Raw genomic sequence first — 72,089 nt, forward strand, 5'->3', positions numbered from 1 at the left:
AGGCTGGTTTCCCAATCCTTTGAGATTTAGCCCCTTTATTGGAAAGAACCTCTGAATTTAGCCTTTCATTTCGCTGACTCCTACAAAAATTATCTTTCTTTTCACATTCTTCATAGATGTTTTGTAGTTTAACTTGTTACTTTCTCAACTGCACTAGTTCATACTTCAAGTGGCAAATATGATAACGATGCTGCTTTGGTAGGGATATAGAACTTCTTGCCTGTCTTATCAGGACAGGTTCTTGTCAGTCTTTTAGTACCACACACCTCTCTGCTATGCATCCTTGGATTGACTCTGATGTTTTTTTGCAATCTACTGGTCTCGCTAGACTTAGTTTTATTAGTAGATCTAAGGTATATTTTATGTAATTTCTCCTGCAGCTCTTTTCTTCCCATTGGATCCTCAAAGTTTTGGTGGAAGTAATCTGGATGCTTTTTTCAGAATCTGTATTTGAACACTGAGTTAAGGTGTTTGATCCTTTGAGAGCGCATCGAGAGCAGTTCCTACCCGTGGTCAATGCCTTTGCTGCAGTGTATATTTGAGCCCCCCCTCCCTTCTTTCCGCTTTCCTGACCTCTCACCCCATCACGGATGGAAAGAAGAGGTCAGGTACTGTGGTGTATATGTAGTTCAATTCGATGTTAGAGTGTTTGAGCCAATACGGGATGTAAAGATAGATAACCCATTTGAAATGTATATATCACTAGAAGAGGTCCAGGTGTTGCTTTCTTCATCTTTTTCCATATTTTTGCTTTTCTTTTCAGTTGTTTGTTATCTTATGTAGGGAAATGTAATGTATAACTTTGCATTTCAATTCTCTTATCTAGCTGTGGGCTAACAGTAAAAGAAACTGTGTACTATGGTCTTACAATTATGTGGAAGACCGCTTGAATTGTGAGAAAAATGGGCATTCAATCTAACCTAACCCGAAAAGTTAGTTCCAAAGGTAAGGATTGTCCAAACTATCAAGCAAGTGGTAACACATTCCTTTAACCAATGTGAGATTTTAAAACTGTCTTGACATGTATTGCGTGAACAATATAGAATGAGGGCACATCATTGGGTAACCAAAAACGAGGATGAGTCGGGCTTTGATACTATATATAAAGAAAATGGATACTGGATCAATTCAATTCTAAATGTTAGCTCATTAAGCGTGGATTGCTCAAGATTATATGAGAAGACAATAATACAATTCCTCAACAAATGTGATTTACATGAAAGAAAAAAAAATTGTGCTATTTCAACTGAGTAGTATGTTTTGTACAGTTGTTTGAAGAAGGAATGCGACAGTTCTTTAATAATTGAATAGCCTTCCCGTATTTAGCAGAAGAATGTAGTTCTAAATCACTTGGCAGTTATTTGAGAGGTTGGTGTATGAGCTTGAGAAAGGAAAAAAGAAAAACGAAAGGAAGAGGGAAGAACGGAGGAAGTGTTTGACCCAAAAGTATGACTTACGGCTAAAAGAATAAGTTTGTAAAATAATGGGTTAAACCTAGTTAAAAATAATATCTCTAGATGTGAGCTTAGAATATATAAGTAACCTTAAACAAATCTCGAAGTGTGTTGACTATCACATACATTGATTGTTCTAAAAAATGCGAGCAATAATGAGGGGAGAACTAACAATAAATAACATTAAATGTCATTTAAGTAAATAAGAAAAAAAGTGATTCACCTAACAAAGGATGGGCTAGATGATTGTCCCTCATGACAATGATAAGTGACGGATAAATCCTCGAATGTTCGAGTTGTTCTCGGATCTGATGGAAAAGTGTGGAATAATATGAACAAGAATCTTAATGAAAATGTAGTGTTTGTATCTTTATAAGAGAGAGAATCTTTCATCAAAAGTTTGTTCTTATCAAATGAATGTTGCATGCCCTACATCACTGTCTCTTTTTTCTATATATATATGAGACATACATGAGACATACCACTAACATACCCTAATAATACAAGTTCAGAAAACATCCACTAGAATATTCTCTTTAATATCCCATTTTGAAAATTAGTCGTTACGACTCTACTAATGGTATTCGATCTCATCTGTTGTTGACATCTCGACCACAAACCTTACTGCTTCCTGGCCGACCTCGATTGACCCATTCCTTAGTGCTTTATTGCCCTAAAATATTTTAGAGCAGATTTCGATCTATACAGTTAGTCCCTCCGCATATTGAGGCCGACCTCAGACGACCTTGATGAGCGGATTTTGTTCGTCATGGTCGAGAAGGTGGGGCGAGATGGTGACGTGGCCTTTCACGAGTCGCAACTTTTGAGGTTGCGTCGTTTCTTGATCAACGTGACGTCATGGCATCGTGGATCATTATGGTGTGTTTTTCTGATGCTTTGCGTCGTTTCGCGTGCGTCTGTTGATTGGATCTGCTGCTTCGATATCTGTACTAGCATAAACTTCATGCATTGTTTCTTTGTTCATACACTTTGGAGAAATTTACCAATTTTCTAGCGTTGGCTGGCGTTCCAGTCCTAGTCCCAGTCTATCTAGTCCCTTCATTGGTCGACTTGGAGAAGGCTTGAGCTCGAGCAATGAACTAGCCGTCATGTGCCTCCATCTTTGCGTACTTCGACTTGAAGTGTCCCCTTCGTTGCCTCATTAAAACCCTCCTTGAGAAAACCCAATCGAGACAAAACTCAAGTGAGGAAAAAAAGAGTACGACTCGGGGGACGCTTTATCTCTTAGAAGTTGAAGAACTTGAGGTGGGTGATATTCCAGTTGTTTGTTAGTAGCTTTCCTTCCATTGTTTCTAGTTGGAATGACCATTTGTTCGTTGTTGCCTTGATCTTGTACGGGCCGTCCCAATTTGTTCGCAGTTTGCCTTCTCATGGGTCTTTGCTTGCTTGTGTTTTAGCTTTAAGCACGTAGTCCTAGACTTTGAGTGGCCCGACTTTTGCCTTTTTGTTATAATAGTGTTCTGCTTGTTGTTTTTAGGTGTTCATCCTTATGTAGGCCATGTCTCTTCGTTCTTCGACTTCGTCGAGCTCCTGCCTTCTGCTTTCATCGTTCCTCAGTCCGCTCTCATGGGAGTATCTTAGGTTGGGCTCTCACACTTCGATTGGTATTACTGCATCAGTCCCATAGATTAACAAGTAAGGCGTCTCTCCTGTGCTCGCCTTCGGCGTTGTTCGGTAGGCCCAGAGTACTTCTGGTAATATTTCCTGCCACAACCCTTTGGAGTCTTCAAGTTTTTTCTTCATGATGTTCAGTATCGACTTGTTGGAGGACTCCGCTTGTCCGTTGCCCGTAGGATGGTATGGCGTTGAGAGTATTCTTTTGATATGTCATTTCTCATAAAATTCAGCGACCTTCTTTCCGGTAAATTGGGGTCCGTTGTCACAGTTGATCTTTTTAGGGAGTCCGAACCAACAAACAATGTTTTTCCATATGAAGGCGACCACTTTCTGTTCACGTATTTGGGCGAACGCTCCTGCTTCTACTCATTTAGAGAAATAGTCAGTCAAAACCAAAAGGAATCGTACATTACCTCGTCCTGTCAGGAGGGGGGCCACGATGTCCATTCCTCGTTTTATGAACGGCTAAGGGGAAGTGATTGAGTGGAGGTGTTCGCCTGCTTAAATCATTGGGGCATACTTTTGGCATTGCTCACATTTTTTCATGAAATATGTGGCCTCTTTTTTCATGGTGGGCCAGTAATACCCTGCCCGTATGAGACATCTGACCAAAGCCTGATTGCCGGAATGAGCTCTACAATGGCCTTCGTGGACCTCTTCAAGGATGCGTCACGTATGATTTGGGCCCAAGCATTTCGCCAGAAGGCCGCCGTACGTTCTCTTATACAAGTCGTTGTGGATGATATTGTACCTGGCTGCTTGCATTCTCAGTTTCTTAGCCTCTTTTTATCACCTGGGAATATGCTATCCTGTAAGTATGTAACAATATGGTTGCGCCAGTCCCAAGTCAGGTTTATGGTTCTTACCTCGATTTGGTCTATCGATGAGTTGAGAAAGTGGACTACACTTCTATCTCCGATTGCAATATTTTTGGTGGTTGCGGCTAATTTGGCGAGGTCGTCCTCCTCGACATTCTGTGCTCGGGGGATATGGTTGAGTTGACATTCATCGAACTCGAGCAACAACTTACATATTTTGGTTTAGCATTTTTGAAATATTTGTTCCTTGATTTGGAAAGTCCCTATGACTGGGTTGACAACGAATTAAGAATCGCAGCGTAGTCTTACCTGTTTCGCCCCGTATTTGAGTGCTAGCCCCAACACTACAATTACGGCCTCATACTCGGCCTCGTTGTTAGTCATGTCCGGGAACCTTATGGACTAGCGAATCACTTCGACGATTGGGACTTTGAGTACGAGTCCCAGTCTGGATCCTAACGCGTTAGACGCACCATCAGTGTACAAGACCCAAAGGTTATGTGTTTGGGGAGAAGCGTGGACGACTTCTCTTTCAAATTCGGGCATTATTTTTGCGCTGAAGTAGGTTAGCAAAAACTTGTGACTTTATCGTTGTTCGTGTCTAATATGTGATATCATGCTCGCTCAGTTCGATGGCCCATTTGGCCAACCTACCCGATAACTCAGGTTTATGCAGAATGCTCCTTAGGGGGAAAGTTGTGATGAACGAGATGGGGTGGCACTCGAAATATGGTCTAAGTTTTCGTGAAGCTACGACTAAGGTTAAGGCCAATATTTTGAGATGAGGGTACCTCATCTCAGCATCAACTAATGTTTTACTAATGTAATAGATGGGATATTACGCACCTTTATTTTTTCGAACTAGGACTGCGCTTACAGCTACTTCGGATACAGCGAGGTAAGTGAGGAGACGTTCCCCTGTCTCCGGCTTTGAAAGAAGTGGTGGTGATGACAGGTACGCTTTCAACTCCTTCAGGGCTTGGACGCACTCAAAAGTCCATTGGAGGCCATTGTCCTTTTTGAGTATGCCGAAGAATTTGTGACACATGTCTGATGATCATGAGATGAATCTCGAAAGGGCGGCGATACAGCATGTCAACCTTTGAACTTATTTTTTGGTGGTCAAGTGTTCTGGTATCCTCTCGATGGCTTTAATTTCGGGGTTGAGTTTTATTCTGTATCGTCTGAGTATGTCGAAGGTTTCTCCTAGATGGTCGATGTGATCTTCTTTCCTTTTGGACTTGACTAACATGTCGTCTATGTAGACTTTCATTGTTTTGCTGAGCTCGTGTTTGAACATCCTCGTCACCAAGCATTGGTAAGTTGCTCCTGCGTTTTTCAGCTCGAAGGGCATGATATGGTAGAAGTATGTTCCTTAGTGAGTGATGAATGTGGTTTTCTCTTGATATTCTTCTTCCATGAGGATTTGATTGTAGCCGGAATAGGCGTCCAAGAAGATCAATAGTTCATGTCCGACCGTTGAGTTGATGAGTTGGTCGATGTAGGGTAATAGGAACGAATCCTTGGGGCATGATTTGTTCAAATATGTGAAATCCACGCACATCTGCCATTTTCCATTCTTCGTTTTCACCATCACCACGTCGGTGACCCATTGAGGATACTTCGACTCCCTAATTGAGCCATTTTCCAATACTTTCTCCACTTTTTCTCATACCGTGTCATTAATCGCGGAGTTGAACTTATGTCTGACATGCCTTATCGGGGAGTGGAATGGGTTGATGTTCAGTTTGTGTGTGGCAATTTCCTTCGGGATACCCGACATATCTGCATGGCTGAAAGCAAACAAATCTGCGTTAGTAGTTAAGAATGGGCGGAATTTACCCGGTTCCTGAAGTTTGTAGCCGATGTAAGATTTTTTACTGTGATCGTTGGTGTCTAATTGAACGGGGTCAAGGTCTTCTATGGTCGATTCCCACTTCGACTAAATCTGGTTCTCTGATGACATCTTCGTTATCATCACATATCGACCTCGACTCTACTGATTGCTACGCATTTTTCCCTTGGTCCTTCGCTTGTTGAGTGACCGTGTAGTCTAGGACGATGCGGTAGCATTCTTGGGATGTGCGTTGTTCCACTTGTATGTTGAATATCCCAGGGAGCCGAGAATTTGATGACCTGGTATAAGCTGGAGGGGATGGCCCTCATGGCATGTATCCATCCATGGTCGCCCTATTATGGCGTTGTACGATGTGTCTTGGTCCATGATGTGGAACGTGGTTTCCAAAGTGACGCCACCGGCCAGAACATAGAGCGTGATTTCGCCTAAAGTCCGCTCAACTGCATTGTTAAAACCAGTTAGTGTGATGCAACGCGACATTATCTTATCTTAGAGTTTCGTTTGTGCAAGTACTAGAGGATGGATAATGCACGCACCACTACCATCGTCTACCATAATGTGTATCACATCGACATCTAAAATTCATAAAGTAATAACATGGGCATCATAGTGAGGGAAAACCAAACGGTTGGTATCTGACTTATCGAACATGATACTTTCTTCGGGTTCGTCGTACCGTTCGCGGGTGATCGACCGTTTGAGCTTGTGGGTAGTGGTGAAAGAAGTGTCTTCGCCGTCGCCGATGATCATGTGGACGGTGGGGGTTGGTGAGGGCAGTTTCGGCGGCCCTTGATGTTGTTCGCGCCCTCTGGCAAAGTTGGTCCTTCCTCGGTCGCTCAGCAACTCTTTGAGGTGTCCCTGTAGTAACATGTTCATGACCTCTTGCCTTAGGGCGACGAACTCTTCGGTTTTGTGCCCTCGTTCTTGATAGAACTCGCAAAGGGCGTCCAATTTTCTGGTACTCAGATTTGATCTCATCTTTTATGGCCACTTCACCTTTGGTCCGAGCTTCTACAAGGTGTAGACTATTTCTGTAGGTGACACACAAAAGTTGTAAGCGGACAGTAAATGAGGCATACCTCTTTCATTCCGATGAGTCCTTGTCCTTGATCTGGGTTAGCCCTTTTCGTGGCGGGAGGAGGATGTAATCGCCGTTCTGACATATGGTAGATGTCGTTCCATGTTGGGTCGCGGAGTTGCAAGGTCCCTTCTGGTATCATTTCTTTGATCTTTTCTCGATTCGGCCTGTACCGAGGTCAGTCGATGAGTGTGAGCACCTAATTTTTGACCATATTTGAATTTCTCACCACTTTTTAGTATATAAATATATTTTAAGTTTAATCTATATATTTTAGCTCTTACTTCACATGTTATAAGTGTTACTTAAGAAAATTATATCCACTCATCTCAGCAATACCTCACTTCCTACTTCCCCCAACTCCCTCACGTCACTTTACACTAGCACTCATTTACTCCTTTTTCCCCAACTCCCTCACGTCACTTTTACACTAGTACTCCTTTACCACTTTTCCCCCAACTCTCTCATGTCACTTTACACTTGCACACATTTAACCCTTTTCCCCAACTCCCTCACGTCACTTTATACTAATACCACTTGAAAATATCACTTTAAAACAACCCCAAAAATCTGCCAATAAAACGAGCTAAAACCCAGCTGATTTTCCATCAATTTTCGGCTACAAAAATCAGCCAAAAACGTTCATTAAAACAAACCTGAAAATAGCTCATTTTCTCCACCCAAAATTGCATCAAAACAGCCCTTAAACCACCCAAAAACACCCCAAAAATCCAGTCTCAAAACAGCCCCAAATCAACTGCAAAATCCAGCCCCAAACCAGTCCCAAAAACACTGACCCCCCCCCCCCCAAAAAAAAAACACCTTTAAATCTCACAAGCTTCGGTTGAGTTTGAGGTCACCAACGAGGCCGCGTTTCGTTAGCTCTATTTTGAGTTCGGCACAGTTTTGGTTGCTACTTATCTAATTGTAAAGTTTTCTGTGGATGTTCCTGGAAGAGCTTTGTTATATGAAAAGTTTCAAACGAAGAGTTTGTCCCTGCTATTTTGCTTTCTAAGAAGTTATAACAGGTTATTTTCCTCCGCTCTATATTGTTTTGCGTTAGCATATTTCGTTTTTTTTTAAAGCATGATGTTGTGTGTTTCATATTGTTTTAGATATGGTTTTAATTATTTGATTAAATGAAGAGTTTAAACACATATGGGGTTAATGGCCAACTGTTTCATGGAAAGTTTGTTTGTTTAAATGATTGATTCTTAAAAGTGTTCCTAAAATCTATAGTGCTAGGTTACTATTCATTATGATCTTATGTTTGTAGTATCTTTGTATTTCTTTTTTAGTAATATTAGGTTGTGTTAATTTTAGTGTTAGTTAGCATTTGTTTTAGTTCATTTATTGTGACATGACTGAGATTTGTTTAGCTATTTGGATTTTAGGAGATGTTTGATTATGTTTGGATTAGTTTGGGGCTTACCTATATGTCACAATTATCTCCATAATTCATGGCCTTACAACAATCTCAAACCTTAGGAAAATTAACAACTTATAAACCTGCGTAGTTTGCTTTAGGCACGTTTAATAAAATCATTGTGACTATGGGTACGGTTCCCGTGGTATAGTCATGATACATAATGCCAAAATCAAGTGCGCGTTTTATGTGACTTGACCCAACTTCATACTAATAATAATAAACATGTTGTACATCGCGGGTGCGTTTCACGTGGAGCGGTTTGCAATGTGTACCAAAACGACAACTGTACGACATCGTAACTTGTTCAAGAAATAACTCCATAAATACTAAAAAGCGTTTAAATATTTAATTAAAAGAGGTCAAAGGTAAAATGCACAATCAGTTCAAAGCAGGTAATAAATCATATAATTAAGTCAAGTATTAATTGTTAAGCGACCGTGCTAAAACCACGAAACTCGGGAATGCCTCACACCTTCTCCCCGGTTAACAAAATTCCTTACCTGGTCTTCTGTGTTCGCGGACCATAAATAGAGTCAATTTTCTCGATTTGAAATTTTAAAATAAATCGGTGACTTGGGACACCATAATAATTATCCCAAGTGGCGACTCTAATTAATTAAATAATCTCATTTCGAATAATGTCACTTTAATTGAAAAAACTCCCCTATCCCTCGGGAAAAAGGAGGTGTAATAATGATTTGGTTAGTTGAGGTCGTCCTCGTCTGCTCGAACCTTGACACAATACACGTTGTGTATTTCATCCCATATAGTTGGGGGTACTTCATGAGTCGACTTAACAGTTTCCTAGTCACCCTTGACCCGTTCCTACTCAGCCCGTTCTGGAAGGCTGCGACTACCATTCCTTCCGACACGTTCGACAGGGTCATCCTTACTCGATTGAAACGGACGAGGAAGTCCCTCAGTCCCACTCCCGGAGACTGTTTAATGGGAAATATGTCATTTACTCTTGCTTCGGATTTCTTGGTCCCAGCTTACGAACTTGTCTTCCATCTCTTCGAAAGTTTCAATTGAGCGTGCAGGTAGTTGTGAATACTATGTCAACGCTCCTCCCGTGAGGGTCTCATCGGTTTTTTTCAACAAAATGGAGGACGCTTGTTCCTTGGCGAGATCATTGCCTTTCACGGCGGTGACGTAGTGAGTCACATTATCACGCCCCAAAATCGGGGAGCGCAACCGGAGCTCAACCGAGTGAACCCGACCGAGCAAGCCTATTAGATTTTCTTCTACCCAAACTCATCCATGAATAAAGAGGAGATACACTTCATTAATCAATCACTAAAAATATTTTATTAACAACTCCCATTTCATATCCATTAGCAATTTCATTCATAATTTCCAACATATTACAAGTTTAAAGATATAATGAAAAACATGTTTGTCAAATACCAACATTTCTAGTTTAATTCCCCACATCAAACACCAACCACAACCTATCTACGGTGCCTCTAAATACAATAGAAGAGTAATATAGAAATTCCGGCAACAAGGCCCCGGCTATACCTCAAAACACAAAGTACAACATCAAATGATATTAGGCCCAGAATAGAGTAGGGCTCACCAAAACCTGCTGAATAGGGAGTAACTGCTAACGACGACCAAAGTTGCCCGCTGATGAACCACCTGCATCCATTGAAGATGCAGCGCCCCCGGCAAAAGGGACGTTAGTACATATGGAATAGTACTAGTATGTAAAGCTAACCGTCCTCTTTCAAAATAGAATATCAATGTAAGAAAGGGAAAACCACAGAAACAACAATCAACAATTAATGATCTTTAAATGCCAATTTAAAACATAATAATTTCTAAAATATGAAGATACCATTGTGAAGTGATAATCAAAATATGATGATAATATTATTTTTGGTTGGGAGATCTTTACCACTGATATACCACTGTTTATAATATTACCGTTCACAATACCAATGTTCATAATACTAATAATCACAATACCAATGTTCATACTACCAATATTCACAATACAAATACCATCGTACTTTTAGCACGGAGTCCGATCACGACCCGATCGGCTAGACTATCTCATTAGAGACATCAACCACAATCAATACCAATACCACCGTAATTTTAGCATGGAGTCTGATCACGACCTGATCGACTAGGCTATCTCATTAGAGAAATCAACCACAATTACTATCAATACCAATACCACCGTAATTTTAGCACGGAATTCGATCACGTCTTGATCGGCTAGGCTGTCTTATTTGAAGACATCAACCAAAATCTCAATTTCAATTACAATCACCACCATGTATGCGACATAGTGTCCGATCACGACCCGATCGGCTAGGCTGTCTTATTCGAGACATCAACCTTTTTATATCAATCAATCCCATCACAATTAAGGGGAATAATCTTATCACATCAATCTCATCCCAATTAAAAGGGAATAATTTTATCACATCAATCTCATCCCAAACAAGGGGGTAATTCACAAAAATAACATAGGTACAAATGTATTTACCTCATCATCTTTCACATTGTATGAATCTCCACTAAGTATTTTCAACCAATAACAACAACAATATTTTCTTGGCTCTTTTGGTCATTCACAAGATTCTTTATTCAAGGCACGATAGCCGCATTTGATATTCCACACTTTCATTTCTTCCCTCTCATGTATCATCATCATAAACATCAACATATATACTATTTCGAAAATCCCAACTTTAAGTTCATTAGAAATGAACAATTTAAGCACAATAGATTTCTTTCCGAGAATTGGAGTAAAATAATTGGTAATTGATGCGCAAGTTAAAATCATCAACAATTAACACACCATTTATTCTTGAAATACTTTCCCCCCAAAAGGGCAATACACAATTTTCACTCACGAATATGTAAGAACTCAAAATACATTGAAAATACTCACAAAGCATAGTATTTGCGAAAACAACCACATATAGCATGACTTGAGTACAAAAGCTTTTAGGCAATTCTATTTTCGAAGTCATTTAAAAACAGTTGAGTCGAGGCTCATTTCATAATCTTTATCACATATTCTTATTTCATTGGCACCATTAGCCACAACTATAACTTAAATTCTTGGCACGTTGGCCACACTCTATATCCCCAATTCACTTATTTCACTTTCAACCATCTTTATAGATTATCAACAATAAGACATTTCTAATCAAGACTTTAGGTACATATATGAGCAATTAAGAGTCTTAAGAATATTGAGATTTTCTCACACAATTTGGCATCATAACCTTCATTTAGAACACAACTCAAAGATATAGCATTTTAATACACATATCATTCTTGAACACATTCCCAACGGATAACATAATGTGATAGGAATATTCGGAACAAGTTTTGATTACACAATTCTCATCACTTTACTTATTCGGGACAATCGAATTTATTGGGAACAACTCGGGACATAGAATAAGGAACTTGAGACAACTATACTTGAAACTTACGGGAACATTATTGAATTCAATTCTAAGAGAGAAAGTTTAGCCAACATACCTCACTTTGAGCTTTTCTTAAATTACTACAACGTTTCAGAAATTCTAGCAATCCCAATCTATTTCGAGAGATAACAAAATTGAACACAAATTAGGAATATATTCATGGTTTGAGCTCATTTGAGCATTTCATCAAACACTTGGTGTGCAAATTTGTCTACAAGGTTCTTCTACAAGATTTTCTTCCCTCCACAACCCAATCCTTACTTATTTGAGCTCAACAATCTTTTCACAAACCTTATTGGTACAATCATATATACATAATACTCTTACATCTAAGAATCATACTCCCAATCACCAATCTTTTATCCCAAACTCGATATTGAATCTTACCTCTCAGATGAAGATCTTGTGATTAGCTTCCTTGATTCTTGAAGATTGGATGACTAGAATGTTAGGTTCCCTCCTTCTCTCTCTAAAATTCTCTTACCTCTCTCTAAAACCCTCAGAAAAATACCCCAAATAAGCTTCAAAGGCTATTTATTAAAATAGGGTCAGGTTATGAAAATAAAAAAATTAACCCTCCGAAATCAGGTATGCCGTCGCATAATGGACCGCAGAATGGGTATGCGGGCCGCACAATTGATCGCAAAATCAGTACCCAGAACTGGGCTATTCTGGTACATTCTGCGACCAATTTTGCGGTTGCAGAAGCAGTTTCGCAATCGCATAATGGTTCTGCGATCGCAGAATTGGTCGCAGAATCGCATTTTTTCCAGCCTTTAGCAATTTGGTTATAACTTCTTGTAGGAATGTCCAAATGATGAACGGTTTAAAGAATTAGAAACTAGACACATAGACCTTTCCCTTGATAGGTAATACACCATATAACTCTTCATATCAGGAGAGGTATACTCATTTGAAATTAGGTCTTATGCGAACTCACTTGAAACTTTATCCCATCATAAAATTTTCAACTTGACTTAGCCTTGGGGCTCTTCTTAGACCATAAACCATTCTTAATGCACCTCATACATATATTATCATGATCAATTGATATCATTCATATAATAGTCATTGTCTACACACAAAATAATATAATTAGCGCATATCAACTTTCTTAATAACGCTTAAGTACTTCAAAATTTTCCAGGGTGTTACACACATGGTCTTCGGGTTCGGTCGTGCCATCATATATTTTCAGGTAGGGTGGCATTTTAAAGTTTTTTGGTATGGCATGTGGGTCGGTGTCATCCCTATATGGATTCTCGACGAACCGACCGGCATCTCTCTTCGGCAAGAGATTTGGGACGCCCAGTATCTTATCTACCCTTTCTTGGTGTTCTCACATTTGGTCCCGGAATGCTTTGTTCTCATTCTCCATGCTTTTAAAAATGACTGCGAGAGCGTCGTCACCTGTACTATTAGTGACATTGTGAGTGATACCTATCGTTGGAGGAGGAGGGAATTGGTTATGCTGCTCGTCTGTTGGTTGTATAATGCAAGTACTCACGTTTTCTGTAACTATGTCACGAGCGGGCTTATGGGGGACGCTGGTTAGCGTATCAGTTAGCCAGGCCTCAAGGTGTTGTTTTACAGCAGGTGGCGTCTCCTCCACCACAGATGTGAAGGCTCCCTTACGAAGAGATTTTGTGATGCTGCAGTGAGGAGGAGGTGCCCTATCTTGTCTAGGGGAGGCATTGGGCATTGCGTCTCTGTCCGCTATTTCACAGCTCTCATTGATGACGTTCATGAGATTGGTTGAGAGGCCACTTATTATTCTCGTCCTTTCTTCTTTGTTACCTGCCATATGTGATTCGCGCACACAAAGAAAGGAGATCTTGTTCTTGTTTTTTTTACGTTAGTGAACCGTGTTAGTTATAGATCTAGAAGAAACTAAAAATTTAACTAGAAAATCCTCACAGACGGCGCCAGATTGTTTGACCAAAAAAGTATGACCTTCGGCTAAAAGAATAAGTTTGTAAAATAATGGGTTAAACCTAGTTAAAAATAATATCTCTAGATGTGAGCTTAAAAAACGTAAGTAACCTTAAACAAATCTCGAAGTGTGTTGACTATCACATACATTGATTGTTTTGAAAAATACGAGCAATAATGAGGGGAGAACTAACAATAAATAACATTAAATGATATTTAAGTAAATAAGAAAAAAAGTGATTCACCCAATAAATGATGGGCTAGATGAGATGATTATCCCTCCTGATAATGATGAGTGACAGATAAATCCTCGAATGTTCGAATTATTCTCGGATCTGATGGAAATGTGTAGAATAATATGAACAAGAATCTTAATGAAAATGTAGTGCTTGTATCTTTATAAGACAGAGAATCTTTTATCAAAAGTCTGTTCTTATCAAATGAATGTTGCATGCCCTGCATCACTGTCTCTTTTTTCTATATATATGAGACATACCACTAACACACCATAATAGTACAAGTGCAGATAATATCCACTAAAATATTCTCTTTAATATCCCATTTTGAAAATTAGCCGTTACGACTCTGCTAATGATATTCGATCTCATCCGTTGTTGATATCTCGACCACAAACCTTACTGCTTCCTGGTCGACCTCGACTGATCCATTCCTTAGCGCTTTATTGCCCTAAAATATTTTAGGACAGATTTCGAACTATAAGGGAAGATCTCGAGGAGGACTTTTGAAATGATATCTTACGATAATCTTTTCAAATTAGTTCAGAGCTAATCTAGTATCAAATCCCTTTACAGCTTTTAGAGAATTTGTGCTTTATCTAGGAAGGTGGACGTAACAAAATTAAATTCATAAGAAATGACCCTAACGTTGAAAATTGGGCAGAAAAGTTGTATTGGTACTGCTACTATTTATTTAGTTATAAAGAACGATTCAATTCTCATTTTAAAAATAGTAGTATTGTTTAATAGGGAAGCAGTGATGAGGAAATTACGAATATCTGAATCAGTGATATAGGGTTTATTATTGCGTGTTATCGGGTTCAAAATGCGGTATTTGAACTTTGAAGGCGATTATATCTAGGATGAGTACATATTAACAGTATCAAATTGACATTAACTTTAAATCATTTTTCAGAAGCTATACACGTAGTTAAATATCATTATTTTCGAAATTATCAATTAATTTACAGCTTATTTGGATGGTTGTTACACATCGTATTGTATGATATTGTTACTTTAAATACAATATTTGTTTTGATTGTTACTTAAATTTTATTGTATCGTATCGTTAAATCCATCGTTACGTACAACAACAACAACAACCCAGTATAATCTCATTAGCGGGGTCTGAGGAAGGTAGTGTGTACGCAGACCTTACCCCTACCATGAGTTAGAGAGGCTGTTTCCAATAGACCCTCGGCATCCTTCCCTCCAAGAACCCCCACCTTGCTCTTGGGGTGACTCGAACTCACAACCTCTTGATTTGAAGTGGAGGATGCTTACCACTAGAGCAACCCACCCTTGTCATTAAAAACTTTGTTACGTAATGACGAAAAATGTCACTTTATGGAACGACGAATTTGGTGTGGTGACGTCTTTTCCTTATTTATTTTTTTTCATCTTGCCCTTCCTTATTATTAAATAATCATATTTTATCCTTTATAAAAAATTTTTATATAATAATTTTACTGTGTATCCTATTTTTTCTTAGTAATGTTACAAATTTATTCTTTATATTGTTGTGCGTGGCATTATGAAGCAACGTCAAACAATACAATCTATCCAAATATTATATTCATCAAATAATATAATACAATATGATATAATATAATACGATATATTATGAAATGACATATAACAACAATCCAAACGAGGTGTTAGAGGTACTCCGTAGTGAAAAAGTTACCACGATAAAATAATGGCGTCACAATGTGATAAATATGACCCCACCATGTTGCATCCAAGGGAATCCCTCGAAGCAACCCGACCCGTAAAATCACTGTAAATTGGGCGCAAACGTAGCGTCACTGGAGAGAGACCAAGTGCTGGACGCAAACCCTCAAATCTTCCGGAAGGTTAGCGAAGAAAGTTTAAGAGGAGCCAGGAGAGTAGTAGGGTTCACACACACACACACACACACACTCACTCTCTCTCTCACTCTCTCTCTCTCTCTCTCCTGTCTTCTCTCTCATCCATACTCATTTTTCTCTTTCGAATCATATTTTGATTTCGACCGAAATACAAACGTAGAGAAACCTACAACTGTTTTACCCTCTCGGCGATTCAGGTACATTTATTAAAGATCCCTCTTTTTCTGATCCGTTTTTGTTACGAAGTATCCATTTTCTAGATTTCAATTGCTTGATTTACTGCGCTACTTTGATGTAGTTGTGCAGATATTTGTATTTACTTACGTGTGGGCTGTTAATTTTGAGCAAACTGCTTTCGATTTTGTGTATTAATTGCATTTATTAGGTTTGCTTTGTGTGTTAGTGTTTACAAATTGGGGGTGGGGGGGTGGGGGGGGGGGTTGGTTTGCCACTGTTCTATTAGTTGAAAAATGATAGCCTACTTTTTTCAACGGACCTGCAAAATACACGTTTTTATCCATATTCAAAGGAAAAGTATACCATGCATTTCGTGTTTAGAAACCACATGCGCTTTGCTAATTGTTCCATAACATATTCTAAATCTTTCAAGTCAATGTGAAAGTTAGCAACAAGACGTGTTATGGATAACGTTTACCTAAGAGTTTCAATTTTAATGGTTGAAATTAGAAAATGGGTCTCTTTTCTTGTTTGGAGATTTTATAAGAGGTCCTTCTGGCTTGTTTTTTCTATTTGGAAATACCTTATTAGCTGTGTCAAACCGAAAGAGGAAAAAAGGTGCCCCCCTTCAAAATTAGGGCGAATCTGGGAGGTAACTATACTTGTTTGAAGTGATGAATAAATGATGTCGGTGTTTAGGTTGGTGCCTTGGTGGATAGGGTGATAAATGCTAATGTGATTAACTTTTACTGTTGAGGTATGATATTCTATTGTTCTGTTCAGTATGTTGAGGATATCTTGTACAAAAATTGTTAACGGCCTAGTTAGAGGATAAAGGAACACAAATTGGAAGATCATTATTCTCCCAGTTGAATGACCTTTCTGCTCATATTTGAATTTTGTTCATGCACAAATACTGTTCTTTTCATATTTTTTCTATTGCAAAGTGCCAAAGTTGGGATATTGAAAGAGATTTTGATCCTTCGTGTTCTTTTACAAGTTAAACAATCTTGGCTAGTTGATTGTTTTGCCCATCTTTTTTACACAAAGAATAGTTTATATTTAGTATACTCATACGGAGGAGGGCATGGTTATAAAATTTCTGTTATCGGCTTGTTGGCAGTTCAGAGTTGGATTAGTATTTGGATAATATAACAGATGTTTTTTGATAAAAAGGTGGAAGATTATATAAAAATGTTGCAACCATATTTTTATTCCTTTCTCCTCTGCCACCATGCCGTTAGAAGAGCCCCCCCGAGGGGGGGTATCACTCTACTCTCAGTTAATCGATGGTAGTTCAAAGGTATAAAAGAACTATAGATCATAACTATGAAAAATCTTGCTCATTGAACTGAGTAATATCCACAATCAAGACTTCATGATATATAAAAACATATCTTGCTTGTGAAATAACGTACAAAAAGGTTAAAAACCATATATTAAAGCCATTAATTTGCCTGTATTATGCATTCACATACTTTTATTAAAGATGGGGTGAAAATCTTTCCTCTTGCCAATATTGTGTTAAAAAGACTTCTTTGATTAGGCACCCAAGGGTGTGACCTTAGTTGTCAATAATGTGGTGCAAACCTCGGATGTCAGTGTTCAATCCCAGCAGAGAGACAAAATACACTAGATTTTTTTCCATCCACCTAAGTTTTGTAGGACAGAGTTACCAGGACATATGCTGGTGGGAAGTAGCCCGTACTTCATGGAATAGTCGAGGTGCATGCAAGCTGGTCAGGATATCACCATTATAAAAAAGACTTCTTTGATCAGTATCTTTGTGTATTTAAACTTCCCTCCAACTTTAGCCGATAAACATTCTCTCAATTCCATTACAGAATCGTGACATTGACCGATGATGCCTATTTTGATCTCTAAATTATCTAGCTCTAATTCTTGTTTTATTTATTTTTTATCAAAACGTCCACTCCTGTTTTCTTATCCTTTTCTCTTTTCTTTTCACGCGGTTTGTTAACTTGAATTTATGTTATTGTTCTCATTATTTTGCCTATTATTCTTTATCAAAAAAGAAAATGTTTACTTGCGGGTGCCGTATGTTAGTCTGAATCATTTGTGATCTAAATCTAGGCTCTTTATGAATTTTCCTCAAATATTGTGATGCGCAATTGTTTTTTAGTTTTAAGTGCACGAGATAATTGAGTCCCTTCTCTTTTATTTTCAATTTTGTAGGTTGAAGTTTAAGTTTTCATTGGCATTTAGAAAAATACTACTCTCTCCATCCCAATTTATGTAGCACTCTTTCCTTTTTAGTTAGTTCCAAAAAAATATCACCTTTCTTTATTTAGAAACAATTTATCATTAGAATTCCTACTTTAACTTTAATGAATTGATTTACATCTACACAAATATCTATGGTCCACATAAATTGAGATGGAGTGAGTAAATAGGAGCATTTTTCTCTTTTTAAATTTCAACTTTTATTTTGTAGAACTCTATCATTCTTCACTATTATCAACAAATGCATTTTATAATTATTTTTTTGACATATTAAATAATCTTTTATTTGTTACATAGGTGAGTCAAATAAGATAAATGAAAAAAAGAAGCTCAGATACATTATAGTACCAAAACAAATCTAACAGAGGAAGTTGTTAATTAGAGGGCAAAATAGACATTAAATTACCTGTCAGTGGTCTTGAGATGGAGTGGGAGAATATCTATGGTCTAACTCGAAGGTCGGCAGGGAGAGTGATTTTTAACAATAAGCTGGAGGTGAACTATTTTCACCTGTTAAAGGCATAAACTTCTTGGTCCACTGGAGATGTTCTGAAGCACCACTATGTGTTGGATGTTGGTTTTTTCGTGAGAGCACATTTGTGGCCGTGCTGGTTCACTAGATGAGCATTTAAACAGTGGAGATTTTCTGCTCTACTTCCTAAAAGTGCTTCGAAAGATGAGATATTGTAGAGAGAGGACGCCAATAATTCAGTTCTCATGTTATGTTGATCAGCATTGTGTTACTGAACACTTTTTTGGTGATTTAAGGAATTTTTTAATCCTCTAGCTTTCTTTAAGTTAGGACAGCAATTTTCTCTGTTTTAAGAAAACTTAAATGAGTACTTGTAAAAAAATAAAAAGAACTAACAACATAAATGAACGGGCCCAAGCTCTAAGTGCAGAGTTTATGAAACATTGAAACCATTGCATGATATCTTTTTCCTTCTTTCCAGTTTTTGTTTTAATAGTTTAAATTGTTCTTCTAGCGAAATTACTAACATCCCCACCCTTTCGCATTGTTTCTTTGTTCCCTTTATTTTGGGGATGGGGACTGTATCTTCTTTACTAGAAAATGACAAAAAATAGCAAGGTGCGGCGGGTACGTGATTTCCATCACCATGATTTGCTATCTTGCCGCTCAAAGGTGTGCAAAAAGATTCAAAAGGAGAAACGACCAAAATCATCAGAGAAGAAAGAATGGGAAGGGGCAACTTGCTCAGTTTGCATGGAGCATCCTCACAATGCAGTGCTGCTGCTGTGCTCTTCTTATGACAAGGGATGTCGTCCTTATATGTGTGCCACTAGCTGTCGTTTGTCGAATTGTCTTGAGCAGTACAAGAAAGCCTATGCTAAAGTCACTTCAATTGAGGGATCTGAACCAGGGTTGCTGTCAACTGATGATCCAAATTGCTCGTCAGGAGCAGGTTCTTGTGCTGGGAAGTCGGTAGTTGAACTTCTATGCCCACTCTGTCGCGGGCAGGTGAAGGGTTGGACTGTTGTGGAACCTGCACGCAAGCATTTAAATGCAAAGAAGAGAACATGCATGCATGAAAATTGCTCATTTGTTGGGACGTACAAAAAGTTAAGGAAACATGTAAGGCGGGAGCATCCATCAGCACGCCCCCTCGAAGTGGACCCTTCACATGTAGAGAAATGGAAGAAACTTGAGCATGAGAGAGAGTTGAACGATGTGTTTAGCACAATCAGATCTGCCATGCCTGGGGCAATTGTAATGGGAGATTATGTAATAGAGGGTAACTTCGGTGGCTTCCACAGGAATTTTGGATTAGACGACCACCTCGGCGAGACTCTTTTTAGGTCGGAATCTAATGGCAATCACTGGAATGATATTGTCCACTCAGATGATGTTTTCGATGATGGCTATCATTCATTTGATGAGGATGATTTCTTCGTCCATCATTCTGGTAGTGGCGCTGCATCTAATGTTTTCAATAGAATTTCTCGACTTCGTAGTAGGCTCTTATTGGGAAGATCAAGGAGGCGGCAGCGACATCGAGCCAGTAGCAGAATTCGGTGATTTATCAGGAAAAACGTTTCATGAGTGGTTGGGATGATGATGCGTGTTTATTAGATAATGACTTTCTTCGTCACAACACAAAGAAAAATGTGTCAGGATATTCATATTTTGATCCTAACCACGGTTGTTGCAGTTTTAAGAGGATTGATGACACTGTTTACAGCAATTTGGAGTTCCTTTAGTTGCCTGTAAATTGGAACCAGATTGCATAGTAAATTAAATTCAACCCTCCTCCCTACTGCTAGGTACTTAAATTTCATGAACTAGGACGATAGTTTCATAAATTGAGTTGACTTCAGAGAATTTTGTATTTTGTTTCTCTCATTGGATATATATCCTTCAGGAATGAAGGGTGCGGTATTTATGCATGGGGTTAATTTCATAATCATGAACTAGTATTTGCTCGTATTGTGTTTTGTTCTGTACTTTTGCTGATTCGTTTAAGAAGCTGATTTTAAAATACTTGTACTTATGTTTTACCGGCTTGCATTGGTTACGTGATTTGTCATTTTTTTTGAATAGTTTGATTGGTCTTTCCTGCTCCACGTTGGCCTTATTTTTTTCTTTCTAATGATGACTCAAAATTAAGGGTGGTTTTATTCCCCTTCCTCTTTCCTTTTTTCTTATATAATGTGTCAAAACCGTGCTGTGATGTTGGTGAAAGGTGGCTTAGTTGCCCCCGCTACCTCTCATAACGTTTGGACTTCTTAATCTGTTCCGTATAATGAGTTGATTTTTCTCTAATCGACAACTTATAACTATTTATAAATATAAAGTTATATATATATATATATATATATATATATATTGCTTATGGTTTGATTGTAGTGCAGGTATTAATATACTGGTTTGACTTGCAAGCAAAACTTGGGTTTGAAACATTAGAAAGCCAATGCCTTCGTTTTTGGTAGATTCTCGTGCTGCTATATATGGAGTTGAGTTGCAATTACAAATTTGCTTTATCGGTGTAATACGCACAAGGTGGGATTCACCTATTCGTGCGCCAATCTCCTTTTTTTTTCTTTTTTTTTTTTGGTGAAAAAAATTATACACAACTCTCATAGACATAAAGTAGTGTCGGAATTTACAAAATGCCGACAAGGCTTTCCAGTAACATGCGGGGACGACGTTAACTTCTTGGAGATTTATTGACATGTTAAAAAAAAATGGACATGATGCTGTCAGATTCAAGCTTCCAATCTTATACTTTTTATGATGTAGTAATATATTTCAATTGGTAGTCACAGTAACAAAAAACGTATATTAGTTAGTTAAGTATATAGGAAGCAGATTGAAAAGAAAGATTAATGGAGCATTAGCTTCTTTTTTTTTGGTGACACTTGTGAAATATTACCATACCAGCAAAATCAATTCAATACACCTAAAGAGCACTCATAGTCTAGCCCCCTTCTAGGAAAGTTGCAAGGACTAATGAGTCAAATATCTCTAGTTACACAAACTCTGTATAAGAAAAGCACTCTTCTGACTTCCTTTTGATCCTCTATACATGTCTAATATCTCCCTAATTACTGCATGTATTTGTTGTAACACAAAACAACTATGTACACTTTGCCCTCTAAAGATCCTATAATTTCTAGCTACCCATATTTGATATATCATTGCTCCATAAATTGCGGCCATGACTTCTTTCTTGAACCTGTTCCAGTGTTTGTGCTTTATCCTGATCAATGCTTCCTTTTATTTCATTGTGTTGTAGTTTAATCCCAATCCACTGTTGCACTATATCCCATGCCACTTCTGCCCAGTTACACTCATAAAACAAGTGTGTTGAGCTCTCCAGTTTGTCCTCCTCGCATAAGCCACAACTAGTATTATCACATACAAGACCAATCCTCTGCATCCTCTCTTTTGTGAGCAATCTATCTTGTGCAGCCAACCATAAAATGACCCTATGCTTCGGTAGTACTATCCTGCTCCATATCAACTCAGCAGCTTCCATCTTTGTTGCATCTCCCAGTAGCTCCAAATACCCTCTAGAAGCTGAGTAGTGTTTATTAGACGTTAGGCAGTATTTCCCTTCATTATACCAGCTTCCCATTCTAATTTTAATCTTATGCAATTTCCTCCAATACCAACTACTGTCATTGGATGGATTATGCATCCAGAAATCATGCTCACCATTCATATAGATCCCATTCGCCCATTTCAACCATAAGATGTCATTCTTCTCCATTATCAACCATATCAGTTTACCAACCATTGCTATATTCCATAACTTGCATCCTTTAATGTTTAGTCCACCCTGTTTCTTTGGACGACAGACTTTATCCCAGGCTACTAATAATATCTTCTTCTTTTCTGTTGTACTGCCCCATAGAAATTCCCTACACTTCCTATCCACTTCTGATAATACACTTTGAGGTAGAATGAAAACTGACCCCCAGAAATTGTGTAGTGAAAATAGCACTGAATTTATGATCTGTAGTCTGCATGCATATGACAAATGTCTAGTTGGGTTGGCCCTGATTTTGGTTGTGATCTTCATGCTCAGTTGGTAACATTCAAGTTTGTTCCACTTCCTTGATGTCAATGGAAAAGCCTGTAATACTCTGCAATCTTTCCTTAGTAGCTGCATCAACCCCTGCAATAAATAGGTTAGATTTATCTATGTTTGCCTCAAGTCCAGTAGTTTCTGAGAAGTGTTTCAAAGTCTCCATCACTCTCTTGATTGAAGTCTCATTCCCTTTACAAAAAATCATTAAGTCATCCGCAAATATAAGATGTGTCAATTTTTGCTTTTTGCACATTGGATGGAATCTGAAATTCGGCAAAGCACTCATTTTACCTAGGATCCTAGACAAATACTCCATTATCATCACAAACAGCAGGGGAGATATGGGGTCCCCTTGCCTCAACCCCCTTCTTCCTTCAAAATACCCATAATTTCCTCCATTCACTTTCAATGAGAACTTTGTAGTTGTAACACACACCATTATTAACTTTATGAACTTTTCTGGAAATCCATACCCTAGTATCATCTCCTCTATGAACTCCCATCTCACCATATCATATGCCTTCCTTAGGTCTATCTTCATGAGACATCTTGGAGATGTTTTCCTGTTGTAATGCCTGAGCAGGTCATGGCATATTAGAACATTATGCACTTCACCAGTGATGGCAGAACCCCCTTTAGCCTCTTACACAACATCTTTGATATACATTTATAGACCACATTGCAACAGGATATAGGTCTGAATTGACTTGCATTCTCTGGATTAGTGATCTTTGGTATTAATGTGATCACTGTTGCATTTAGTTCCTTAAGCAGTATCCCATTTCTGAAGAATTCTAGCACAGCTTCACTAATGTCTTCCCCAGTTATACCCCATGTGTCTCTAAAAAATCCACTACCATACCCATCTGGCCCTGGGCTCTTTATCTTATTTATGTTGAACATTGCTTCCTTGACATCCTTCCTTGTGTAGTTCTGAAGGAGTTCTAGTTGTTGTGTAACTGATAAAGTGTATCCATTCTTTAGGAATCCCTCATAAGCTCTCTTCCTCTGCCCTCCTGTTTCTCCAAGGAGTTTCTGGTAGAATCTACCAAAGATAGCCGCTATCTCTCCAGGTTCATGTTGTATCTGGTGATTTTCATCTTGTAATTGAGTAATAGCCTGCACAAGTTTCTTCTGTTTTAATATAGAGTGGAAATATTTCGTGTTATCATCTCCAAGTTTGATCCAAGTTGCTTTGCTTCTCTGAATCAGCATTGTTTCAGCCAAGTAGCTTGACCTTTTGAACCTCATGCATACTTCCTTTTCCAGCATTTGTAAGTCATCATCCATTGGTCTCTGTTGCAACATCATCTGTACTCTCTGTAGTTCAGCCCTATCCTTATCTACTTCCTGCATTATGTTCCTGAAATCTGTTGTATGCAGTCCTCTCAACTTTTGCTTTAGTGCTTTCAATTTACTCACCACCTGAAACGTTCTACATCCTTCAATTTGCCTTGCCCACTCTTCTTTTACTATTCCCTGAAATTGTGGATGTGAGCTCCACATGTTACAATACTTAAAACATTTTCCTGTTCTTTTGAGGCTTATTTACCAAGTTGTCATGAACTGGGTTGTGATCACTCACACCCTCTGGTAAGTATCTTGTCCTGCAATCCGGCATGCTGTCCATCCCTTCTCCATTAACAAAAACCCAATCAATTTTTGAATAAACTCGATTACTATCCTGCTTATCATTCCAGGTGTATCTGCAGCCATCATTTGGTAATTCATTGAGCCCACAATTATCAAAGGCATTCCTGAAAATCCACCACTTCTGATAGAGTGACAGTATTGCCTCCAATTCTATCCTCCCTATGTAGTACTGAGTTAAAATCTCCCAGCACTATCCATGGTGTAATACTTTCCTTTCTTAGCTGATTCAAATACTCCCATAATTCCTTTCTCTCTTCCTTAAGATTGTGAGTATAAACAAATGTGATAAGAAATCTGATATGCATTGTTTCATATTTCACTAAGCATGTGATAGCTTGTGAATTTTCACTACTTTTTGTAACTTCATACATATCTTCTCTCCAGATCATACATACCCTACCATTATAGTGTGAAAGATGATTTGTATGTATCTTCCACCCACCAAACATATTATCAGCTATTGCATCTATTCTGTTGCTTTTTATTTTAGTCTCCAAAAGACCAATTAATCCTACTTCCAGCTCATTGCAGAGGAGTTTGACCTCCCTCTGCTTATTGAGGCCATTAAGGCCTCTAACATTCCAGCTTAAGATGTTAATCATCCCCAATACGTATAGTAGAGGTGCCTCCCCCATTCCTTGTACCCTCTGAAGTCCTGCTATGTTCACCTTTTTCCCCTTCCAATCTTTGGAAAGTATTTGTTAGACTTATTACTTCTTTCCTCACAGCTTGAGATGTCACAGCTTTGTGAGGTTGAATCCACCCTACTTCATGTTGAGTCTTCCTCCATTTCCCCCCTCCGGCTCTGCCTCTTTTGTTGTTTGCTTATGTAAAACCCCTGCTACAAGGTATCTTTTTTCTTTACTCTTTGTTACATCAACTTGTGTAGTCTTCTCTGCCACAGTCTGTTCTATGCGAGCTTCTTTATTCTTCCTGCAGTTTTCACCTTTGCGACCATACTTGTTACATACCTCACATTTGGTTGGTTTCCACCCATAGGTAACAGTTTGTGTGATGACTGCTCCTTTTTCATTTCTAAACATTATTTCCTCCGGTAGCTCCTCTCCCATTTTCACTTCAACTAGTATTCTAGCAAAATTGAGTCCTGCTTTCCTTTCTGTATTCTTATCCACCATTAACGGCTTCCCCACTAGACTACCTAGCTTAATCAAACCTCTTGCACTCCAATATTTGAAATCCAGGCCAGGCAGCTTTATCCAGATAGGTACCGACGCCAGTTCCTCCCTAGAAAACTCCATATCCGGGTTCCAAGCTTTCACAATCAGTGGCTTGTTATCAAAATGGTAAATCCCTCCTTCAATAACTTCATTCTTCCCAATCCCAGTGTCAAACCTTACTATCACAATAGCATTCTTCAGCATAGCTATCTTATTGATGCCATGTTTACCCCAAATTCTCTGGATATATCCATTTAACACAGTGAATGGTGGATGTGCCCCTAATACATAGCATACCACAGCATTCTGCCAGTAGTCAATTTCCGAGCTTATATCCTCTACATCAATTTCCCCAATTCTCTGCTCTCCTACACTTTCTGGATTAACAAATTCTAGTTTGAACCCAGCGTTTGAGATTTTGGAAATATCAAATTTGTCCCAAATTGAAGACAGAGAATCATTTTTCTTACCCAGATTTGCTTCCTGTTGCTCCACTTCATCAGCCCAAGATTGTTTAGGTCCACTTCCTTGCGTTTGAGTGATCTCCATCCATTCGCTCTCCCTCCCCTTTATTGGAGATTGCAGCTTCGTCCTATTCATAGTCCCATCTGTTTCCACCGAAATTGTTTTCCCATTCCCAATCACTGTTTCATTGATTTTTGTTTGAGCTAGTACTCTCTTTACTAGGCTCAGCTATGGTTATTCTCCGATTTTGAATCCTCGTGCTAGCTTCCCTTGCCGGAATTGTCGCCGGGATCGAGTTCTTTGGTCTCCTGCCCATGGCTGGCGCATGCTATGCTAACATGCACCGAGAGAACTTTATTATATATTTATATAGGTTTTTTTTTCCACATAGAAGGTTTAATGTTTTTGGTTTTGAAATATAAAGTGTGTACCTACAATTGAGTTATATATATAGGAGCTTTTAGAGTAGCTTAATCTTTTTAATTGAAATATAAAATGTGCACCTGCAAAGACTTCTTTTTTCGAGATAAAATGTAATGAGAAAGTAAAGGACCAGCCACATCGTATGGATGACAAACATATAGGAGTAGCTATCTTCTATTTTTAACTCCATTTTTAAGTTCATGAATCTTAGTACTTGGTTGTCTTTACCAACGAACTATAATTTGAAATTCATGCACAACCACAGTTTAACTGAATGAGAGAATACAACAGGAAAATTAAAAAAATTACTACTATAAGAAACGTAAAATATCCAGTTAAAGAAAACAATCAAAGGAAGTTTCAATGCTTATCCCTTTAATAACTTGATCGTCTTGATTGCTTACTGAATTACCAGGAACCTAAAATTTCCTTGAACAAGCACTTCAGTCTATTCTGCATAACACAGCAGAAGAAAGTCACATACTCATATTGTAATCACAAATTAATTGACAAGGCAAATCATATTGAATAAATGTGGATTTAAGTTATACACTCATTATAGAGATTATTAATACTTTAATAAATGGTTAAATTATGTTCGTGTAATTTTTTTTTTACACCATCAGATAAATTGACCAACAAGAATAAGTAACTTTTTCAATCAAGTCTGATTTGGTAACACGATAAATAGAGTCAAAATTTACTATAACCAATTAAATTATACTGATAGTGAAGAAAATCTTCACGACAGTATATATAATTTAAATCCTTATTATTATAGGGGATAAGAGCAATACTCACACAAAAATGAGTTGTCTTTGTTTTTGCTCCTCTAAGCTTTCTCCAATTTAACCTTCTTTGACAGCATGATTCTTCTCCATGTGTTCCAATGTGCTCATACCTCCATTCCTTATCTTTTGGGCGGAACAAACGGGAAAATGACAATCTAATCCTTCTTGTCCATCTCCATTTCTGCACAAAGTATTAACTCCTATTGACAAGAGACCGTCATATCTCAAACCTCTCTATAACATACATCTTTTATACCATCATTTTACTATAATGATCAAGTTTATTTTGGAACCAATTTTCATGTTATCTTATATTATATGTTCTCCAAATTAAAACATCATTTCGCTATAGTAGACAAAAAATGTCAGATCAAATGATATTGTTATATACCAATTAGACGAAATAAGCATTTCACTAAATCTTGGTACTATTTTAGTGGAGAAGGGGAAAAAAGACAAGCATTTTATCCATTGAGTTTCAAATCGTGTACCAGCTTATTGCCTCGAAGATGATTTTCTTGGTTATTTAACAAAAAAAAACGGAAAGAAAGAAAAAGAAACAATCATTTCAGTACCATTTAGATGGAATGCTATAAATATATACCTTGTATTTTTGGTTTGATGAATTGTTAGACTTCCACGAGAGTTGTTGATAATTGCCATGTCTTAATTCTTGAGCATAATTCAGGAGTTGTGCTCGACGATCGTAACCTCGCTTTCTTACCGTGCTAGGCCTTGTTAAAAATGGCTTTGGATGATTTCTTTTCGAGGGATTAGATCTATGTTTTGAATCTTTACTTGATAAAGATTCAACATAAACACTGATTATAACTCCTCCTTCCCTTTTCATTATCAAATTTAAGTGACAGCTTATTCTATCAAAATTGGCCTTTGGAATGATAATACAACATTTCACCAGCTAGTCTACATTGTCACATACTATTGTGCTTGCAAAGGTAAGTAGGCTGCTGTTCAGATAAAGAAACTACTTTTGCGAGGTTACAGGTATGTTTTTCGGGGTCTTTGGCCGATGAAAACTGAGAATTAGTTTGGGAACCAATTCCAATTTGGAAAACTTATATATTCCCAAGGGGACAACTTAGTGGCCACAATTTGATCCTTATATATATGACCTCCTAGCAAATGCTGTCCAATTGGATCTTTCTTCACTAATCCGGTGCACAAAGAATTTTGCGTTCACACAGGGTCTGAGGAAGGGCGTACTCCAAGGGGTGTGATGTATGCAGCCTAACATGATAGAAGTGTCAATGGCAAATTCCGGAGTAAACATTTTTCTTTTATTTGTTACGTAAAAGATATCCAACTTTATATTCATTACCCAAAAATCACGTTTCTTTCTTTTATTACACAAAAATTATTTTATTATGCTCTAGTTATCACAATAGTCACGTTGATCAGATTTTACAAGTCTTTCACCTGAAAAGTTTATTATTCCCTTGACATTATAAATCCTCTCATTTATATAATACCTTCTATATTATATACTATATAATATACTTTTACCCAAGTATTTTACTTATAATTAAAATAACTTAATATTATTTTATAATAAGTAGAATTATTAAATTTGTCAGTAATATTACCGTGAACAAATCTCAAGCCCATGTTCTTAACCATGCTTAATGAGATATTTTTAATAGAAATTATAAATTAAAGCTCACTGATTTATCAGCCAAGCCATACCCATTAATCCAATAAATAAAATACTCATATTTAGCATAATGACACATCAAATTAATACTTTTAAATAAATAATATTAACAGATAAAACTTTTAAAAAACTTGATATTAAATACAAATATCTTTGAAAGTTTTTTAAAATTTTTTATTGAATATAAAAAGCTATCATTTGTTAAGCAAATCTGTTTTTATTATTTCAAATAAATATTAAAAATAAATATTTTAAACATTTTTATATTTAAGATATGTTCATGTTTGAATATGATTAAACAAATTGAGTGCCATGAAAAAAATTAAATGTATGGATATATTACAAAAATAAAAAATAAAAAATATAAAATTATTTTAATTATAAGTAAAATACCTAGGTAAAAATATATTATATACTCCCTCCGATCCACAATAAGTGACCATTTTACCTTTTTATTTTGGTCCAAAATAAGTGTCCATTTACATAATCAAGAAGGAATTAATTTTATTTTCCCAAAATTTACCCTTATTTACATATTCCAATGTGTCAACGTAATAATTAATTATGGTTAATTTAGTGAATATATATATATATATTTTTTCTAGGAGTTCGTATTTCCTTAATGGGTGTACCAAAGATAAAATGGTCATTTATTGTGGACGGAGGGAGTATTATATAATATAAAAGATATTACATAAATAAGAACATTTATAATGTCAAGGGCATAATAGGCTTTTCAAGTAAAAGTATTATAAAATCTGGCAAATGTGACTTTTCTGATAGATAGAGCAAATGAAAATAATTTTTGTGTAACAAAAGAAAGAAAAATGACTTTTGGGTAATGAACACAAAGTTGAGTGATTTTTACGTAACAAAAAGAAGAAAAGTGACTTTTGCGTAATCAACACAAATTTGAATGACCACCCCTGAAATTTACTCGCGAATTCCATAACCCGAACATGTGACGTATAGGTCATGCGGAGACAACTTACATTAATCAAGTATGGAAATAAGAAAACATAATTTATGTTCCATTTCTCACATGCTATTTTATTCTACCGACATATTTTACGCTTTTACTTTGTGTTTCTAAAGAGATTTAAAAAATACCACACCAGTAGATCTAAAAGCGTAATGGTGCTGGTTGTTGTGGTAATATGAAAACTCATTTGCTCCAAAATAGAAAAAAGATAACTAATTCTTATTCCTCTGTAAAAATTCTAAAGACATTCTACTTTTGGAATAAGTCTTTTCAGGGAAGTAAAATAATCGAGAATCTTAAATTGTTAGAAGGGAAAAGAGATTACATAGCAAATAAATTGCTAAAGAAGTCTTGCACTTTACCAAGTTAAGGCGGGGTAAAACAAATTCACTCTGTTTACGCTAAACTAATGAATAGATGACATTTGTCGTTACACTGTTAAATCATAATAGTTAATTAATACATATTCTTACATTAATTTCTAACTTAACTATGATAAATTTAAAAGTACAAGAGGGGGTTAATTGTAGCCGATTTGTAAAACTTAGTTGACTATGTAGGAAATTAGTCGACTAGACTTTACACAGGAATTAATTGCAGTAGAAATAAACTGAGAAAATAGAAAAGTAAAGGAGGCGTAGCAGTTTTTATACTGGTTCAGTACCGGTGTGGTACCTACGTCCAGTTCCCTTGGGTCACAAGGGTTCTCTTAGATCTTCAGTACGCATTTACAACAATGATGGTTTTAGTACGTTCACCACCAACGATATACAACAACAATGTTTATTTCTAATATTGACACAACTCTTGTTTTATTTTCTAACTCTTCCTATCTTTTGCAACACTTGTAGACTCAAGAATATATTTTTTTTGTATTAAAAATTAGAAAGGTGTAGAAACAGATGTGAAGTTGTGTGCCCTTCGATGCCCTTCTACTTCTTCCGTTATAGCTTGATGAGTCTTCTGATTCCTTATCTTCTGGGATCGCATAACATGAATTATTGAAGGCCTTTCCTTGTGAGGCATAGATATCTAAGAGTGAGACCCAATGGTAGCCTCATGAATCTAGCTTGAAAGGGTAACTATATTTATCCTTGATCTTGACGAACTGGTTCCTCCATTTATCCTTGATTAGAGCTTTTGCAGATTGTTCTTGATTTATTCTCTAGCCGTGATTAACTCTCTTTCCTTTCTTGCGAGCTTGAGGATTTTTAGCAAGTCTGATTGATTGACTTTCCTTCTTTGTTCTTTGATTGATTGATTCTCTTTCCATTTGATGCAAAGTGCAAAATACATAGCTGTTAAGTTCCTCTGATTTCCCATATGATCTTCTTTCGTTTCATCAATGTCGTTGCTCTTTGAATTTGCACACAATGAGATGTCATTAGTCAAGGCTTCTTTAGATTATTGAACATTATTAAAATTCTAAACTTAACAATCTCCCCCTTTTTGATCATGACAATAATCTAAAAAGAGTTCGACTAATTTAGGAGATACTTCCCTTTACGAGTGTACTTCTGCTCCCCCTATCTTTGAGCTCTGATGTGCCTTGTTTGTTCTTCCCGTTGTCTTTGCTCTTTTTCTTCTCCCCCTTTGACATCAATCAAAAAGAGCAAGAAAAGAACAATAGCTAATAATAGTACTAGTTAAGCAGGCAAAAAATATATACAGCTAGCAGTTATACCGGGTATAGTCGACTTACATGCCTATCCAGACACAACCAAAGGAAAAAGTTTTAACATCCAACACACAAAGCAAAATAAAAGATTGTCTAAACAGCCCAGACACTTAATTCCTTCTAAGGAAATACTTCAAGGTGTTGATCACTTTGGTGCAGAAACTGTCATACGAGGCATCAATATTCTTGGTGACTTTGGTAAGCTTCTTAGTTACATCCCGTATAGCCTTGATTCCTTTCCTCTTTGTGGCTTGGAGAGTGATCCTTAGCCTAGCCACATCTGCTCCAAATTCCTTGGTTACTTCCCTGATCTTGTCCACCTGTTCCTTCATAGAGGTTAGCAATTCCTTGATACCTACAATATTTTGCTGCATTAGCAGCAACTGATCTGAGGAAGAGGATTTGTTGACTTCAGATTTAATCCCTCCAGTGCCTTGTTGAGGGATGGATTCAGGTGCCTAGTCTTTCTTAAGACAAGTTCCCTCAATCAAGGTATATCCCATCATGGCAAAGGTAGTCTTGTCATATGTGCTAGAGATGGTTTTAGGGGTATAGAGAGACAAATCCACTTTCATAACTTGCAAGATGTGAGAGATTAGTAAACCATAGGACAAACTGTTCGCAGAAGATGAAACATCCCTGATGCTTTCAAGAATGTACTGACGTACCCAAGCAAACCAATTAATAGTCTTCCCGTTTACTAGACAGTACAAGACAAACACATCTCAGAGAGACAGGGTGCTAAGAGAACCAGTACGGGGTAGCAAAGTGGTAGCAATTATGTGAGCTAGTACACGGTGTTCAAATTTCAAATTTTTTGGACCAATGTCAGGGGGTTTTTCAGACAACACACTTTTTGCTTCCTCAAACGACACTTCAAAATTATCAGGCTAAGAATGTTTCACAAATAAACTATACCCAACAAACTTTGTTGCAAAGATTTTCTCAAAATGATAAGCGTCAAGAATAATACGAGTTCCTAAAATCATGGATTCTAGATCATCTTTATCATTCACAAACAGATTTGCATAAAACATACGCATAGGCTTTTCATAGACAATGTCACCAACAATAGCAAATAGAGAGACAAGTTTTTGAGTTTCAAATACAGAGATAACATCATAGTGAGAGTTTTTTTATAGATTTCAAACTTACAGTGTGACCATAAGCAATCGACTTCCCTTTGAAAGCGACAAACCTAGCTTTCTCTTCGGGGCCACAGAAATTCATCTTGTCTTCACGGCCAAACTCTATGCTTTCTGTTTTCCCTCTTTTTTGAGACGATTATTTGGGGATGGACTCCATTGGACGCTTTCCAGCCCTCTTTTGGGAGATAAGAATATCTTCTTGAGAATCACTGGAATCATCCTCGAACAATGGATGATCTATGCTTTTTGAGGATTCTACATCTACAGGATCATCGGTTTGATGATTTTTCTTGAAGCAATGGCTTCTTTTGGGCATTGAGGAGGAAGGAGAGGGTTTGATTTTGGGCATGAGTTAAAGAGAGCAGAGAGAGAGAATGATTTTCTTTGAGAGAATAGGAGATATTATCGAGGGGGGAAGAGTTAAAAAGAGTTTGAATGGATGCCTCGATTCTTGGAGAGATGTGTGACGGGCAACTGAAAAGTTGCCTTCTGCAAGCCCGCAGTCAGTCCAGTCATTAATGCATGTACAGAGTAATCAAGTACTAAAAGATTTTTTGGGCAAAAATTATAAAGAACAATTGTGAAAAAAATTATAAACTTAGACAATTATGGAAAAATTTAGAACAGTTAGACGGGAATTAAACAAATACTCCATCCGTTCCAGTTTATGTAAACCTATTTTCTTTTTAGCCCATTCCAAAAAGAATGACTCCTTTCTAAATTTAAAAATAATTTAGCTTAAACTTCCAATTCTACACTTAATGAGAAGCTTTAATAACCACATAAATATTCTGGACCCCTTTTTGACTTATTTAGGACCACAAATTCCAAAAGTCTTCATTTTTTCTTAAACTTCGTGCCCAGTCAAACAGGTTCACATAAATTAGAACTGAGGGAGTACCAACTTTGTCACGAAGGAAACAAAATCTTTTTTCAAGAAATGGTTTTGTAAAAATATCTGCTAACTGATTTTCGGTATGTGGATATCCAGGCTCACTTTTCCATTCATTTGGAACAACTGATACTGGCTCCTTTTCAATAAGAATTGACCGTTCAACTGTAGGGAGTTCCTGATTGTCTACACGACTATCAGTCAATTGATCTTGCTGATCAGTCACCTCATCACGAGTATTTTCACCTGTATTGATAGACTTTGGAACTATGATAATTTCCTCAACTTCAGGAAGTTTTTCATTCCTTAAGCGAGTATTAGTGTCCACATAAACAACATGTATAGATTCTTCAATAGAAAGAGTACGCTTATTAAGAACTCTATATGCTCTATTAGAGGGAGAGTATCCAAGAAAAATACTGTAACGACCCGACTTGTCATTTTGAGAATTAGCGTTCCGTTCGGTGGCTTAAGGTCTCAAGAAACTTTGAAATATGTATTATCACTTGCGAGGGTGGTCAAGTTTGATTTTCGGATGATTCAGGATTTAATTGAAAGAACAGTTCTTGTTTTGGAAGCTTAAGTTGAAATAATTGACCGGATAGTGAATTATGTATAAATGACCACAGAATGGAATTCTGATGGTTCCAATAGCTCCGTATAGTGATTTCAAACTTAGGAGTGTGTCCGTATATTTATTTTGAGGTCCGTAGTTAAATTAGACTTGAAATAACAAAAATGAGAAATTTAAGTTTGGAAGTTTGACCGGGGAGTTGACTTTTTGATATCGGGATCGAGATCCGATTCTAGAAATTGAAACAACTTTGTTATGTCAGTTATGACTTGTGTGCAAAATTTAAGATTAATCGGAGTTGATTTGGTAGGTTTCGGCATCAAATGTAGAATTTGGAATTTCTTAGTTTCATTAGGCTTGAATTAGGGTGCGATGCATGGTTTTAGTGTTGTTTGATGTGATTTGAGGCCTTGACTAAGTCCATAATATATTTTGAGACTTATTAGTATATTCGGACGGGGTACCTAGGGGCTCGGGTGAGTTTCGGAGTGGTTTCGGGCAATTTCTAGGCCATATTTAACTACTGTTTTTTTTTTTGCTATAGCAGTGTGCATCGTAGAAATTTCTGCTGCACAAGACTGATTTTGGAAGCTTATATATCGTAATCTATAGGGAATTTGGTGATAATCCAAAAATAAAAGTTGTAGCCCATTGTATCTAGTTTTCAGAAATTTAAACCGTTTGGCAGTTGGAGTTAGGTACAAGAAGTTATAATTGATACACTACAAGGCTGTCGGGGAAGGGTTTTGGAAGAGTTTGATATTTTTAGCATAAGCATGTAATGATCCAAATGTTCATTTTTTTGTTCTAGCGATCGAAAATCGATTTCAATACTTTCGAAATTTTGATAATGAATTATAGGAGTGATGTGGAAAGTTTGGTCTAATTTCATTAAGTCACGATTAGGTTTTTAGCGCGAAACATGAGTTAATCGTTTAACGAGCGAAATTAGAATCGCATTGAGCAAATGAGCTCCGAATTTAGTTTTGATTGAATGACTAGGTTCGTATTATTATTTGTGACTCATAGGAACAAGAATCGTCGAATTTCAAGTTCGTATGATGGAGTTAGAGCCTTTTTAGTGAAAACAATAACTGCTGGTGCAAGCAAGTTCTGGTGTGGACTTTTAGTGACGGAAAATAGACTTTTAGTGATGGGAAATGGACTTTTAGTGACGGACGGGCAAAAACTTAAGGACAAAAAATGGTCATTTCCTTCATTTCGTTTTGGATTTTTGGAGCAAGGTTCTTGGGCGATTTTGAGGATTTCCTCATGACTTCTACTTGGGTAAGTGTCCTGTATCCAAAAGTGATTATATTTCATAAATCCATGGTTATATTCATCATTTATTCGGATTTAAATGGAAGAAATCAAGATTTTTACAAAACTTTTCAAGAACAAAAATTTTAGATTTGGAGGTCGAGTTGTTATCGGAATTTGATAAAATTGGTATGGTTGGACTCTAATTGAATGGGTTGTCGGATTTTGTGAGTTTTGTCAGATTCCGAGATGTGGGCCCCACGAGCGATTTTTGGGTGAAATTTTGAATTTTGATGGGAAATCTGTATTTTCATATGGAATTAATTCCTATAATTTGTTTTGACTGAATCGAATTATTTATGACTAGATTCGAGACGTTTGAAGGCTGATACGCGAGGCAAAGGCATTGCAGAGTAAAAAATTATACGGTTTGAGGTAAGTAACACTTCTAAACTTGGTTTTGAGGGTATGAATCCACGAATATTGTGTTATATCAATTGTTGGAGGTGACGCACATACTAGGTGACGAGCGTGTGGGCGTGCACTATAGAAATTGTGATTTAATAAATGTCGTGGAGTTGTAAAATTAAAGAACCATGTTATTATACGCGTATCCTTCACGTGTTAGAGAAATTGAGCTGAGGCTCGTATTAAAGACCATATTTAGGCTACGTGTCGATATTTTGAGATCCATAGGGTCATGATGCTGTCGAATTAATTATTTTAAAATATACATTTCATACTCAGTCATGCTCATCCATTGTGAGGATATTTATGGGATCGGGGTTGCCCGCCTGCAGCAGGCCATATCGGCTTTATATATATTATCATTATATGGATCGAGGCTTTATCATTATATGGATCGGGGCTGCCCGCCTGCAGCAGGCCATATCGGCTTTATATCACGCTTGGACTGAAGTATTATGGGATCGAGCTGCACACCGCAGTAGGCCTTATAGGCTTTATTGTTCTGGATCGGGGCTGCACGCCGCAACATGCCTTATTGGCTTTATTATTATATGGATCGGGATTGCCCGCCTGCAGTAGACCTTATAGGCTTATTTATTATACGGATCGAGACTGCCCGCCTGCAGTGGGCCATATCGGCTTTATATTACAATTGGGCTGAAGGAGCCCCTCCGGAGTCTGTACACACCCCCATTGAGCGTAGATGATTATATATTCGGGATGGACTTCCTAGGGCATGGACTTGCCTTACTTATTTATATTGTGATGAATTTCTCTAGACATGGATCTTGTCCGTATCATTTACATTTGGGGATAAATTACCCCAGGGCTGGATTGGCCTTATACGGTACTGAGTGACTGACTGTCAGTCGATGTGTATATATATGGGGGATGGAATATCCCTGGGCCGGATTGGCCATAAACAGTACCGAGTGGCCGAATGATTTGTGACAAGTATTACATGAGGTCTTTCCACTGAGATGTCATATTTCTCATATCATGTAGTATTGATCTATTTCACTTATACTTAGTTTAACTGTTGAACTTGAAAGCATGCCTATATTTCTATACCATTATTTATACCGGACTGTACCTGCGGAGCTCGTCACTACTTTTAGCCCAGAGGTTAGTCTTATTACTTATTGAGTTGGTTGTACTCATACTACACTCTGCACCTCATGTGCAGATCCATGTGCTTTTAGACGCCGCGACTGTTAGATCTCAGAATGCTATCAGTTGGAGACTATCAAGTTAGTTGCTTGGAGTCCGCTGATCTTCACTCTCTTTCTTTTAGTTATTGTACTGTTTTATACTTTCAGACAATGTTTTTTCAGTCAGACTTTATATTCATATTAGATGCTCATGTACTCAGTGATACCGGGTTTTGGGAGTGTTTATATCTGTATTTGTGAGTTTTCTTCCACTGAATTTAAATAGTATGGTTTCAAACTTCAAAGATATGGTGGTTTATTGAGGTTGTCGGCTTGCCTAGTATTGAGATATGTGCCATCACGACAAGTTAGGATTTTGGTTTGTGACAAGACCTTCATCATTTTTAGGATCAAACTTACCAATATTGTCTTTTCCATTGTTGTGAATGAAACATTTGCAACCAAAAGGATGGAAATAACCGATGTTGGGTCTTTTACCTTTCCACAGTTCATATTTTACCTTTCCACAGTTCATATGGAGTCTTCTTGAAAATAGATCGAATTAAGCATCTATTAATAATGTGACATGGTGTGCTTACAACTTCTACCCATAAGTGGTATGGAAGGGAATTTTCCACAATCATAGTTCTTGCCATATCTTTCCAGGTTCAATTTTTCCGTTCTACCACTCCATTTTTATGAGGTGATCTTGGAGATGAAAAATTATGGGAGATCCCGTGATCATTGCAGAAGTTCTTAAATGCTTTGCTTTCAAATTCTCCTCTATGGTCACTTATTATGGAAGATATGTAGTAACCTTTTTCCTATTGTACCTTCTTGCAGAAGACTTCAAAATTTCTTAATGCCTCATCTTTATGACTTAGAAAAATAACCCAGGTAAATCGAGAAAAATCATCTACTATAACAAAGGCATATTTTCTACCACCTATACTAGTTGTTCTAGTTGGACCAAAAAGGTCCTTATGCAAGAGTTGAATAGAATTTGTAGTAGACACTATGTTTTTAACTTTAAAAGTGGACCTGGTTTGTTTTCCTAGTTGACATGCATCACAGATTTGATCTTTTGAAAAATCTAGTTTTGGAATACCAATGATAAGATCATTTTTGGAAAGTTTATGAATAGTATGCATGTTGGCATGACCAAGTTTTCTATGCCACACCAAATGATCATCAATCATAGAGGCTAGACAAATCTGATTACCAAGACTATCTATATTACTGATGGTGTAAACATTCCTATCTCTATTTTCAGAAAGAATAACTTTACCTGATTCATCTTCAATAAACCAACCATGGTTTTTAAAACAAACCTCATAATCATTGTCACATAGTTAAGTAATACTGAGTAGGTTGTAGCCAAGTTCATCAACCAGGTACACTTCGTCTACGTCACATGTTTAGCTTAGAGGAACTCTTCCAACTCCAATTATATTTTCTTTTGATTTGTCTCCAATGGTGATTGTTCCTCCATCTAGTTTGGGGACAGCTTTAAACAGTTATTTGTCACCTGTCATATATCTGGAACACGCGCTACCAAGGTACCATTTCCCTTTTCGATTCTTCTTGCGGTGTTCCTGCAAAAATAATTTACTTGTTTTTAGGTACCCAAGCTTGCTTGGGTCCTGAATGGTTAGTGTTCTAAATATTAACTTGACTAGAGGGCTTGGGTCACCAGACCCATCTCCTGTTGTTCTTAAACCTGCAATGATTAGAATTATGACCGGGTTTTCCACAATAAAAATAGGAGATGTTATTGGAATTTTAGAGACTTTTTCTCCTCTGATTCTAAGCCTGCAGTGGTTAGAGGTGTGGCCATTTTTGCTACAATGAGTGCACGTAGAGCGATTTCTAGTTCTAGTTGGTAAATTATGAGGAGCAAGTTGATTTGATCTAACTGAGCTATGACTGGTGGATTTTCGCAATCCATTCAGTTGAAGTTCATTAACTTCATCTTGAAGCATATCTCTCTGAATTTCACAAACTTTAATTTCAGAGCCCAGTCTTTATTTTCTCTTTGGATTTTTCGAAGTTCATTTAGAACTTTCTCAATATTTTCAAGAGCAATATCAATAAATTTTTGGAGTTCATGACAGTTAGGATATGTAGGAAGACGTACCTCAGTTGTTCCTTCGTCGGCCATGAGACCAAGCTCACTCGAGTCTTCATCGCTATCTTCTTTGATGGCCATGAAACACATGTTGGCGATTTCCTCATGATCAGATTCTTCTTCATCACTCCAAGCTCCAAAGGATTTCTTCTTTTGGAAATTCCTTCTTAGTTTCTTTTTCAGTTCAGGGCATTCGGCTTGAATATGTCCATGGTTTTCTCACTCGTAGCATCTTCCGTCATTTTCATTATTCATTTTTCATTTTTTGAAATTTGATTTACCTCTTCTGCTATTTATGTTTTTCCTTATCATGTTTGTTATAACTTTAGAGAGCATAGCTATATTCTTATCTTCTTCTTCTTCTTCTTCTTCTTCTTCTTCTTCTTCTTCTTCTCCTCCTCCTCCCTCCTCCTTCTTCTTCTTCTTCTTCTTCTTCTTCTTCTTCTTCTTCTTCTTCTTCTTCTTCTTCTTCTTCTTCTTCTTCTTCTTCTTCTTCTTCTTCTTCTTCTTCTTCTTCTTCTTCTTCTTCTTCTTCTTCTTCAGCTACAATTGCTTTGAACATAACTGTCTTCTTTTTTTCTTGTTGGACTTGCATGTCTTAATGTGTTTTCTCAAACGCAATTAGATCATATCTGAGCTCATCATAGGATATTTTGTCAAGATCCTGACATTCCAAAGCAATAACTTTGGGTTGTCAAATTGTGGGGAGACTTCTCAGAATTTTGCTGACTTATTTTCCACTTCTGATTGGTCTACCAAAGGATTTCAAGTCTTCAAGGATTTTGCTGAACCTAGAGAACATTTCCTCCACTGATTCTCCATTCTTCATTTGAAACAATTCATAATCTCGAACCAGGAGATTAATCATTGTCTCTTTCACTTTGTTAGTTTCTTCATATGTGACTTCTAACTTATCCCACATGTCTTTTGCAATTTCACAGCTAGATATCTTTTCATATTCTTCTTCGCTTAAAGCATTGTACAATAATTTTTTTGCCTTCGTATTCACTTGGATAACAACCGCTTGTTCTTCAGTGTAATATTCTAAATCAAGAGGATCAAATGATACTATGATTTTACCGTTTTTATCCTTATATGGCGGAATTAGAAGATTTTCCTTTTTTGATCACACGCCAAACCTTAATGTCATATGCTATAGTATAGGTCTCCATGCGCACTTTCCAATGAGAGAAGTGCTGGCCATTGAAGTAAGGAGGTCGTACATGAGAAGTTCTTTCTTGAAATAGTTCTCCAATGACTGTGTTTGAGGCCATGATCTTTTGCTCACTTGCTGTTAAGCTATGTTTGTGAGTCCTGGCTTTGATACTAATTGAAAGTACAAGGGAGGGAGGGATGAATTGTAGCCGATTTGTAAAACTTAGTTGACTATGTAGGAAATTAGTCAACTAAACTTTACACAAGAATTAATTACAGCATAAATAAACAGAGCAAACAGAAAAGCTTCAGTAAGCATTTACAACAATGATGATTTTAATACGTTCACCACCAACGATATACAACAACAATATTTCTTTCTAATGTTGACACAGCTATTGTTTTATTTTCTAACTCTTCCTATCTTTTACGACACTTGTAGACTCAAGAATACAGTATTTGTACTAAGAATTAGAAAGGTGTACAAACTGATGCGAAGTTGTGTGCCCTTCGATGCCCTACTACTTCTTCCTTTATAGCTTGATGAGTCTTTTAATTCCTTGTCTTCTGGGATCGCATAGCAACAATTATTGGAAGCCTTTCCTTATGAGTCATATATATCCAAGAGTAAGACCCAAGGGTAGCCTTATGAATCTAGCTTGAAAGGGTAACTAGATTCATCCTTAATCTTGACGAATTAGTTCCTCCATTTATCCTTGATTAGAGCTTCTGCAGATTGTTCTTGATTTGTTCTCTAGCCGTGATTAGCTCTCTTTCCTTTCTTGCGCGCTTGAGGTTCTTTAGCAAGTCTGATTGATTGATTTTCCTTCTTTGTTCTTTGATTGATTGATTCTCTTTCCATTTGATGCAAAGGTGCAACATACATAGCCGTTGAGTTCCTCTAATTTCCCATATGATCTTTTTTCCTTTCATCAATGCCGTGTCTCTTTGAATCCTGCACACAATGAGATGTCATTAGTCAAGGCTTGTTTAGATTATTGAACATTATTAAAATTCTAAACTTAACAAAATTAATATTATTTGTTGTAATATCAGATGCGAGTATGGTAGTGATACTATGACTAAGAGATCACGAATTCAATTTTTATGTTAAGTGGTTCATGTCCAACAAGAAATGAAGTTGGATGGACCTTTTTTAAATCACTGTTTATATTTTGATCCCGTTAAGGATAATTTTGAAAAAATAAATCGATAACACTGGTCATAATTCTAAAACACCAAGAATCCTGACGATCACCAAAATTTTAGTCACAATACGAAAAATTCTAATGATCAATTAGAAATTTGTAGCCAATTATACAAAAATATAGTAAACATCAAAATTTTGTGACAATCATCGTGGCTTACAAAATTATGGCAACCATTAGAATTCTGACAAATCACCATAAGACTTGCCCAAGAATTTCTAACCAACATCCTTCAAAATTATGACAGAAAGTTATTTCTAGAAAGCTTTATTTTTTTACCGGGATCAAAATTTAAGTGGTAGCACCAAATGATTCAAAATTGTGTCATTCTTCCGGGGAAATGTCCAAATATCCATTCTAATGGCTGCTATTTAGGATTAGCTGATACTTATTTTGTCCGAAAAATTTGAACTAAAAATTTTTAATTTCAAAATATTCAGGATATTTTTGTCCTGAAAAATTGAACTGGAAAACTAAAGTTCAGGATACATTGGCTAATTCCTAAATAGCAGCCCTTTAGAGTGGCTATCTGGTATCATTTCTGGCGATGTAACCAGTAATCACTTTTAAGCCTGCTGTTTAAAATATATCCACAATTTACAATGTACTTAAGGATTAACCAATTCACTCAAACTTTAGGACTAATTATCCTGAATTTTGAGCTACTAATTTGAAATTCAAGAATTAGTGTCCTTGATTTTTAAGTTGATCATTTGAAGTTCATGACTAAATGTCCTGAATTCTGAACTGCTAATTTAAAATTCAGAACATAAGATTCGAATTTTTGGACATAATTTTCGAACTTTAGGACACAATGTCCTGAAGTTTGAACTTTGAGGTTTAAACATTAGACACTGCATCTTGAAGTTTGAGCAAATTGTTCAATATACATTATAATCTATGGATATATTTTAAATAACATATTTAAAAGTGACTATATAGTGTCATTTCCACGTTTCTTCCTTCTTCGGGATTCTTCCCATGTCCAGTTCGAACATTGAAGGCCCAATTTCTTTTTTATTGTGATGGGCTTAATGAGTGAGTTTGGCCCATTTGGCAGCCTCTGTAAAATAACTAAAACGGCGAAGTCGAAACTGTCCTACGGTGCAAAAATGGCTGCTTCTTCTTCCAAAAAGCTGCTTCTACTTCGAAAACCGCTTTGCAGAGCTCTCAAACCTAATTTCTCCCCTTCTCCCTCTTCTTCAATAATACAAAGATCATTTCTTTCTTCTTCTTCTTCTTCTACTCATAATAAATATCTTCTAGAACCTTCGGTTACTATTTCCAAATCGTTTCTCTCAGAACTTTCTAGAAGCTATTGCTCGCGTTCGTCTCCTCTTCCAGATGCTTCTCAAGGTCCTGCCGCTATCGATTACCGGTATGTTTGCTATATGTGTAACAATTTTAGTTCCAGTTACTTGCTTCCAACCTCCATGTTTGGGATTTTTTTGTTCATTTTTTTGAGTGATTATAGAATTTTCTTGAATAAAGATTGAGTATTTATAAGCAGAATTTCTTAATTTCCAATTTGTTTGAAACTAGTTTGATCTTAATGCCTTTTGTTGCAAAAATTGGACTACCGTAGGATGTTACTCTCCGTTCCAGTTTACGTGAACCTTTCCGGAGCACCGAGGGTCAACTGTACTAATTTTCGGTGTGAACTCGGACATTGAATTTTTAAAAAATTTCAAAATAAAATTTAAATAGTTAGAAACTACATAAATAGTAGTACTATATAAGTGCAATAGTTAATAATTCAATTTTTTTAAAAAGTATTTGCAAATAACATGGTCCAAGAAAACTTTGTTTGACTCCTCAAATAGTAATAGGTTCACATAAAATGAAACTGGAGTGAGTACTATACTTGAAAATTTTGAAATAATCAATGTCTAAACATTGTTTGAAATAAGTGCTATTTAAAAAAGTTTGGATTTTTGTAAAAGAAAAAAGACTTAAGTGGCATAAGTTGTGTAAATCACTTTTTTCATATTCGTTAAAACAACTTCATTGAGGAAAACATTTCCCGTCATACCAAACACACAAGTTCTTTTTGATTTCCCTCCCTCTGCTCCTTCGCCTAATGGCTAATCATCACTATAATGGGTGCAAAAGCATAAATGTTTAAAGATGGAATTTTTCTTATTTTGATTAAGCAGCTTAATGTTCTCATTTTATACCTTATCTCAGAGAGTCTTTGACTTTTAGGGAAAATGTGATTGTCTGTCTATGTAATTGAGGAGAGAATGCCTCTGCAGGTTAATATACTGATTTGTGGAAGCTGTGGTCCAGTGCTAGAAGTGACTGTGGTAGTAGATGAGTCTTAATGTTGATTTAATCTTGTGTCTGATAACGAATAGCTATTTTGGGTTTGTTTCTACTGATTATGCATTGCATGGTTGATGTTCAATTGTTGATGTGGGGTAAAGTTAAGGTGGATGTAAAATCATAAGTCTTATACAAAAAGTAGAAGAAAGAAGTCAGGAGAAGCTTCTAATAGCTGCACATAAATATGAAACTGTTTTACCTGGCTCTTATAGATCTTATACGGAGGAATACTAAATTGTCCGGAAAGCTAATACTGAATTATTGGAAAAGTAAGAAAAGCATGACAGATGAAAAGTAAATTGGGAAATATTGAAATTTGATGGTACATCTTTTTTCTAGGTGTTAGAGGGAAGAGTATTATTAAAACATTTGCACTATGGATTGTCGTCCAATGGATTCACAACTTATTGCTAAAGCTCCCATCTTGCTGCATATCAATTAGTCCCACATAATCAGTGCTTGGCACTTAGATTTGTGTCTTATGTACAGTACTGTTGATTCCCCCCCGAGCCCCGGCGCGCCTCTGTGTGTGCGCGCCTGTGTCTCTATTAAATCTACAGAGGAGGTTGTCTCCTCTATGTCATTCTTAGAATGTCCTTCCTTAGTTGGAACTTTATTGATGTAGAGGAAAATGTGTTTGTATCTAACATCTAAATTTATAAATCTACAGTTCTCTGCTGCAGGAAGATGAGTATCACAGACTGGCTAATGCTACTATCCATGACTTGCTAGAGAAGTTGGAGGTATCCTGATGTATTTTGATATACTTAGTTCAAGTGTTTTCTTATTTGTATTTATATTTTAGTTAGGCTTCCCTGTATATGTACCTTTATCTTAATGGTTGCACTTTGATATTCATGTGATTGCTGATGTTTATTTAGTCAATCTTATTGTTGAGTTTGTTTGTCATTATGGATGCTTAACTTATAGGACAAGAGTGATATTTGTGGATTGTAGGCACTACATTTGAAAGTTTTAATCGGTGAATTAGGCCATCAGCTGGCATTCTGAAACTTCTAAGTGCAAATTTATGTTTAAGAGGGTCTTAAGGGAACATTTCTGATTTGGGGCCTGGGCCAGCATCTTAAACCTACATTTGTGTTTCCTGGTTATCTGTAAATTTTGTCTCAAATTTGGTTTTGATACATTTTAGATCGTTATGTACGTCATATCTTCTTTTTTTGTTTTTAAAAGTTTTGATAGTATCAGGAACATCTCTTAAATCTAATGCATTTTAAGTATGGGCCTCCACAAAACTTAAAAGTATGATGAACTTTTTAACTATCAGGGTGAGGCCAGAAGTTTCATCTTGGGGGGCCGCAAAAAAAGGTAACAATTTTTTTTGAGAATGGTAACAGTAAATACAAAAAGGTTACAATTGGTTTACTATAAACTAGCACCAACTTCAAAAATAATATCAGTAATTTGTGCTGATATCACAACCGGAAATTAAAAACTTTAGATTGGATTCCTCTTTACCTTCAGTATCAAAAAGATACCACAGAGAGCTTATCTCTTGTGCATGGACTATTTATCAATACCAATGCCTAAATTGACTTTTAGAGGCCTAAACAAAGAAAAGTTGCAGTTAAATTTTGAAAGGTGTTTCTAACATCGAAATCCATCTTTGTTAAGTTGACGAAGTGAACTCAGCCTTCGAGTGTAAATGAGATTGAACTCCACTAATATCAGAATTCCCTATGTATGTCATTTGGATTGTGTTTCCCAAGTGGCTGGTTGAAGATGCTTATTTTTTCTTCGGGGAGTTGAGGAGCACGTTACTCCAAACATGGGGTTATTCATCCGTGGAGAGACTATGGCCTCATTCAGCCCCACTTCTGTCCGTCTCTTGTTAAAATTGTTCATCAATCTCCTAATGTCAAAATTGAGTTGGGTCATATTGTACGTATTGTATGTATGATAGCATTCTGCATTATTTGGTCATTTGTTAAAAGTTATCTCTTGTTCTACTTGCAGGAATATGGAGACTCAGTTGATATTGATGGTTTCGATGTGGATTATGGGGTGAGAAGGATAAAATTCATTAAAATGTATTTCTTTCGATTTCCTGTATTTGTCCTGATGTTTTACATTTTGTTCTCAGAATGAGGTATTAACGCTGAAGCTTGGGGGCTTGGGAACCTATGTGATAAACAAACAAGCGCCCAATAGGCAGATTTGGATGTCTTTGCCAGTGAGGTAGCAAAATCTCTCTCTCTCCCTCTCTCTCTCCCTCCCTCCCTCCCTCCCTCATTGCTTTTCTAATGTGTCTTGGTTTGTCTTTTTATTTCCATATTTTCTTGGTGGACTATACCAAAAATCAACCTGCCCCACAATGTAGTCCACAAATATCCATCCCCTGTGCCACCTCTATCAATTCTCCTTTTGTCAATTTGGAAACACGTCTTGTACATCATGTACAGTATTCTATAACACTTCAGCATGCTCAGGAAAAAGAATCTGTGATGCAAAGTCAACATTAAAGAAACAACCATGAGGAGTCCAATATTTACGCACAGATTATTTTGGAGCAGCAAGCGATCATTATGGTACCAGTGTATGGGTCTTAGCAGTATGTATAGGCTCATGTCGAAAGAGCGTGTGGATCATGGAGCGGCTTTCCCTGTACTCTCTCTGGATGTGGTCGAAGTGAAATCGGATTCCCAGTGTTCCACATTCTTCATTAAAGACTGCATATGGCCGTAGGATGTTGCGGTTGTGAAACTAATGGTTGGTTGCTTAGGAAGAACGTTAGAATTACCTAAACCATGACTTCTTACCAAAATTTGAAGATTGTCTTAACTTTTCGTGAAAACTACCACTAGGTTGTGATTGTCAAACAGCATGTTGATTGCATCTAAATATTATACTCTTTGAAATAGTTCTAGAGCTGGATTCTTGAGGAGAAATTCAAAACCTTTATTTTGTTTGAGACACTGCACTAACATCTTGACTGAATTTGCTGGTTTAACCAATGCGGCTGGTTGTCCATTGTGAGTTCCTCCACAGGTACTTTAAACTTGTGATATCTAACTAAACCCACTGTGCTCATTTCAATCTGATTTCACGATTTAGCATTTCCAACAGCATCTAGGCTTCTTAACATTCCCTAATTTATTGATCTTGGTATTATTCTTCAGGTACTTTTAAACTTGTGATATCTAACTAAACCCAGTGTGCTCATTTCAATCTGATTTCACGATTTAGCATTTCCATCAGCATCTAGGCTTCATAACATTCCCTAATTATTGATCTTAGTATTATTCTTCATGTAATTTTCCAGTTCTCTACTTGTGCTAAAAGCATCAACTGATTACAAGCAGTTGTCTCTTTCATGTAGAGCTTGACCTCTTCCACATTCTTTAACTGATTGATATTTGAAGTAAGATCGAAGTGCTTTTCTTTTGATGAAGCGTTTGTTCATTACCACATTTCCCTAGTACGACTCACCCTGGCAGTGGGTTCTAGCTGATGGAAGAAAAGTGAAGGAACTGTTTGATACTTGTTTTCGTAAAGGGTTGACTGGATAAGTTTTTGCTATTTCTATATTTTTCATTTTCTTTTAATAATTCTGATTCAGGTGTAGAAAGTGAAGCTAAAGGGACTCCAAAACAAAAAAGGTTTTACATACTGTCTAAATTTTCCGAGTTTTATTAACCAAAAATAGTACTAGTCTACTTGGCAGTGGGTTCTGCATATTTGTAGCAGTATCACTTCTATGCATTGTGATTTTTTATTTGTCTTTGAGCTTTTACTGATGAAGTTGGCATACCATACTATAATCATTTGCTCTTTCTGGTTTGTGTTAAAGTTTGGGTGTTCAGATATGCACCCATCCATTCTCCATTGTGTTCTTCACGAAACATATTTCTTGCAGCGGCCCGTCAAGGTTTGACTGGGACCAGAACTCTCAAGGTTGGATCTATAGGCGAACCAAGGCTAACCTGCGAACTGTATTGGAAGACGAATTAGAAAAACTATGCGGAAGTGCCATTAATCTTTCTTGAATCATTGCAGATTTTTTATGTTTAATGTACTATTTCTAGTTCTAGTAGGATTTACATGTCTTGAACAATAAGCTCATTTTCCCATATCGATAGCTCCTACAATCATTCTATTGTAAGTTGTAAATCTTTAACTATATGGTATGATTTTTGGAGAATGGTAAAAGTGATATTATGGAGCTAGATTGTAAAATAGGTACACTCGTGAAAAGCTATGTATCTTATAAAGTAAGCTCGCAAAATGATATGGATCAATTCACCTATTGCCTTAAGATTTTGGGTTAGATATTCAGATTCTTTAATATGATATTAGAGTCAAAATTTGGTGAGCCTACTTTCATAATTGATTTATCTTCTGTTACTCTCTGTTTTTTTCTCAATTCAGTCCATGTCCATGAAACAGTTTTGGGCTTCCTGCCATCCAACCACTATTGGCTCATTAGCTTATTGAGCTTAATTTGTCTCTCCACTCTATGCCCAATTTTGTTGAACCTCATCTTTCTCTACTTTAGAAAAACAAATAAAGGGAAAAAAAAATCCACTTGTAAGAACCTGGTTATAAGTTGGGGAGATTGTTAGAGAAATACACTTAGCGTTCATCGGTTGTGTGTAGTTTTTCCAAAGAAGTTTGAAATGTTCTGAATCACTTTACTCATTCAATGATATTTCACAGAAAGCTGCATCTTTAATAAGTTGTTATTTGGCATAACATGTGCCAACTTTATTCGCCATTTATGTAGAGATAAAATATATTTGAAACATTTTTTCACCATATATGTGGAGATAAAATATATTTGAAACAAATTAAATGTTCATATCAATCGCGTCAACTTCACCAAAAAGAAAACCCCTTTCAGAGCCGACTCTGTAAGAGAAGTATCTTGTGGTTATGCTTTAAGCTTTAGAATCAATTCCTACGTACAGGTTATTGGCATTTGCATAGAGAGAACTCTTTTGCTTTCCCACCTTTTCCACATTTTTTTGGATTAAAATGGTAAAGTAAGTTCAAATTTAAGTTGTAATGACATGAATTACAATTTCAGTTGTCTCTCTCTTGACAATTGCTGTCAATTGAACGTTCAATGTTCTCGAGTATTTCAAATCGATTGAGGGAATAGCCATTTTGACGTGTGGTTATTAAAAAATAGCCAAGATTTGCAAAGTTATTGAAAAATAATCACTATTTAAGGCGGAGATAAAACCTGGACAAAAGTACCCTTAGCTGAAACGCAGAAAGTTCCAGCATAATATGTTGGATTATGGAACTACTGCGTATAATTTTCCAGCACATTATGCTGGAATCTCATATGAAATAAATTCGAACTTCAGCATTGTCACACCCCTTTTTGACCCCCAAAAGATAATGTAGATATGGATTGTGGGTTAAAGAGTTTTTCCGATTGAAGTGACAATTTTGAAATAGAGATTATTTTATTGTTCAGAATCGTCACTTGGAATTGATTTTTGGGTGTTCCAAGTCACCTTTTATTCGAATCCCTATTCAAAGGAAGGTTTGACTCTTTTATTATTTGGTCTGCGAAAACAAAGTCCGAGTAAGAAATTCTGTTGATCGGGGAGAAGGTATAACACATTCCCCGAGTCCCGTGGTTCTACCACGGTAGCTCTATTGACTTAAACTTGGCTTGAATTGATTTTGGATAAACTGTGTTTTATTGGATTTCCATGTTTCACCTATCCGCTTTTAATTATTAAAATTATTAAAGAATGATTTGAATAATATTAAATTGTCCTAACTGCACCACGGAGACGAATGTGCGACCGAGACGAATTTTATTAATTTTGTCATAACCGTGCTATGCAAGCGAATCCACAGTCATGACAAGGGTTAATAGTACGCTATTACTTTTGAAAAAATTACTACATTCAAAGAAATTATTTTTTTACTTTTTTTTTATTGAAAGTTACTATCGCGCTACGCAAGCGAATCCGTGATTATGGGAATTAATTAAATTAAAAAATAACTAAAATTGGATATGGGATGAGATTATTGAATTAATTTAATGAAAAAAATATCACGCTATGCAAGCGAGTCCGTGAAGTTAAAGCGCGCCTACTAATTGTAAAGTTATTTTAATAAAAGAAAATCTGATTTTTATTGAGATAATTTGACTAAAAATAAAAATATGAAAAGTTAGGTTAACTTGTTATTTTAGAAAGTGGACAACCACTGATTTAAAAGGGAATGAGCCAACTATTTGAGTGTTAAAACTGCTGGCCCTTTTTTAACATGCTTTGGCGTTGGGCCAGCCCTTGCTTATTAAAAAGAATTGGGCTAGCTTTGTTATTAGTGAAAAGAGGGAATTACACAATCTGCCTATGAGGCACAAACTAATTACCCATTTTTGTCCATCTAGGAATTAATTATAATTTCTACCTATTCATCAAAATCTATTTTTGCCGGCTACCCATTCCTCTTTTTTGCTTGAATTTGTTTTCCTCAGCATACCAAATCGTGCATATTTCCTTTTAACTAAACCTATAGCTTTCTCTTTGTGAACAAGTAAGAAATCTAATTTTAATTACCCGTTATCACACATTCTAATTTGTCTTACAATGTGTACCTATGCAATATAAAATAATTACCCAACCACCTATTTTCAAAATCCTTTCTTTTCTAATCCCGGATCACGTGAAACCCCAATAGTTTTTCCAACCTATTTTTTCTTTTATTGTCTTCTCAAATATAAATAAACGTTTTTCTTCTATCTTTCTCATTTCATAATAGGATATAGATGTCCATTGAATATTTTTTATTAATTTATTCTCCATTTCAAAATGGTATATAGTATATTATTATAACATATCTAAATTTTAGTATAATGGATGACGCACAAATTGAGTTAATCAGATTATGTGATAACTCATATTAATTCAATTTAATAATTGAATTAAAAAACTTTTTTTAAACTCTTTGCGTACAACTGTATACCCTGTTGGTATATCTATATACTATACTGGTATCATATGTTAGTTGAAACCTTTTTTGGTTGTATTAGCTATATTTAATTGGTACACTGTTTGATTTTCTTTTAATAATAGTAATATTGTACAATATCTTGAAATACTTTATTATATTAATATGTGGTACACTATTTTTTTTTATTTTTCTCTTTATGCATGTGTGTTATGTAATAGTAGTATAGTCATATAGTTGTCAGAAATTAACCAGTAAAATTGTATACCATGTTGGTATAATTATATGTCATTTTGGTATCATATGGTAGTTTGAATATTTTTTTAGTTGTTTTAGCTACATTTTAAAGTGAATTCTATTCTTGAATTATTTATATGAACATGATTTGCAGTGTTGGGATTTATTTTTGTGCCGATGGACATAGATTATGTGTATTGTGTAATAGTTTTTATAGTTATAGGCAATTATTGGAATGACCCCATACAACTATATACCCTGTTAGTATACAGAATGAGCAAGTTGCTTTGCGAATATTTAGCTTGCAATGTGAATATGCAATTTTCTCATACTTTTATTGCATCCTTTAATGTTTTGGTACAGTAGTATAGTCGCAGATAGTTGTAACAATATTCTAGAGCAATCATATACTCTGTTAGTATACATGTATACCATATTGGTATCATATGGTACCAGAAGTCTTTTTTGCTACTTATATTTTTATTGCATTTTTAATATTTTATTATCATTTCTATTCTAACTAATATATATGGAGATTTGGTGGCCGTAGATTATGTTTTCTTGCTTCATAACTGGTTGTGTTACTGCTAATGATAGAGTGTGTACTGATCTTTGTAGGGAAGGAGATCAAGGTTTGCATGACAATCACATGAAATTAGAAAAGGAACAAGAAATAAAGAAAAAAAATAAAAAGAAAAAAAATAAAGAAGGAGTCAAATTTGAGTGTGAAATAATTTATGGTAAGAATAACAATAATACGATTTGGGCAAAAATAAATGAATAAAAGAGAAAAAAGAAAAAAATAAGAAGAAAACGAGAAAAAAGAAAAGGAGAAAAGAAAGAAAAAAGGAAAAAAGAAAAGAAGCATAGAAATAAAAAAGAATTGGAGAAAAAAGAGAAAATTCCCCACAAAAACTACTACGGGTAGGAAATGTAATTAGTTTGATGGGTAGAAAAATAAATGGATAGGTAAGGGTAAATAATTTTATTTTTGTGGATAACTATGTCATTCACCCTAGTGAAAATGGGCCAGTAGGTCAACTCATTTGGCCATTTATTCTTGTTAGCCCAATATTATTAAATACAAAATTCATATATTCTGCTCACTTTCAAAATCTTCATCAAGTCTCTAACAATTTTTCTTTTTCTACAACATGACCAAGATTCTCATAAAATACTACTTAAAGGTTAACAAAGAAATGCTACAAGGCAATAAATAAATAAATAAAGCAAAAAAAGTCACGGATTTAACATTATGATCCAAAGCTTGATTTCAAGATTGAAACCTCAACATTCATCCATATAACAAATTTCCTTACAGATGCTTCAAGTAATCTAAACATGCTCAAATCATCATCAATTACTATTAAAAAAATCTGCATTACATAGTTTAAACTTTAAAGGTGGCAAGTGAGCCGGTCCAGGTCCGGGACCGGCCCGAGACCGCGGGCCAAACGAGCTAAACGGACCAGGACCGTTTGGCCCAATTTTTGTGGGCCTGGGCCGATCTTGTGGGCCGGTCATATGCTTTGGGCCCGTCAGGCCCGGGACCATTTAGCCCGCCAAGGACTGGGATCGGTCCCTTAGTGGGCCAAACGGTCCCAACGGCTATATTTAAAAAAAAACATATATAGTCGTTGGGCTGTTAAAAATAGCCGTTGGCTATTTATAAAATAGCCATTTAACCCCCCAACTTTGTTTTAACCCCAAATTTTTTATAATTACACTTTTTCTCTATTTTCAATTATAAATACCCCCTCATTCTTTTATTTTTCTTACAAAATCATCAATCTATCACAATCTCTCTCTAATTTTCTTCTATAATTGTTACTACTGCTTACTTTAATTTAACATGAAAGGATCAAAGTATGGTACTTTTTAGCTAGTATAAATATGCGATGATGGAAGATCAAGTTTTAGCTCAACTCAGATTACAATTTTAACTAACTTTCCACTCTTAGATATATTATCTTCTCTATCGGCTAGCTACACCAGTAACACAGCTAAATATAATATCGCTTAAAATCACAGCAGAGCATTTGGCAGCTTGTGACCCCATTAGCCATATTATATATAGTATAATACGATATAAGATTGTATATCTTTTAGCTATGCTACTGGTGTAGCTAGCCGATAGAGAGGATAATATATCTAAGAGTGGAAAATTAGTTAAAACTGTAATCTGAGTTGAGCTAAAACTTGATCTTCCATCATCCCATATTTATACCAGCTAAAGAATACCATACTTTGGTCCTTTCATGTTACTACTAAAATATGAATTAGAGCTTTAAAACTTAACTGAATTGACTTTGGTCAACATTTTGAACAAACGAACTCGGATCAGTGTTTTGACATTTTCGGTAGGTCCGTATCGTGATTTGGGACTTGGGCGTATGCCCGGAATCAAATTCCGAGGCCCCTATCCCGAGATATTAAATTTTGATAAAAAATTAAAAGTTTAAGTTCAAATAGTGATCGGATATTATGTGCAAGCGACCTCGGAATAGAATTTGATGATTCCAACAGCTCCGTATGATTATTTTGGACTTAAGAGCGTGATCGATTTTTTTTTTTTGGAAGTCCGTAGTGAAATTAGGCTTGAAATGGCTAAAACAAGAATTTAAGTTTGAAAGTTTGATCGGGGAGTTGACTTTTTGATATCAGAGTCGGAATCTAGTTCTGAAAATATTTATAGCTCCGTTATGTTATTTATGACTTGCTTACAAAATTTGAGGTCAATCGGACTTGATTTGATAGGTTCCGGCGTCGTTTGTAGAAATTGAAAGTTTCAAAGTTTATTAGGCTTGAATCTATGTGTGATTCGTATTTTTAGTGTTGTTGGATGTGATTTGAAGATTCGATTAAGTTCGTATGATATTTTAGGACTTGTTCGTATAATTGGTTGAGGTCCCGAGGGGCTCGGGCGTGTTTCAGATGGTATTGAGAGTATTTTCCTTCATTTTGACACTGTTGGTAACTGCTAATTTCTAGTATTTTAAACCTTCTTCGCGATCGCGAAGATTGGGACGCGATCGCGTAGGTTGGGCTAGTCTGTGCATCGCGATCGCGTGACATTGTTTTCGATCACGTAAGGTTAATTGAGGGTTGCTAAAGTTTTGTGCTTCGCGATCGCGTGAAGCCGGATGCGATCGCGTAGCTTTGAGACCTCGTGACTTGCGAACGCGTGGAGACGGTCGCGTTCGCGTAGAGTAACGGAGCAGGAGTGGAGGTCACGCGTTTGCTCTATGCAATCGCATGAAGAGGACTGCGATCGCGTAGAGCTGGGAACTCTGTGCTTTGCGATCACGTGAGGATATACGCGATGGCGTAGAGTTAATTTGGGCAGTGGTAATTTGTGATTCGCGATCGCGTATGGATGTTCGCGATCGCGATGAGTAAAATCCTGGGCATAATGTTTAAGTTCTGAAAATGGGACTTTGTCCCATTTTCCATTTTTAACGATTTGGAGCTCGGATTGAGGCGAGTTTTGGTAGAATTTCAGGGAAAACATCGGGGTAAGTGTTCTTAACTCAATTTTGGTTAGATTACCCAAATACATCACTGCTTTTATCAGTTAATTGGTGATTTAAGTTGGAAAATTTTGAAAACCCTCATGAATAGATTTGAGGATTTCAGGGTCGAATTGTTATCGGAATTTGGTCATTTTGGTATGGTGAGACTCGTGGTTGAATGGGCGTTCTTATTTCGTATCTTTCGCCGGATTTCGAGACCATTTTTGAGTTAATTTAGGATTTTATTGAAAAATATAGTATTTTCTTATGAAATTGATTCCTATAATTTTTATTGATTGTATCGAATTAATTATGACTAGATAGAGTTGATCTGAATCGAAAAATTGAGGAAAAGGCGTACTACTTGGTTAAATTGGAGCAAGTCGAGGTAAGTGACTTGTCTAACCTTTTGTGGGGGGGAATTTCCCTTAAGATTGGTATTGAAGTGATAAATGGTAATGTATTGAAAGTCGTGTACACGAGGTGACGAGTGTGTACACGGGCTAAATGTGAAAGATTATGTTTTTAAATTGTGTAGATCACTGATCACGCCCAACTCTAATCCTAAAAAGGATAAGCGGTCGCTGCAAATATAATCCGGTCTAAAAATCCGGAGTCGAATCCCACAGAGAACTAAGGCTTAGCTATAGCTGTTTAATATCACTAAGAAGACAAGTTTGAACAATTTTCTAAATTATAAAGATTGAGATTTATATTTCTAACTAATTAACTAGCAAATACTAGAAAATGGTAAAATTATCCACTAACGAGACAAAGGGTTGGAGACTAAATTAAGGAGGTCTAGAGTTATGATTTCCCTAATTGTCGGAATCCTTCGAGCTATGTTCCCAACAATTTCGCCGATGTATTCTCTACTGATCGTGAGCACTTTAGGTGCCGTAATTCTCTCTCGAGCAACTACAACAATTTACTCGACATATTCTCTCGAACTACGCTAGTTGGCTTCATCAAACCGCTCACTATGACCACGTCAAGGCTTTGTTATTTCTAAACCTACCTTTAAACACACTGTATTGATTTCTCACATACGTTAGGAGTGACGTTGTTCAACAACCACCTAAATATGTATCCTTTCTCAAGCAACACATAATAAATAGGCACAGTCAATCGATGGTCATTCAATCAACTGAAATAAACACGTAGTTGGACAAATAGAAAAATTCAAAGGCTAAATTATATTAAAACATAACATGAATTTATCCTACAAAAGGTTCCATCAAAAACCCTAGATAACAAATTAGCTATTCATAATAGTATGCATAACTACAATACTAGAATTCATAACTAATAATAGAAATAGGAAGAAGGAAGTGAGAAACTTGTAGAAGAATTCTCCGCCTTGCTCCTAGTGTGTTCTTGCCTCCTTAGGTCGAATCCCCAGTTTACTTAGCCTCCTTAGGTCTAAATTATGTCAAAAGTACTCAAAATACCATTTTTCATATATATATATATATATATATATATATACTAAGTAGGGTCGGGCCCAAATAATTATACCTTCTCCTATGCAAAAAAGGAAACTTTTCTAGGTCAGGACGTCCGCGACCGCGGATTTGGCCGCGGATTTTCGCCAGTTTCTGCCTCACATCCGCGGCCAGTGCGCGGCCGCGCAACTGTCGTGCATGTTTCACCCTGTTCTGTTTGGAATTTGGAAATAAGTAAAACATGAAAGTTGTATCCCTTTGAATTATCTTTCCAACCATATATTGTGGAGCTCAAGTGGAGTTGTGAGTGAAATGATATGTGCAATGTACTAGACAGTGCGTAATATGCCTACTCGATTCTTCGTTCGTTCTTAACTATCAAATTTGATCCCCGAACACGATCCCGACTTAATTCCTTGGGTTTTTAATCAGACGTCAAAGCTCCAAATCACTTGAATTCATTCCCTAGCATCTACATAGCTCGGAATCACTCCTACAAGGCATAAAACACACAATTAGTGCAAAACATTAGCGATTAAAACTCAAACTCAATTAAAGTGCAGTAAATTAGAGTGTAATAAGCGACTAAAATACGTAATTTTAGCCTACCATCAATACAACACATTTAAAATATTGCTCGTCCTCGTGCAATCAAACTACACTTTATATAGACACGACCTTTTGAAACAATTCTCCTAACTTATCACACCAAGAATATTTAAAATAGACAAAGCACAAAAATGTAACATCTTTACCTCAAGATTTGACTTACATGTATCACGCATTATTCACAACTCACCCACTTGCTCTAACATAGAGGTCATTGACATTACCTTTCCTTCATGAATCAAGTGCCCTCACACAACAAAAGAGAGTAGTTCCACACAATAAAATTTAAGAACACTTAGGAACTCAAGATAGAAAGAATTCGCTCACTCTCAGAAATAACATTCATATGCCACAAAAGATGAACCATAGGCTTTCCCGTAGTGTACTACTCTACTAATCGAGCTCATTCAGTCTAGGATTAAGTAGAAATTTATTTGGTTGTAATGTAGGCTGGGAGACGGGTAGAATATATTTAGATATAAGAGTGACTACACCTCCCTAAGCACTTTAATACATATACTTTAACATTTAAACTCCATACTTATGTCAAACCAAACTCCACCTTCACATCAATGTATATTACCCCATACTTCTTTAAGCACAACTACATCAAGAGTCACCACTTATCAAGGAATATTATTTTTTTCCATAGCAATACAACTATTTTTTTTTTCCTTTTATTTCTTTTTCAATTCAAGTGGCTCTTACTTTTTCAAACGAGTGCACCTTTCTCCTTATTTTATTAGTTCCACTCAAAAGCCAAACCATCCACCCCACACTTTAACTTTTACACAGTTCATAATAATTCAAGTGCTCATGAGAGGTTAGAAGGTTCAAATAGATGGTTAATTCAAACAAATGGGTAATGCTTGTAATGCGGTTTCCAAAGAAACAAGATTACATGCTCAAATGGGTTAACTACGATACATAACAATTAGGTGGGTAAGATATATATATATATATATATATATATATATATATATATATATCTGGCTCAACAAAAAAATACCTATATCACTTCCAAGACAGAACAAAACTACTATTTCGCTTTGCAAACACATGGGGCAAGTTCTAGGCATCAAGTAGTGCACATAATAACACCCAAACCTCATACACACATGGCACATAACTCACTCAGGATTGTATTCATCAAGACACTCTAGTCAAAGTAGTTAAGCAAATTTAAAATCATACAATTTAAGGTAATTATACAAGAGTCAAGAATTGAGCCTAAGCGTCACAACCAAAGTACTCACTATTCTCAAGGCATAACAAAGGCAAGGGATATTGATTCAATTCAAAACACAACACAATAGCTCCTATTCCTAAAAAAATAAAACTAGCTACACCCGGTTCAAACAAAACCCTTGGAAAAGAACTGCGGCACAAAGAAAAACCAAAGGGGAATTACTACACTACCTACAAAAAAAACTTTTTGTCCTTTTCCTTTCGACTTAAATCCCTCAAGAAAAATATCTAATAGATCCATCGTCGGGAAAAGTCCAATCTTTTCTATTTTTGTAAAAATAAAAAAAATTATTCAATTAAACTAACACAACTAAAATAGCATGGAAAGTCACCCAGACAATCTCCTCACCCTACACTTAAAATTATACATTGTCCCCAATGCACATCATAACTATAAGAGGGTAAAAGAAACTCCCTGGTAGGCCAAAGGCCGAAGCACTAGCAGCTCATGGGGTACTCAGACTTCTCTCAGGCTTGGTCCTTCGTGCGGGTACCTCACACTTAGTTCCAACCATCTGGTTTGTTGTTGCATCCTTCCAATGGCTTTGCATTCCATGCTCCTAAAAAATCAAAAATCGACACTATAAAAATAATACAATAAAATAAATAAATAAATAAATAAAAGAAAGCAGTAAAGATGGGTTGCCTCCCGACAAGCGCTTGATTTAATGTCGCGGCACGACGTAAACTACTTTTTGTCTCCACCTTGAACTTATGAATTGAGCCCCAAGTTTTTCTTCGAGCTTATGATTATGCTCCCGGGGTGGTGGAACGAATCTAACTGGCCCAAGGAAACAATGTAGTGTTTTGCACTTCCTGGCCTTTAGATGAGGTATGTAATTCCGACTTTCTGGCAAGAAGAATTTCAGAATGTAGGCACCTTGTTCCTCATTCCTTGACTCCTCAAGTGGCCCAGATGACTCTATTTCTATATCATCATCCAAACACAATGTGGAAAAATGCTTGGAGTGTGGACCAATGCGCTCACTACATGAACATTTGGATTGTCTACATCCTCAATACCAATGACACTAGAGTCAGCTAAATATGTATCATCAATGTCCTTGGTTGACTCTAGTATCTCTTCTACAACATCGACATCCTCAAAATTTAGTTCGAATGATTGTTGGTGTTCTACTCTGACCTCCTCCATTAGCACCTCGATTTCTGCATCTAATACATGCTCCTTTTGGCTACTATCCATAAAATTGCCTTGCTGAGCATTAAAAGCTTCAATCACTTGATTCACTTGAGTTTCCGAGTTGCGAATAGTTTCCTCTTGCCTTTCTATATGCATTTGTTTCTGCCTCCAAGTTGCGGATTTTGGCCAGTTTCTGCCTCACATCCGCGGCCAGTGCACGGCCGCGCACTTGTCGTGCATGTTGCACCCTGTTCTGTTTGGAATTTGGAAAACCATAAATCATGAAAGTTGTAACTATTTGAATTAGATTTCCAACCATATATTGTGGATCTCAATTGGAGTTCTGAGCGAAATATTATGTGCAATTTACTAGACAGTGCGTAATATGCCAACTCGATTCTTCGTTCGTTCTTAACTATCAAATTTGATCCCCGAACATGATACCGGCTTAATTTTTTGGGTTTTTACTCAGATTTTAAAGCTCAAAATCACTTGAATTCATTACCTAACATCTACATAGCTCGGAATCACTCCTACAGGGCATAAAACACACAATTAGTGCAAAACACTAGCGATTAAAACTCAAACTCAATTAAAGTACAGTACATTAGAGTGTAATAAGCGACTAAAATACGTAATTATAGCCTATCATAAATCACTGTTGCGCATTTATTAAATTATTTTATCTTGTTATATTCTTCATCATTGATCTAAGATATATACTTTAAATTTGTTTGACCTTTTCTTGCTAATTGTTTTACCTCTTTAGTTGAAACTTGGTTTCTTTTATACTGTGCATTATTTGAAGGTTGATTTTTTTTAAAATTAAATATTATTAATATGAAGTATTTCACATTTTTAAATTTGATATTGAAGCAACGTATTAAAGAGTTTAAAATATTATTTTCCTGAATTATTTATTCCTGAATATTTTCGTAAGATTTTTGTACTCATTGTGATGGAGCCGTGAGCTCTTTATTGTGGAAAAATATTATTGATGATTTATTCTGGCATGAGCCGTGGACTCTTTATTGTGAAAAAATATTATTGTTGAATTATTTTTGCAAGTTAAATTATTTGAGTACTTGAGGTGCAAATTATGATATATTGTGATATGGATACGCATGCGGTAGTATAAGGTCTGGGTATTAAAACACATGCGGTGAGATAAGGGTGGCTTGATACGCGTGGCTAGTAGGGGGACTACTAGAAGTCATGCGGTGTGATAAGGATGGCTAAAACGCAGGATGCTATTTCGGGAAAAATATTTTCTTTAAAATAAATTGTGAAGGCTCTCGCGGTGAGATAGGGAAGTGAGATATTGTGAATTTATTTATAATTTGGGACTACGAGGCGGTACCTCGTGAGTGCCCTTGTTGATATTGATTTATGACCATAGTTGCCTTTGATTATTTGTTGTGATTTTCATAAAGTTGAAAGGAATTCTGTTTTGATTCCACGTGATATTATTTGCCATTATTTTGTATAATTAAATGGTGACATGCTACTTGATTCATTTTCATTGTCATTTTATTTTATTATATTTTTAAACATTTTACTATGAAATTATTATTTTTTAGTAGGGCCTGACCTGACCTCGTCACTACTCTACCGAGGTTAGGCTTGGCACTTACTGGGTACCGCTGTGGTATACTCATACTATGCTTCTACACATTTTTTTGTGCAGATCCAGGTACTCCTTACCAGCCCCGACATCAGTGAGTTACTTGTAAACGGAGACTTCGAGGTATATCTGTCAGCGTCGGCAGACTCCGGAGTCCCCTTCTATCATTATTGTGTAGCTTCCTTATTTTCTTTAGACCTTGATATATATAGAGACATTGAGGATAAATATTTAGAAGCTTGTGACTTATTTCTACCAGATTTTAGGAGTTGTAAGTTATGTAAAGTTTCAGAATTTTATTTTTATTCCGCATTGACAGGCTTACCTAGTCTTAGAGACTAGGTGCCATCACGATAATGGAGGGAATTTGGGATCGTGACACATCCAACCTCACAAACTGATTAGCCAAAGTCTGAACACTTGCAGCTAGCGACCTCTCACCAACTGGAATATACGCAAGGCTGTCCATACTCACAGCCTTTCTAGTCAAAGCATCGACCACCACATTAGCCTTTTCGGGTTGATACAAAATGGTGATATCATAGTCTTTCAACAGCTCCAACCATCTTCTCTGCCTCAAATTAAGATATTTTTCTCTGAATAGATATTGTAGACTACGTTGATCTGTGAATACTTCACATGACACGCCGTAGAGGTAGTTTCTCCAAATCTTCATCGTATGAAAAATGGCTGCCCATTTCTAAGTCATGAACGGGATAATTCTTCTCGTGAATTTTCAACTGTCGTGACGCATATGCAATCACCCTGCCATCTTGAATCAATACTGCACCAAGCCCAATGCGAGATGCATCACAATACACCGTATAAGATTCTGAACCTGTGGGTAATACCAACACTAGCGTTGTAGTCAAAGCGGTCTTGAGCTTCTGAAAGCTCAACTCACACTCGTCTGACCATCTAAATGGGGCACCCTTCTGGGTTAATCTGGTCGTAATAGTTGTTCATAATCAATTACAGAATCGCCAATTAACTTCATATTAACAAAAATCTCGTATCACACCTTCACAATACTGATAACGAGATGCGAGGCATGAAGACCTCATAATTATTTACCCGAATTAGCGAGTCACATTTAACGTCACATGGGCGAGCACCTACCTCGTAGGTTAAAACTCAATAATTACAAACACGAATTTGGCAAATATGCATATAGAATTTCAAACAAGAATTTTCAAATAAGCCTAACAGGCATGACTCCCTATTAGTACTATAGTACAAATTTAATTTCACAAGAGAGAACTTAAACACAAAAATTTTTATCACAAGGATCTCGTCCTTATATAACTTCCATCGTAGCTCGTAGCCCGATTTAAACATATCAATTTATATTAAAATGGGAGGATCTCGTCCTTAGTTATGAATCACAAGTAATATGCACATCGTTCCAATCGAAACATTCCATTTTCTCCTTTAAAATAATTTCTGTTAACCAAAATCACAACACATAATGAACTCCACACCGGTAGGGCATATAATTCATAATTTGTAATTAAATATCCGGAAATTACATCAAAACTTACCGAAATGGGTAACAGAAAGCAACCTTTAGCCTCATATCTCTTATTAGTGACCAACATGGAATGATAGGCGTAGTTATCTCTATAAAATCTCCCAACAGGAGTAAACACATAAGTAGATTATAGAATTACGAAGCTCACTCATAAGTGAAGCACAATAGGAAGACTCTTCTCGATACTTAGAACCGAATCAAGTTAAGGAAATTATTCCTTTATATTAAATAGAGGTAGTACCTATAACGACACCATATGATGTAGCGACCTCCGCCATACCATAAAATAAATATATCAATGGCTGGGCCTCCACCTCTAGGACGCCTTCTACTCGCCTATCCTCCACCCCTAACTGGTCGTGTGGGTGGTGTAGTAACTGCAATGGGGCATGTAGCCTGAGTGCTTTGATGAAATATGTCTCTCCCAAGTCTGGGATAATTTTCTCATGATATGCCTAGTATCACCGCATTCATAACAACCCATTTGCGGGTTTGGCTGCTCATACTAAGTCTGTGCCAGATAACTGGAATAACCATTGTAGGAAACTCATGTCAATGGTACATTAAGAGAACTTACTGGAGCACCCCGAGTAATCCGATGTGCGAACTGGGCTGCCCGACTGCCCGAGCCCCCTTCATAATGATTTATACTTGCAAAGTAGAATCCACTGAATCTCCTAGAACCTCGAGACGTCTTGGTCTCCTTAGTTTTCTTTTTCCTTACCTCGAACATGTTCTAATATCTTGGAAATTTCTACCATTAGCGAAAATGAAGTATCAGGCTCCCGAGTCATACAAAATTTTACGATTATAATTGAGTCCTTTAATGAGTCTGTGGACTCGCTCTCTGGCTGTAGGAAGCAAAGTAGGAATATGATGGGCTAACTTATTGAAACTGATGGCATATTATGACACCGTCATGGTGACCTGACGCAACCGTTAAAACCCTATGCGCCACGTATTACGGAGAGTCTGGGAAAAAAACTATTTCAAAAGTGTTTATGAGAACTGAGCCAAGTGGGTGGTGTTGCATTAGTTAGTCTGCCCTGTTCATAGGCTTGCCACGAACAAATGTGGAGAATTATCTCTCCCAAGGCCAATTTCTTCTTTTGTTATGCTGACTCAACACTGCTGAGCTGACCCATTTCTTAACATACTCTTCGATTCTTCTTTGGGGTAACCCTTACCCCTATTTATACACAACGATCACAAAAGTAGAGCTCCATACAGACAAATCTTGGCACGAACCACATAGTCCAGAATCTCGTCAACCACTGTACTTCCTCTAAAGCACCCCAAAATCCGCAACCATGACGTCCACGCTGAGTAGACCTTCTATAAATTTAAAGTTGTTTATCTAACTCCTTTGGTACTGAAGAATAGGATTATTAAGTAGGCGAACACACCGCAAGTCCCAACCTTATCCTAATAAGTAGGCGGACACATGTGTAAATTCCTTTTTTTGGGAACCTTTCAGTGCCACATATATACATTTCAGGCCAAAACTGATATAATACATGACCCCGCAATCCATCCATTGATAGTGGACTCCCCCACTCAGCACGAAGTCATAGTTCACCACGTCCGATGATCCATAATATTAACCTTCACAGCTAGTATAAATCAACCAGATGACAAGGTCCGTTGCACCCCTCACATGATTCACTGGGTGATCTCTCAATACGTCTGCATCTTCAGTTGGAACAACACGTTGAGGCAATGTTTGAGCATCTCTGGCTCCCTCGTAGTCCATCTACGGCATCACGAACTGTCGACGCACAACTGTTACCGAGTGTGCAATATCATACACGAGTGGATACAAAGGAATATAAGATATATGTTTCAAGCTAAATCAATGTCGCATGATAAGGAATGAAAGATGTGAAATTATTCCTAAAATCTGTAGCCTCTGGAAGATAAGTACATACGTCTCCGTACCGATCCTTCAGACTCTACTAAGCTTGCTCAGGACACGTGAGACCTATGTAACCTAGTGCTCTGATACCAACTTGTCACGACCCAAAATTCCTACCTTCCGGACCGTGCTGGCACCTAACATTTTAATTGCTAGGCAAGCCAACCATAGAATATAATTAGCCAATTTAATATAATTTTTAAATTAATTAATATCAAAGAAACAATTGCGAAAGTAAAGTCTGAAATAACGTAAATACTCCATAATACTAGCGATGTCTGAATACCATCCCAGAACTGGTGTCACAAGTGCACGGGCTTCTAGAATAATACAACAAGGGTCTGAACAAAATAAAGTTGTCTGAAAAAAAGCACACAACTAAAATAAAGTAGGAAGGGGACTTCAGAACTGCGGACGCTGAGCAGTTATACCTCAAGTCTCCTCTGGGTAGCTGAATCCGAGCAAGTCTATGGTACACCGCTGGGACCAACTCAAATATCTGCACAAGAAGTGCAGAGTGTAGTATGAGTACAACCGACCCCATGTACTTTGTAAGTGCTGAGCTTAACCTCGACGAAGTAGTGACGAGACTAAGGCAGGTCACTTACATTAACCTTTATGCAATAATAGGAATAATAACAATAATAGAAATAAAACAAGTAACTCATTTCAATAGTTGAAGCCAACTCAACAGTCATAACCAATAATTATTTCAATCAATTCCCGTTGCAGCGTGCAACCCGCTCCATCAATATAATTCTTTAATAAATTCCCGTTGCGGCGCGCAACCCGCTCCAACAATATAAACTTAAAATATAATCTGTTGCGGCGTGCAACCCGATCCCCCAATATATTCCTTTTCATCTCCGTTGCGGCTTGCAGCCCGCTCCAACAATATAAATTTAGATTATAATCCGTTGCGACGTGCAACCCGATCCCCCAATTTATTCATTTTCATTTCCGTTGCGGATGTCACGACCCCAAATTCCCTCCGTAGGATATCGTGATGGCACCTAGTCTCTAAGACTATGTAAGCCTATCAATGCAGAATAATAATAAATATCTGAAATAAATAAACTACAATTCAAACAATTTCAACTCCCAAAACCCGGTAGAAATAAGTTACAAGCTTCTAAGAATTTATCCTCAATGTCTCTATATAACAGAGTCTAAAGAAAATAAGGAAGCAACATAACAAGAATAGAAGAGGACTCCGGAATCTGCGGGCAGTGGCAGATATACCTCGAAATCTCCTTGTATAGCTAACTTACTGATGCCTGGTCTGATAAGATGTACCTGGATTTGCACAAAAAGATGTGCAGAAGCGTAGTATGAGTACACCACAGCGGTACCCAGTAAGTGCCAAGCCTAACCTCGGTAGAATAGTGACGGGTTCAGGTCAGGCCCTACTGGAGAATAAATAATGACATGGTAAAAATGTTTAAACAATATAATAAGATACAATGACAATGGAAATGAATCAAGTAGTACGTCACATTTAATTACACCAAATAATGGAAAATAAATACCTCGTGGAAACAAAACATAATTTCTTTTCAACTTTAAGAAAGATCACAACAAAACTCAAAGGCAACTACGGCCATAAATCAATATCAACAAGGGCACTCCCGAAGTACCGCCTCGTAGTCCCAAATCATAAATATATTTACAATATCTCATTTCCTTATCTCACCGCGGGAGCCTTCACAATTTATTTTAAAGAAAATATTTTTTCCGCGGCTCCATCAAGTTTAAAAATGTCAAATACTTCATATTAATAATATTTAATTTAAAAAAAATCAACCTTTAAATAATGCACAGAATAAAAGAAACCAAGTTTCAACTAAACAGGTAAAATAATTAGCAGGAAAAGGTCAAACAAATTTGAAGTATAAACATTAAATCAATAATAAAGAATATAAAAAAATGAAATTATTTAATTAATGTGCAACAATGATCTACACAATTTAAAATATAATCTTTCACATTTAGCCCGTGTACACGCTCGTCACCTCGTGTACACAACTTTCCACACATTATAATTATCTATCTTAGGGAAAATTTTCCAAGGTTAGATAAGTCACTTACCTCAAATTTTAAGGACTAGCTCTCGGGCCATACTGTATCTGATACTAGGGTGGAGACCCTCAATAAATCTGTGAACCCGCTCTCGAATAGTAGTAATAATTTGAGTGCTTTTCAATCAAAGGGCTACATTTTTCAATTATAGAACCGATTCCTTATAGATTGCAAGATATAAGCTTCCAAAGTTGGCTCCACGCACCAGAAATGTCTGGCGAACAGCTCTGCATTAGAAATTTCCAACAACCCTCTTTGTCCGAAATCCATTTTGTTTACCTTCTGAAATCCACCCGAGACCCCGGGGACCTTAACCAATTATACCAATATGTCCCAAAATATAATACGAACTTAGTCGAGACTTCAAACCACATCAAACAACATCAAAACGATGAATCACGCCTCAAATCAAAATCTATGAACTTTGAACTTTCAAAGTCTATATCTTGTGCCGAAACACATCAAATCAATTCGGAATGATTTCAAATTTTGCACACAAGTCATAAATGACATAAAAGACCTATTCCAATTTCCAGAATTAGATTCCGATCTCGATATCGAAAAGTCAACCCCCCCGTCAAACTTCCCAAAAATTTAACTTTTGGCATTTCAGGCCTAATTCCACTACGAACTTCCAAATAAAATTTCGATTATGCTCCTAAGTCCAAAATAACCATACGGAGCTGTTGGAATCATCAAAATTCTATTCTGGGGTCGTTTACATATAATTCAATATCTGGTCACTATTTGAACTTAAACTTTTGATTGTTTCATCAAAATTCCATATCTCGGGCTAAGGGCCTAGGAATTTGATTCTGGGCATACGTCCAAATCCCAAATCACGATACAGACCTACCAGAACTGTCAAAATACTGATCCGAGTTTGTTTTCTCAAAATGTTGACCAAAGTCAACTTAGTTGAGTTTTAAAGCTCTAATTCATATTTTAATCCATTTTTCACATAAAAACTTTCCGAAATATTTTGTGGTTTGGGAACGCAAGTCGAGGAATGATAAATAGTGCTTTTCATGGTCTTAGAACACAAAATTAATTATTAAATTTAAAGATGACATTTTGGGTCATAACATTCTCCACCTCTAAAACAAACGTTCGTCCTCGAACGAAGTTAGAAAAAGTACCTGAGCTGGTGAATAAGTGTGGATAACGGATGCGCATATCAAGCTCGGTCTCCCAAGTCGCCTCCTCGACCGGATGACCCCTCCACTGAACCTTTACGGAAGCAATGTTCTTTGACCTCAGCTTTCTAACCTGCCTATCTAAAATAGCCATTGGTTCCTCAACATAAGATAGATCCTTGTCCAACTGAACCGAACTGAAGTCTAACACATGAGACGGATCACTGTGATATTTTCGAAGCATAAAAACATGGAATACCGGATGAACTGCAGAAAGACTAGGTGGTAGTGCAAGTCTGTAAGACACCTCTCCAACTCTCTCAAGAATCTCAAAATGCCCAATATACCTAGGGCTCAACTTGCCCTTCTTCCCGAACCTCATCACACCCTTCATAGGCGAAACCCAGAGCAATACCCGCTCACTAACCATGAATGCAACATCACGAACCTTTCGATCCGCATAACTCTTTTGTCTAGATTGGGCTGTACGAAGTCGATCCTGAATCAACTTAACCTTTTCCAAGGCATCCTGAACCAAGTCTGTACCCAATAGTCTAGCCTCGCCCGGTTCGAACCAACCCACTGGAGACCGACACCGTCTACCATACAAGGCCTCATATGGAGCCATCTGAATGCTTGACTGGTAACTGTTGTTGTAAGCAAACTCCGCAAGTGGTAATAACTGATCTCAAGCACCCCCAAAATCTATCACACACGCACGAAGCATATCCTCTAGTATCTGAATAGTGCTTTCGGACTGCCCATCCGTCTGAGGGTGAAATATTATAGTCAACTCTATCCGAGTACCCAACTCATGTTGTACTAACCTCCAAAACTGTGATGTAAATATTGGACCTCGGTCAGAGATGATAGATACTGGTACGCCATGGAGTCTGACAATCTCGCGAATATAGACCTGAAACAGCTGCTCCGAAGAGTAAGTAGTAACCACAGGAATGAAAGGAGCTGACCTGGTCAATCTATCCACAATCACCCAAGCTGCATTAAACTTCCTCTGAGTCCGTGGGAGCCCAACAACGAAATCCATAGTGATCTACTCCCATTTCCATTCTGGAATTTCCAACTTCTGAAGCAATCCACCCGGTCGTTGATGCTCATATTTCACCTGCCGACAATTTAGGCACCGAGCTACATATTCCATTATGTCTTTCTTCATCCACCTCCATCAATAGTGTTGTCTCAAGTCTTGATACATCTTTGCAGCACCTGGATGAATGGATTACCACGAGCCTCCTGGAAAATCAAGTCGCGCAAACCATCTACATTTGGCACACATAGCATGCCTTGCACCCGTAATACATCTTCATCTCTAATAGTGACTTCCTTGGCATCGACGTGCTGAACTGTATCCTTAAGGACAAGCAGATGGGGTCATCATACTGACGTTCCCTAATACGGTCATAAAGAGAAGACTGAGAAACTACACAAGCCAAAACTCGGCTTGGCTTGGAAACATCCAGTCTAACAAACTGGTTGGCCAAGGCCTGAACATCCAAGGTTAAAAGCCTCTCTGCTACCGGTAAATATGCTAAGCTGCCCAAACTCTCCGCCTTACGACTCAAGGCATTGGCCACTACATTGGCCTTCCCAGGATGATAGAGAATGGTGATATCATAATCCTTAAGCAACTCCAACCATCTCTGTTGCCGCAAATTTATATCCTTCTGTTTAAACAGATGTTGTAGACTTCGGTGATCGGTGTAGACCTCGCAATGGACACCGTACAGATAATGCCGCCAAATCTTTAAGGCATGAACAATAACTGATAACTCAAGGTTGTGTACAGGATAATTCTTCTCATACACCTTTAACTGTTTGGACGCGTAGGCAATCACCCTATCGTCTTGCATCAACATTGCGCCGAGGTCAATACGCAACGCATCACAATACACAATATAAGACCCTGAACCTGTAGGTAATACCAATATTGGGGTTGTAGTCAAAGCTGTTTTGAGCTTTTGGAAGCTCTCTTCACATTCCTCGGTCCATATGCACGGAGCACCCTTCTGGGTCAATATGGTCTTAATAGATGTTCATAATCAATTACAAAATCGTCAATTAACTTCATGTTAACAAAAATCTCGTTTCAAACCTCCACAATACTGATAACGAGATACGAGGCATGAAGACCTCATAATTCTTTACCTGAATTAATGAGTCACATTTAACGTTACCTGGGCGGAACCTACCTCGTAGGTTAAAACTCAATAATTACAACAAAAAATTGGCAAGTATGCACTGAGAATTTCATATAGAATTTTTAAATAAGCCTAACATGCATGACTCCCTATTAGTACTATAGTACAAATTAAAATTCACAAGGGAGAATTTAAACACAAGAATTTTTCTCACAAAGATCTCGTCCTTATATAACTTCCACCGCAGCTCGTAGCCCGGTTTAAACATATCAATTTATATTAAAATGCGAGGATCTCGTCCTCGGTTCTGAATCACAAGTAATATGCACATCGTGCCAATCGAAACTTTTCATTTGCTCCTTCTAAATAATTTCCGTTAAACAAATCACAACACATAATGAACCCCACACCGGTAGGGCATATAATTCACAATTTATAATTAATTATCCGTAAATTACATCAAAACTTACCGAAATGAGTAACAGAAAGCCATATTTAGCCTCACAGGTCTTATTAGTGACCAACATGGAATGATAGGCGTAGTTATCTCCATGGAATCTCCCAACAGGAGTAAACACATAAGTAGATTATATAATTATGAAATTCACTCATAAGTGGAGCATAATAGGAGGACTCATCTCGATACTCATAACCGAATCAAGTTAAGGAAATTATTTATTTATATTATATCAAGGCCGTACCTGTAATGAAACCAACTGATGTATCGACCTCCGCCATACCACAAAACAAATATATCAACGGTTGGGTCTCCACCTCTAGGACGCCTTATACTCGTCTGTCCTCCACCCCTAATTGGTCGTGTGGGTGGTGTAGTTACTGCAATGGGGCACGTAGCCTGAGTGCTTTGATGAAATAAGTCTCTCCCAAATTTGGGACAATTTTCTCATGATGTGCCTAGTATCACCGTATTCATAACAACCCCTTTGCGGGTGAGGCTGCTCATATTGAGTCTGTGCCAGATAACTGGAATAACCATTGTAAGAACTCATGTCGGTGGTGCATTAAAAGATCTTACTGGAGCACCCCGAGTAATCCAATGTGCGGACTGGGCTGGCCGTCTGCCCGAGCCCCCTCTATAATGATTTATTCTTGCAAAGTAGAATCCACTGAATCCCCCAGAACCTCGAGACGTATTGGTCTCCTTAGTTTCCATTTTTCCTCACCCCGAACACATTCTAATATCTTGGTAATTTACACAACTAGCAGAAATGAAGTATTAGCTTGTAGCTCCCAAGTCGACAAAATTTTACGATCATAATTGAGTCCTTTAATGAGTCTGTGGACTCGCCCTCTGGCTATAGGAAGCAAAGTAGGAATATGATGGGCTAACTTATTGAACTTGATGGAATATTCTGACACCGTCAATGGTGACCTGACGCAACCATTCAAACCCTATACGCCACGCATTACGGAGAGTCCTAGAAACAAACTCTTTCAAAAGCGTTTCTGAGAATTGAGCAAGTGTGCGGTGTGCATTGGCTGGTATGCTCTCTTCATAGGCTTGCCATGAACACCGGTGGAGAATTATCTCTCCCAAGGCAAATTTCTTATTTTGTTATGCTGACTCATCACTGTTGAGCTGACCCATTTCTTAACATACTCTTCAATTCTTCTTTGGGGTAACCCTTACCCATATTTATACACAACGATCACAAAAGTAGAGCTCCATACAAACAAATCTTGTCACGAACCACATAGTCCAGACTCTCGTCAACAAGTGTACTTCCTCCGAAGCACCCCAAAATCCACAACAGTGATGTCCACGCTGCGTAGACCTTCTGCAAATTTAGAGTTGTTTCTATAACTCATTTGGTATTGAAGTATAGGATTATTAAGGAGGAGGACATACCGCAAGTCCCAACCTTATCCTCTACAAAATCTCAGGCCTTAAACATGTGTAAATTTTAGGGAACCTTTCAGTACCACATATATACATTTCAGGCACAATACTGATATAATACATGATCCCGCAATCCACCCATTGATAGTGGATAGCGTGAAGTCATAGGTCACAACGTCCGATGATCCAGAATAATAACCTTCACAGCTGGTATAGATCAACCAGACGCCAATGTCCGTTTCACCCCGCACATGATTCACTAGGTGATCTCTCAATACGCCCGCATCTTCAGTCGAAATCACACGTTAAGGCAATGTTTGAGCATCTCTGGCTCCATCGTAGTCCATCTGCGGCATCACGAACCGTCGAAGCACAACTGATACCGAGTGCGCAATGTCATACACGAGTGGATACAAAGGAATATGAGATATATATTTCAAGCTAAATCAATGCCGCACGATAAGGAATCAAAGAAGTGAATATTTTTCTAACAGTTCCATAGCCTCCCGAAGATAAGTACAGACGTCTCTGTACTTATCTGCAAGAGTCTACTAAACCTGCTTGTGACTCATAACACCTATGAACCTAAAGCTCTGATACCAACTTGTCACGACCCCAAATTCCCTCCGTAGGATATCGTGATGGCACCTAGTCTCTAAGACTAGGTAAGCCTATCAATGTGGAATAATAATAAATATCTGAAATAAATAAACTACAATTCAAATAATTTCAACTCCCAAAACCCGGTAGAAATAAATC

General features: G+C 37.0%; 4 protein-coding genes across 6 annotated transcripts in view; 3 read left to right on the plus strand and 1 right to left on the minus strand.

The window, feature by feature from the left end:
* LOC107806104 (mitogen-activated protein kinase kinase kinase 1) overlaps positions 1-849 on the plus strand; it is a 9,389-nt gene extending 8,540 nt beyond the window's left edge. Inside the window, exon 9 of the mRNA XM_016630216.2 lies at positions 381-849. The gene's annotated coding sequence lies outside the window, so the exon portion shown is untranslated. The remainder of the gene's footprint in view (positions 1-380) is intronic.
* Positions 850-15,702: 14,853 nt separating this feature from the next.
* Positions 15,703-20,633, plus strand: LOC107806102 (uncharacterized). Its single transcript, XM_016630212.2, has 2 exons — positions 15,703-15,966; positions 19,260-20,633. The coding sequence occupies exon 2, from the start codon at positions 19,263-19,265 to the stop codon at positions 20,226-20,228; it is 966 nt and encodes a 321-aa protein (XP_016485698.1). The 5' UTR covers positions 15,703-15,966; positions 19,260-19,262; the 3' UTR covers positions 20,229-20,633.
* Positions 20,634-21,584: 951 nt separating this feature from the next.
* LOC107759793 (uncharacterized) lies at positions 21,585-28,275 on the minus strand. Its single transcript, XM_016577804.2, has 3 exons — positions 27,858-28,275; positions 27,264-27,434; positions 21,585-26,915 (listed from the first exon to the last, which is right to left on the minus strand). Exons 1-3 carry the CDS (start codon positions 28,101-28,103, stop codon positions 26,871-26,873), a joined length of 462 nt encoding a protein of 153 aa, XP_016433290.1. The 5' UTR covers positions 28,104-28,275; the 3' UTR covers positions 21,585-26,870.
* A 14,368-nt stretch (positions 28,276-42,643) lies between these two features.
* LOC107759791 (frataxin, mitochondrial-like) lies at positions 42,644-48,184 on the plus strand. Of its 3 annotated transcripts, none has more exons than XM_075237396.1 (5): positions 42,644-42,947; positions 44,565-44,637; positions 45,872-45,919; positions 45,999-46,093; positions 46,236-46,781. In XM_075237396.1, exons 1-5 carry the CDS (start codon positions 42,682-42,684, stop codon positions 46,375-46,377), a joined length of 624 nt encoding a protein of 207 aa, XP_075093497.1. In that variant the 5' UTR covers positions 42,644-42,681; the 3' UTR covers positions 46,378-46,781. The 3 variants fall into 3 exon arrangements, with proteins under 3 accessions (XP_075093497.1, XP_016433289.1, XP_016433288.1); XM_016577803.2 differs by having other exon boundaries at positions 46,345-46,781; XM_016577802.2 differs by lacking the exon at positions 46,236-46,781 and adding an exon at positions 47,772-48,184 and having other exon boundaries at positions 42,645-42,947.
* Positions 48,185-72,089: the final 23,905 nt, after the last annotated feature.

This window comes from Nicotiana tabacum, chromosome 2 (genome assembly GCF_000715075.1).
Source record: "Nicotiana tabacum cultivar K326 chromosome 2, ASM71507v2, whole genome shotgun sequence".
In the NCBI taxonomy this organism is placed as follows: domain Eukaryota; kingdom Viridiplantae; phylum Streptophyta; class Magnoliopsida; order Solanales; family Solanaceae; genus Nicotiana; species Nicotiana tabacum.

Excerpts from the sequence above, each read along its gene's own strand:
- LOC107806102 (XM_016630212.2), top strand. The coding sequence starts at position 19,263 with ATGACAAAAAATAGCAAGGTGCGGCGGGTACGTGATTTCCATCACCAT.
- LOC107759793 (XM_016577804.2), bottom strand. The coding sequence starts at position 28,103 with ATGAAAAGGGAAGGAGGAGTTATAATCAGTGTTTATGTTGAATCTTTA. Across the intron at positions 27,435-27,857 it reads CATCAAACCAAAAATACAAG|AAATGGAGATGGACAAGAAG; the intron begins GTATATATTTAT and ends TACTTTGTGCAG. Across the intron at positions 26,916-27,263 it reads CAAAGACAACTCATTTTTGT|AATAGACTGAAGTGCTTGTT; the intron begins GTGAGTATTGCT and ends TGTGTTATGCAG.
- LOC107759791 (XM_075237396.1), top strand. The coding sequence starts at position 42,682 with ATGGCTGCTTCTTCTTCCAAAAAGCTGCTTCTACTTCGAAAACCGCTT. Across the intron at positions 42,948-44,564 it reads CCTGCCGCTATCGATTACCG|TTCTCTGCTGCAGGAAGATG; the intron begins GTATGTTTGCTA and ends ATAAATCTACAG. Across the intron at positions 44,638-45,871 it reads ACTTGCTAGAGAAGTTGGAG|GAATATGGAGACTCAGTTGA; the intron begins GTATCCTGATGT and ends TTCTACTTGCAG.